Source organism: Spermophilus citellus, assembly GCF_964194105.1.
Source record: "Spermophilus citellus genome assembly, chromosome: 14".
Classification (NCBI taxonomy): Eukaryota; Metazoa; Chordata; class Mammalia; order Rodentia; family Sciuridae; genus Spermophilus; species Spermophilus citellus.
Genome location: NC_138194.1, coordinates 17,754,037 through 17,826,125, shown reverse-complemented (window position 1 = coordinate 17,826,125; position 72,089 = coordinate 17,754,037).

Genomic DNA, 72,089 nt, shown 5'->3' with positions numbered 1-72,089 from the left:
TGCCATCAAGATTGGGTGAAAAAATGTGTGCTGAGATTTCAGGAAACTCGTAGTTTTTTGGAAGCTTGGCAACACCTTTCCATGAAAGTGATATGCGCCAGTCTCTGCCTAGGGCTACATGAATAGGAAACAAACCATAGAGATAGAAATTGGAGCTACTTTATTGTGTCAAGTTTCAAAGAGCTAGCACAAACCGTGTTTGATTTAGAGTTCCAACTACATGTATCCATATAGGAGAAAACAGAGTGAAACCAAAAAAATTAAAACTGTTACTGCCAACGAACGGTTTAACCTAGAAGAACGAAATTTGGTGAGCCAAGTGGCATTGGGGTACTGATCATTACCTGAAAGTGTCATCAACATTGGGTGAAAAAAATGTGTGCTGAGATTTCATGAAACTCGTAGTTTTTTGGAAGCTTGGCAACCCCTTTCCATGAAAGTGATTTTCGCCAGTCTTTGCTTAGGGCTACATCAATATGAAACAAACCATAGAGATAGAACTTGGAACTACTTTATTGTGTCAAGTTTCAAAGAGCTAGCACAAACCGTGTTTGATTTAGACTTCCAACTACATGTATCCATATAGGAGAAAACAGAGTGAAACCAAAAAATTAAAACTGTTACTGCCAACGAACGGTTTAACCTAGAAGAACGAAATTTTGTGAGCCAAGTGGGATTGGGTACTGATCATTACCTGAAAGTGTCATCAAGATTGGGTGAAAAAATATGTGCTGAGATTTCAGGAAACTCGTAGTTTTTTTGGAAGCTTGGCAAACCCTTTTCATGAAAGTGATTTGCGCGAGTCTCTCTTTAGGTCTACATCAATAGGAAACAAACCATAGAGATAGAACTTGGAACTACTTTATTGTGTCAAGTTTCAAAGATCTAGCACAAACCCTGTTTGATTTAGATTTCCAAGTATGTGTATCCTTATAGGAGAAAACAGAGTGAAACCTAAAAATTTAAACTGTTACTGCCAACGAACGGTTTAGCCTAGAAGAACGAAATTTGGTGAGCCAAGTGGGATTGGTGTACTGATCATTACCTGAAAGTGTCATCAAGATTGGGTGAAAAAAATGTGTGCTGAGATTTCAGGAAACTCGTAGTTTTTTTGGAAGCTTGGCAACCCCTTTCCATGAAAGTGATTTGCGCCAGTCTCTGCTTAGGGATACATCAATACGAAACACACCATAGAGATAGAACTTGGAACTCCTTTATTGTGTCAAGTTTTAAAGAGCTTGCACAAACCGTGTTTGGTTTAGAGTTCCAACTACATGTATCCATATAAGAGAAAACAGAGTGAATCCTAAAAATTAAAACTGTTACAGCCAACGATCGGTTTAACCTAGAAGAAGGAATTTTTGTGAGCCAAGTGGCATTGGGGTACTGATCATTACCTGAAAGTGTCATCAAGATTGGGTGAAAAAATGTGTGCTGAGATTTCAGGAAAATTGTAGTTATTTTGGAAGCTTGGCAACCCCTTTTCATGAGTGATTTGCGCCAGTCTCCCCTTAGGGCTACATCAATAGGACACAAACCATAGAGATAGAACTTGGAACTACTTTATTGTGTCAAGTTTCAAAGAGCTACCAAAAACCGTGTTTGATTTAGAGTTCCAACTACATGTATCCATATACGAGAAAACAGACTGAAGCCTAAAAATTAAAACTGTTACTGCCAACGAACGGTTTAACCTAGAAGAACGAAATTTGGTGAGCCAAGAGGGATTGGGGTCCTGATCATTACCTGAAAGTGTCATCAAGATTCTGGGAAAAAATGTGTGCTGAGATTTCAGGAAACTCTTAGTTATTTTGGAAGATTGGCAACCCCTTTTCATGAAAGTGATTTGCGCCAGTCTCTCCTTAGGGCTACATCAATAGAAAACAAACCATAGAGATAGAACTTGGAACTACTTTATTGTGTCAAGTTTCAAAGAGCTAGCACAAACCGTGTTTGATTTAGACTTCCCACTACATGTATCCATATAGGAGAAAACAGAGTGAAACCTAAAAATTAAAACTGTTACTGCCAACGAACCGTTTAACCTAGAAGAACGAAATATGGTGAGCCAAGTGGCATTGGGGTACTGATCATTACCTGAAAGTGTCATCAAGATTGGTTGAAAAAATGTGTGCTGAGATTTCAGGAAACTCGTAGTTTTTTGGAAGCTTGGCAACCCCTTTTCATGAAAGTAATTTGTACCAGTCTCTCCTTAGGGCTACATCAATAGGAAACAAACTATAGAGATAGAACTTGGAACTACCTTATTGTGTCAAGTTTCAAAGAGCTAGCACAAACCGTGTTTGATTTAGAGTTCCAACTACATGTATCCTTATAGGAGAAAAGAGAGTGAAGCCTAAAAATTAAAACTGTTACTGCCAACGAACGGTTTAACCTAGAAGAACGAAATTAGGTGAGCCAAGTGGGATTGGGGTCCTGATCATTACCTGAAAGTGTCATCAAGATTGGGTGAAAAAATGTGTGCTGAGATTTCAGGAAACTCGTAGTTTTTTGGAAGCTTGGCAACCCCTTTCCATGAAAGTGATTTGCGCCAGTCTTTGCTTAGGGCTACATCAATAGGAAACAAACCATAGAGATAGAACTTGGAACTACTTTATTGTGTCAAGTTTCAACGAGCAAGCACAAACCGTGTTTGATTTAGAGTTCCAACTACATGTATCCTTATAGGAGAAAACAGAGTGAAGCATAAAAATTAAAACTGCTACTGCCAAGGAACGGTTTAACCTAGAAGAACGAAATTAGGTGAGCCAAGTGGGATTGGGGTCCTGATTATTACCTGAAAGTGTCATCAAGATTGGGTGAAAAAATGTGTGCTGAGATTTCAGGAAACTCATAGTTTGTTGAAAGCTTGGCAACCCCTTTCCATGAAAGTGATTTTCGCCGGTCTCTGCTTAGGGATACATCAATAGGAATCACACCATAGAGATAGAACTTGGAACTACTTTATTGTGTCAAATTTTAAAGAGCTAGCACAAACCGTGTTTGATTTAGAGTTCCAACTACATGTATCCATATAAGAGAAAACAGAGTGAAACCTAAAAATTAAAACTGTTACAGCCAACGAATGGTTTAACCTAGAAGAACGAAATTTGGTGAGCCAAGTGGCATTGGGGTACTCATCATTACCTGTAGGTGTCATCAAGATTGGGTGAAAAAACTGTGTGCTGAGATTTCAGGAAACTCAAAGTTTTTTTTTAAGCTTGGTAACCCCTTTCCATGAAAGTGATTTGCGCCAGTCTCTGCTTAGGGCTACATCAATAGGGAACAAACCATAGAGATAGAACTTGGAACTACTTTATTGTGTCAAGTTTCAAAGAGCTAGCACAAACCGTGTTTGATTTAGAGTTCCAACTACATGTATCCATATAGGAGTAAACCTAGTGAAACCTAAAAATTAAAACTGTTACTGCCAACGAATGGTTTAACCTAGAAGAACGAAAATCGGTGAGCCAAGTGGGATTGGGGTACTGATCATTACCTGTAAGTGTCATCAAGATTAGGTGAAAAAATGTGTGCTGAGATTTCAGGAAACTCGTAGTTTTTTGGAAGCTTGGCAACCCCTTTCCATGAAAGTGATTTGCGCCAGTCTTTGCTTAGGGCTACATCAATAGGAAACAAAGCATAGAGATAGAACTTGGAACTACTTTATTGTGTCAAGTTTCAAAGAGCTAGCACAAACCGTGTTTGATTTAGAGTTCCAACTACATGTATCCATATAGGAGAAAACAGAGTAAAACCTAAAAATTTAAACTGATACTGCCAACGAACGGTTTAACCTAGAAGAACGAAATTTTGTGAGCCAAGTGGCATTGGGGTACTGATCATTACCTGAAAGTGTCATCAAGATTGGGTGAAAAAATGTGTGCTGTGATTTCAGGAAACTCGTAGTTATTTTGGAAGCTTGGCAACCCCTTTCCATGAAAGTGATTTGCGCCAGACTCTCCTTAGGGCTACATCAATAGGACACAAACCATAGAGATAGAACTTGGAACTACTTTATTGTGTCAATTTTCAAAGAGCTAGCAAAAACCGTGTTTGATTTAGAGTTCCAACTACATGTATCCATATACGAGAAAACAGACTGAAGCCTAAAAATTAAAACTGTTACTGGCAACGAACGGTTTAACCTAGAAGAACGAAATTTGGTGACCCAAGAGGGATTGGGGTACTGATCATTACCTGAAAGTGTCATCAAGATTCTGGGAAAAAATGTGTGCTGAGATTTCAGGAAACTCATAGTTATTTTGGAAGCTTGGCAACCCCTTTTCATGAAAGTGATTTGCGCAGGTCTCTCCTTAGGGCTACATCAATAGGACACAAACCGTAGAGATAGAACTTGGGACTACTTTATTGTGTCAAGTTTCAAAGAGCTAGCAAAAACCGTGTTTGATTTAGAGTTTTAACTACATGTATGCATATAGGAGAAAACAGAGTGAAACCTAAAAATTTAAACTGTTACTGCCAACGAACGGTTGAATCTAGAAGAACGAAATTTGGTGAGCCAAGTGGGATTGGGGTACTGATCATTACCTGAAAGTGTCATCAAGATTGGGTGAAAAAAAATGTGTGCTGAGATTTCAGGAAACTCGTATTTTTTTTGAAGCTTGGCAACCCCTTTCCATGAAAGTGATTTGCGCCAGTCTTTGCTTAGGGCTACATCAATAGGAAACAAACCATAGAGATAGAACTAGAACTACTTTATTGTGTTAAGTTTCAACGAGCTAGCACAAACCGTGTTTGATTTAGAGTTCCAACTACATGTATCCTTATAGGAGAAAACAGAGTGAATCCTAAAAATTAAAACTGCTACTGCCAAGGAACGGTTTAACATAGAAGAACGAAAATCGGTGAGCCAAGTGGGATTGGGGTACTGATCATTACCTGTAAGTGTCATCAAGATTAGGTGAAAAAATGTGTGCTGAGATTTCAGGAAACTCGTAGTTTTTTGGAAGCTTGGCAACCCCTTTCCATGAAAGTGATTTGCGCCAGTCTTTGCTTAGGGCTACATCAATAGGAAACAAACCATAGAGATAGAACTTGGAACTACTTTATTGTGTCAAGTTTCAAAGAGCTAGCACAAACCGTGTTTGATTTAGAGTTCCAACTACATGTATCCATATAGGAGAAAACAGAGTAAAACCTAAAAATTTAAACTGTTACTGCCAACGAACGGTTTAACCTAGAAGAACGAAATTAGGTGAGCCAAGTGGGAATGGGGTCCTGATCATTACCTGAAAGTGTCATCAAGATTGGGTGAAAAAATGTGTGCTGAGATTTCAGGAAACTCGTAGTTTTTTGGAAGCTTGGCAACCCCTTTCCATGAAAGTGATTTGCGCCGGTCTCTGCTTAGGGATACATCAATAGGAAACACACCATAGAGATAGAACTTGGAACTACTTTATTGTGTCAAGTTTCAAAGAGCTAGCACAAACCGTGTTTGATTTAGACTTCCAACTACATGTATCCATATAGGAGAAAACAGAGTGAAGCCTAAAAATTAAAACTGTTACTGCCAACGAACGGTTTAGCCTAGAAGAACGAAATTTGGTGAGCCAAGTGGGATTGGGGTACTGATCATTACCTGAAAGTGTCATCAAGATTGGGTGAAAAAACTGTGTGCTGAGATTTCAGGAAACTCGTAGTTTTTTTGGAAGCTTGGCAACCCCTTTCCATGAAAGTGATTTGCGCCTGTCTCTGCTTAGGGCTACATCAATAGGAAACAAACCATAGCGATAGACTTGGAACTAATTTATTGTGTCAAGTTTCAAAGAGCTAGCACAAACCGTGTTTGATTTAGAGTTCCAACTACATGTATCCTTATAGGAGAAACCCGAGTGAAACCTAAAAATTAAAACTGTTACTGCCAACGAAGGGTTTAACCTAGAAGAACGAAATTAGGTGAGCCAAGAGGGATTGGGGTCCTGATCATTACCTGAAAGTGTCATCAAGATTGGGTGAAAAAATGTGTGCTGAGATTTCAGGAAACTCATAGTTTGTTGAAAGCTTGGCAACCCCTTTCCATGAAAGTGATTTTCGCCGGTCTCTGCTTAGGGATACATCAATAGGAATCACACCATAGAGATAGAACTTGGAACTACTTTATTGTGTCAAATTTTAAAGAGCTAGCACAAACCGTGTTTGATTTAGAGTTCCAACTACATGTATCCATATAAGAGAAAACAGAGTGAAACCTAAAAATTAAAACTGTTACAGCCGACGAATGGTTTAACCTAGAAGAACGAAATTTGGTGAGCCAAGTGGCATTGGGGTACTCATCATTACCTGTAGGTGTCATCAAGATTGGGTGAAAAAACTGTGTGCTGAGATTTCAGGAAACTCAAAGTTTTTTTTTAAGCTTGGTAACCCCTTTCCATGAAAGTGATTTGCGCCAGTCTCTGCTTAGGGCTACATCAATAGGGAACAAACCATAGAGATAGAACTTGGAACTACTTTATTGTGTCAAGTTTCAAAGAGCTAGCACAAACCGTGTTTGATTTAGAGTTCCAACTACATGTATCCATATAGGAGAAAACCTAGTGAAACCTAAAAATTAAAACTGTTACTGCCAACGAATGGTTTAACCTAGAAGAACGAAAATCGGTGAGCCAAGTGGGATTGGGGTACTGATCATTACCTGTAAGTGTCATCAAGATTAGGTGAAAAAATGTGTGCTGAGATTTCAGGAAACTCGTAGTTTTTTGGAAGCTTGGCAACCCCTTTCCATGAAAGTGATTTGCGCCAGTCTTTGCTTAGGGCTACATCAATAGGAAACAAACCATAGAGATAGAACTTGGAACTACTTTATTGTGTCAAGTTTCAAAGAGCTAGCACAAACCGTGTTTGATTTAGAGTTCCAACTACATGTATCCATATAGGAGAAAACAGAGTAAAACCTAAAAATTTAAACTGATACTGCCAACGAACGGTTTAACCTAGAAGAACGAAATTTTGTGAGCCAAGTGGCATTGGGGTACTGATCATTACCTGAAAGTGTCATCAAGATTGGGTGAAAAAATGTGTGCTGAGATTTCAGGAAACTCGTAGTTATTTTGGAAGCTTGGCAACCCCTTTTCATGAAAGTGATTTGCGCCAGACTCTCCTTAGGGCTACATCAATAGGACACAAACCATAGAGATAGAACTTGGAACTACTTTATTGTGTCAATTTTCAAAGAGTTAGCAAAAACCGTGTTTGATTTAGAGTTCCAACTACATGTATCCATATACGAGAAAACAGACTGAAGCCTAAAAATTAAAACTGTTACTGCCAACGAACGGTTTAACCTAGAAGAACGAAATTTGGTGACCCAAGAGGGATTGGGGTACTGATCATTACCTGAAAGTGTCATCAAGATTCTGGGAAAAAATGTGTGCTGAGATTTCAGGAAACTCATAGTTATTTTGGAAGCTTGGCAACCCCTTTTCATGAAAGTGATTTGCGCAGGTCTCTCCTTAGGGCTACATCAATAGGACACAAACCGTAGAGATAGAACTTGGGACTACTTTATTGTGTCAAGTTTCAAAGAGCTAGCAAAAACCGTGTTTGATTTAGAGTTTTAACTACATGTATGCATATAGGAGAAAAAGGAGTGAAACCTAAAAATTTAAACTGTTACTGCCAACGAACGGTTGAATCTAGAAGAACGAAATTTGGTGAGCCAAGTGGGATTGGGGTACTGATCATTACCTGAAAGTGTCATCAAGATTGGGTGAAAAAAATGTGTGCTGAGATTTCAGGAAACTCGTATTTTTTTTGAAGCTTGGCAACCCCTTTCCATGAAAGTGATTTGCGCCAGTCTTTGCTTAGGGCTACATCAATAGGAAACAAACCATAGAGATAGAACTAGAACTACTTTATTGTGTTAAGTTTCAACGAGCTAGCACAAACCGTGTTTGATTTAGAGTTCCAACTACATGTATCCTTTTAGGAGAAAGCAGAGTGAATCCTAAAAATTAAAACTGCTACTGCCAAGGAACGGTTTAACATAGAAGAACGAAAATCGGTGAGCCAAGTGGGATTGGGGTACTGATCATTACCTGTAAGTGTCATCAAGATTAGGTGAAAAAATGTGTGCTGAGATTTCAGGAAACTCGTAGTTTTTTGGAAGCTTGGCAACCCCTTTCCATGAAAGTGATTTGCGCCAGTCTTTGCTTAGGGCTACATCAATAGGAAACAAACCATAGAGATAGAACTTGGAACTACTTTATTGTGTCAAGTTTCAAAGAGCTAGCACAAACCGTGTTTGATTTAGAGTTCCAACTACATGTATCCATATAGGAGAAAACAGAGTAAAACCTAAAAATTTAAACTGTTACTGCCAACGAACGGTTTAACCTAGAAGAACGAAATTAGGTCAGCCAAGTGGGAATGGGGTCCTGATCATTACCTGAAAGTGTCATCAAGATTGGGTGAAAAAATGTGTGCTGAGATTTCAGGAAACTCGTAGTTTTTTGGAAGCTTGGCAACCCCTTTCCATGAAAGTGATTTGCGCCGGTCTCTGCTTAGGGATACATCAATAGGAAACACACCATAGAGATAGAACTTGGAACTACTTTATTGTGTCAAGTTTCAAAGAGCTAGCACAAACCGTGTTTGATTTAGACTTCCAACTACATGTATCCATATAGGAGAAAACAGAGTGAAGCCTAAAAATTAAAACTGTTACTGCCAACGAACGGTTTAGCCTAGAAGAACGAAATTTGGTGAGCCAAGTGGGATTGGGGTACTGATCATTACCTGAAAGTGTCATCAAGATTGGGTGAAAAAACTGTGTGCTGAGATTTCAGGAAACTCGTAGTTTTTTTGGAAGCTTGGCAACCCCTTTCCATGAAAGTGATTTGCGCCTGTCTCTGCTTAGGGCTACATCAATAGGAAACAAACCATAGCGATAGACTTGGAACTAATTTATTGTGTCAAGTTTCAAAGAGCTAGCACAAACCGTGTTTGATTTAGAGTTCCAACTACATGTATCCTTATAGGAGAAACCCGAGTGAAACCTAAAAATTAAAACTGTTACTGCCAACGAAGGGTTTAACCTAGAAGAACGAAATTAGGTGAGCCAAGAGGGATTGGGGTCCTGATCATTACCTGAAAGTGTCATCAAGATTGGGTGAAAAAATGTGTGCTGAGATTTCAGGAAACTCGTAGTTTTTTGGAAGCTTGGCAACCTTTTTCCATGAAAGTGATTTACACCAGTCTCTACTTAGGGCTACATAAATAGGAAACAAACCATAGAGATAGAACTTGGAACTACTTTATTGAGTCAAGTTTCAAAGACCTAGCACAAACTGTGTTTGATTTAGAGATCCAACTATTTGTATCCATATAGGAGAAAACATAGTGAAACCTAAAAATTAAAACTGTTACTGCCAACGAACGGTTTAACCGAGAATAACGAAATTTTGTGAGCCAAGTGGCATTGGGGTACTGATCATTACCTGAAAGTGTCATCAAGATTGGGTGAAAAAATGAGGGCTGAGATTTCAGGAAACTCGAAGTTTTTTGGAAGTTTGGCAACCCCTTTACATGAAAGGGATTTGCGCCAGTCTTTGCTTAGGGCTACATCAATAGGAAACAAAGCATAGAGATAGAACTTGGAACTACTTTACTGTGTCAAGTTTCAAAGAGCTAGCAGAAACCGTGTTTGATTTAGAGTTCCAACTACATGTATCCTTATAGGAGAAAACAGAGTGAAACCTAAAAATTAAAACTGTTACTGCTAACGAACGGTTTAACCTAGAAGAACGAAATTTGGTGAGCCAAGTGGCATTGCCGTACTGATTATTACCTGTAAGTGCCATCAAGATGGGGTGAAAAAATGTGTGCTGAGATTTCAGGAAACTCGTATTTTTTTTGAAGCTTGGCAACCCCTTTCCATGAAAGTGATTTGCGCCAGTCTTTGCTTAGGGCTACATCAATAGGAAACAAACCATAGAGATAGAACTGGAACTACTTTATTGTGTTAAGTTTCAACGAGCTAGCACAAACCGTGTTTGATTTAGAGTTCCAACTACATGTATCCTTATAGGAGAAAACAGAGTGAAGCCTAAAAATTAAAACTGCTACTGCCAAGGAACGGTTTAACATAGAAGAACGAAAATCGGTGAGCCAAGTGGGATTGGGGTACTGATCATTACCTGTAAGTGTCATCAAGATTAGGTGAAAAAATGTGTGCTGAGATTTCAGGAAACTCGTAGTTTTTTGGAAGCTTGGCAACCCCTTTCCATGAAAGTGATTTGCGCCAGTCTTTGCTTAGGGCTACATCAATAGGAAACAAACCATAGAGATAGAACTTGGAACTACTTTATTGTGTCAAGTTTCAAAGAGCTAGCACAAACCGTGTTTGATTTAGAGTTCCAACTACATGTATCCATATAGGAGAAATCAGAGTAAAACCTAAAAATTTAAACTGTTACTGCCAACGAACGGTTTAACCTAGAAGAACGAAATTAGGTGAGCCAAGTGGGAATGGGGTCCTGATCATTACCTGAAAGTGTCATCAAGATTGGGTGAAAAAATGTGTGCTGAGATTTCAGGAAACTCGTAGTTTTTTGGAAGCTTGGCAACCCCTTTCCATGAAAGTGATTTGCGCCGGTCTCTGCTTAGGGATACATCAATAGGAAACACACCATAGAGATAGAACTTGGAACTACTTTATTGTGTCAAGTTTCAAAGAGCTAGCACAAACCGTGTTTGATTTAGACTTCCAACTACATGTATCCATATAGGAGAAAACAGAGTGAAGCCTAAAAATTAAAACTGTTACTGCCAACGAACGGTTTAGCCTAGAAGAACGAAATTTGGTGAGCCAAGTGGGATTGGGGTACTGATCATTACCTGAAAGTGTCATCAAGATTGGGTGAAAAAACTGTGTGCTGAGATTTCAGGAAACTCGTAGTTTTTATGGAAGCTTGGCAACCCCTTTCCATGAAAGTGATTTGCGCCTGTCTCTGCTTAGGGCTACATCAATAGGAAACAAACCATAGCGATAGACTTGGAACTAATTTATTGTGTCAAGTTTCAAAGAGCTAGCACAAACCGTGTTTGATTTAGAGTTCCAACTACATGTATCCTTATAGGAGAAACCCGAGTGAAACCTAAAAATTAAAACTGTTACTGCCAACGAAGGGTTTAACCTAGAAGAACGAAATTAGGTGAGCCAAGAGGGATTGGGGTCCTGATCATTACCTGAAAGTGTCATCAAGATTGGGTGAAAAAATGTGTGCTGAGATTTCAGGAAACTCGTAGTTTTTTGGAAGCTTGGCAACCTTTTTCCATGAAAGTGATTTACACCAGTCTCTACTTAGGGCTACATCAATAGGAAACATACCATAGAGATAGAACTTGGAACTACTTTATTGTGTCAAGTTTCAAAGATCTAGCACAAACCATGTTTGATTTAGATTTCCAAGTATATGTATCCTTATAGGAGATAAAAAAAGAGTGAACCCTAAAAATTAAAACTGTTACTGCCAACCAACGGTTTAACTTAGAAGAACGAAATTTGGTGAGCCAACTGGGATTGGGGTACTGATCATTACCTGAAAGTGTCATCAAGATTGGGTAAAAAAATGTGTGCTGAGATTTCAGGAAGCTCGTAGTTTTTTGGAAGCTTGGCAACCCCTTTCCATGAAAGTGATTTGCGCCAGTCTTTGCTTAGGGCTACATCAATAGGAAACAAACCATAGAGATAGAACTTGGAACTACTTTATTGTGTCAAGTTTCAAAGAGCTAGCACAAACCGTGTTTGATTTAGAGTTCCAACTACATGTATCCATATAGGAGAAAACAGAGTAAAACCTAAAAATTTAAACTGTTACTGCCAACGAACGGTTTAACCTAGAAGAACGAAATTAGGTGAGCCAAGTGGGAATGGGGTCCTGATCATTACCTGAAAGTGTCATCAAGATTGGGTGAAAAAATGTGTGCTGAGATTTCAGGAAACTCGTAGTTTTTTGGAAGCTTGGCAACCCCTTTCCATGAAAGTGATTTGCGCCGGTCTCTGCTTAGGGATACATCAATAGGAAACACACCATAGAGATAGAACTTGGAACTACTTTATTGTGTCAAGTTTCAAAGAGCTAGCACAAACCGTGTTTGATTTAGACTTCCAACTACATGTATCCATATAGGAGAAAACAGAGTGAAGCCTAAAAATTAAAACTGTTACTGCCAACGAACGGTTTAGCCTAGAAGAACGAAATTTGGTGAGCCAAGTGGGATTGGGGTACTGATCATTACCTGAAAGTGTCATCAAGATTGGGTGAAAAAACTGTGTGCTGAGATTTCAGGAAACTCGTAGTTTTTTTGGAAGCTTGGCAACCCCTTTCCATGAAAGTGATTTGCGCCTGTCTCTGCTTAGGGCTACATCAATAGGAAACAAACCATAGCGATAGACTTGGAACTAATTTATTGTGTCAAGTTTCAAAGAGCTAGCACAAACCGTGTTTGATTTAGAGTTCCAACTACATGTATCCTTATAGGAGAAACCCGAGTGAAACCTAAAAATTAAAACTGTTACTGCCAACGAAGGGTTTAACCTAGAAGAACGAAATTAGGTGAGCCAAGAGGGATTGGGGTCCTGATCATTACCTGAAAGTGTCATCAAGATTGGGTGAAAAAATGTGTGCTGAGATTTCAGGAAACTCATAGTTTGTTGAAAGCTTGGCAACCCCTTTCCATGAAAGTGATTTTCGCCGGTCTCTGCTTAGGGATACATCAATAGGAATCACACCATAGAGATAGAACTTGGAACTACTTTATTGTGTCAAATTTTAAAGAGCTAGCACAAACCGTGTTTGATTTAGAGTTCCAACTACATGTATCCATATAAGAGAAAACAGAGTGAAACCTAAAAATTAAAACTGTTACAGCCGACGAATGGTTTAACCTAGAAGAACGAAATTTGGTGAGCCAAGTGGCATTGGGGTACTCATCATTACCTGTAGGTGTCATCAAGATTGGGTGAAAAAACTGTGTGCTGAGATTTCAGGAAACTCAAAGTTTTTTTTTAAGCTTGGTAACCCCTTTCCATGAAAGTGATTTGCGCCAGTCTCTGCTTAGGGCTACATCAATAGGGAACAAACCATAGAGATAGAACTTGGAACTACTTTATTGTGTCAAGTTTCAAAGAGCTAGCACAAACCGTGTTTGATTTAGAGTTCCAACTACATGTATCCATATAGGAGAAAACCTAGTGAAACCTAAAAATTAAAACTGTTACTGCCAACGAATGGTTTAACCTAGAAGAACGAAAATCGGTGAGCCAAGTGGGATTGGGGTACTGATCATTACCTGTAAGTGTCATCAAGATTAGGTGAAAAAATGTGTGCTGAGATTTCAGGAAACTCGTAGTTTTTTGGAAGCTTGGCAACCCCTTTCCATGAAAGTGATTTGCGCCAGTCTTTGCTTAGGGCTACATCAATAGGAAACAAACCATAGAGATAGAACTTGGAACTACTTTATTGTGTCAAGTTTCAAAGAGCTAGCACAAACCGTGTTTGATTTAGAGTTCCAACTACATGTATCCATATAGGAGAAAACAGAGTAAAACCTAAAAATTTAAACTGATACTGCCAACGAACGGTTTAACCTAGAAGAACGAAATTTTGTGAGCCAAGTGGCATTGGGGTACTGATCATTACCTGAAAGTGTCATCAAGATTGGGTGAAAAAATGTGTGCTGAGATTTCAGGAAACTCGTAGTTATTTTGGAAGCTTGGCAACCCCTTTTCATGAAAGTGATTTGCGCCAGACTCTCCTTAGGGCTACATCAATAGGACACAAACCATAGAGATAGAACTTGGAACTACTTTATTGTGTCAATTTTCAAAGAGTTAGCAAAAACCGTGTTTGATTTAGAGTTCCAACTACATGTATCCATATACGAGAAAACAGACTGAAGCCTAAAAATTAAAACTGTTACTGCCAACGAACGGTTTAACCTAGAAGAACGAAATTTGGTGACCCAAGAGGGATTGGGGTACTGATCATTACCTGAAAGTGTCATCAAGATTCTGGGAAAAAATGTGTGCTGAGATTTCAGGAAACTCATAGTTATTTTGGAAGCTTGGCAACCCCTTTTCATGAAAGTGATTTGCGCAGGTCTCTCCTTAGGGCTACATCAATAGGACACAAACCGTAGAGATAGAACTTGGGACTACTTTATTGTGTCAAGTTTCAAAGAGCTAGCAAAAACCGTGTTTGATTTAGAGTTTTAACTACATGTATGCATATAGGAGAAAAAGGAGTGAAACCTAAAAATTTAAACTGTTACTGCCAACGAACGGTTGAATCTAGAAGAACGAAATTTGGTGAGCCAAGTGGGATTGGGGTACTGATCATTACCTGAAAGTGTCATCAAGATTGGGTGAAAAAAATGTGTGCTGAGATTTCAGGAAACTCATATTTTTTTTGAAGCTTGGCAACCCCTTTCCATGAAAGTGATTTGCGCCAGTCTTTGCTTAGGGCTACATCAATAGGAAACAAACCATAGAGATAGAACTAGAACTACTTTATTGTGTTAAGTTTCAACGAGCTAGCACAAACCGTGTTTGATTTAGAGTTCCAACTACATGTATCCTTTTAGGAGAAAGCAGAGTGAATCCTAAAAATTAAAACTGCTACTGCCAAGGAACGGTTTAACATAGAAGAACGAAAATCGGTGAGCCAAGTGGGATTGGGGTACTGATCATTACCTGAAAGTGTCATCAAGATTGGGTGAAAAAACTGTGTGCTGAGATTTCAGGAAACTCGTAGTTTTTTTGGAAGCTTGGCAACCCCTTTCCATGAAAGTGATTTGCGCCTGTCTCTGCTTAGGGCTACATCAATAGGAAACAAACCATAGCGATAGACTTGGAACTAATTTATTGTGTCAAGTTTCAACGAGCTAGCACAAACCGTGTTTGATTTAGAGTTCCAACTACATGTATCCTTTTAGGAGAAAACAGAGTAAAACCTAAAAATTTAAACTGTTACTGCCAACGAACGGTTTAACCTAGAAGAACGAAATTAGGTCAGCCAAGTGGGAATGGGGTCCTGATCATTACCTGAAAGTGTCATCAAGATTGGGTGAAAAAATGTGTGCTGAGATTTCAGGAAACTCGTAGTTTTTTGGAAGCTTGGCAACCCCTTTCCATGAAAGTGATTTGCGCCGGTCTCTGCTTAGGGATACATCAATAGGAAACACACCATAGAGATAGAACTTGGAACTACTTTATTGTGTCAAGTTTCAAAGAGCTAGCACAAACCGTGTTTGATTTAGACTTCCAACTACATGTATCCATATAGGAGAAAACAGAGTGAAGCCTAAAAATTAAAACTGTTACTGCCAACGAACGGTTTAGCCTAGAAGAACGAAATTTGGTGAGCCAAGTGGGATTGGGGTACTGATCATTACCTGAAAGTGTCATCAAGATTGGGTGAAAAAACTGTGTGCTGAGATTTCAGGAAACTCGTAGTTTTTTTGGAAGCTTGGCAACCCCTTTCCATGAAAGTGATTTGCGCCTGTCTCTGCTTAGGGCTACATCAATAGGAAACAAACCATAGCGATAGACTTGGAACTAATTTATTGTGTCAAGTTTCAAAGAGCTAGCACAAACCGTGTTTGATTTAGAGTTCCAACTACATGTATCCTTATAGGAGAAACCCGAGTGAAACCTAAAAATTAAAACTGTTACTGCCAACGAAGGGTTTAACCTAGAAGAACGAAATTAGGTGAGCCAAGAGGGATTGGGGTCCTGATCATTACCTGAAAGTGTCATCAAGATTGGGTGAAAAAATGTGTGCTGAGATTTCAGGAAACTCGTAGTTTTTTGGAAGCTTGGCAACCTTTTTCCATGAAAGTGATTTACACCAGTCTCTACTTAGGGCTACATAAATAGGAAACAAACCATAGAGATAGAACTTGGAACTACTTTATTGAGTCAAGTTTCAAAGACCTAGCACAAACTGTGTTTGATTTAGAGATCCAACTATTTGTATCCATATAGGAGAAAACATAGTGAAACCTAAAAATTAAAACTGTTACTGCCAACGAACGGTTTAACCTAGAATAACGAAATTTTGTGAGCCAAGTGGCATTGGGGTACTGATCATTACCTGAAAGTGTCATCAAGATTGGGTGAAAAAATGAGGGCTGAGATTTCAGGAAACTCGAAGTTTTTTGGAAGTTTGGCAACCCCTTTACATGAAAGGGATTTGCGCCAGTCTTTGCTTAGGGCTACATCAATAGGAAACAAAGCATAGAGATAGAACTTGGAACTACTTTACTGTGTCAAGTTTCAAAGAGCTAGCAGAAACCGTGTTTGATTTAGAGTTCCAACTACATGTATCCTTATAGGAGAAAACAGAGTGAAACCTAAAAATTAAAACTGTTACTGCTAACGAACGGTTTAACCTAGAAGAACGAAATTTGGTGAGCCAAGTGGCATTGCCGTACTGATTATTACCTGTAAGTGCCATCAAGATGGGGTGAAAAAATGTGTGCTGAGATTTCAGGAAACTCGTATTTTTTTTGAAGCTTGGCAACCCCTTTCCATGAAAGTGATTTGCGCCAGTCTTTGCTTAGGGCTACATCAATAGGAAACAAACCATAGAGATAGAACTGGAACTACTTTATTGTGTTAAGTTTCAACGAGCTAGCACAAACCGTGTTTGATTTAGAGTTCCAACTACATGTATCCTTATAGGAGAAAACAGAGTGAAGCCTAAAAATTAAAACTGCTACTGCCAAGGAACGGTTTAACATAGAAGAACGAAAATCGGTGAGCCAAGTGGGATTGGGGTACTGATCATTACCTGTAAGTGTCATCAAGATTAGGTGAAAAAATGTGTGCTGAGATTTCAGGAAACTCGTAGTTTTTTGGAAGCTTGGCAACCCCTTTCCATGAAAGTGATTTGCGCCAGTCTTTGCTTAGGGCTACATCAATAGGAAACAAACCATAGAGATAGAACTTGGAACTACTTTATTGTGTCAAGTTTCAAAGAGCTAGCACAAACCGTGTTTGATTTAGAGTTCCAACTACATGTATCCATATAGGAGAAATCAGAGTAAAACCTAAAAATTTAAACTGTTACTGCCAACGAACGGTTTAACCTAGAAGAACGAAATTAGGTGAGCCAAGTGGGAATGGGGTCCTGATCATTACCTGAAAGTGTCATCAAGATTGGGTGAAAAAATGTGTGCTGAGATTTCAGGAAACTCGTAGTTTTTTGGAAGCTTGGCAACCCCTTTCCATGAAAGTGATTTGCGCCGGTCTCTGCTTAGGGATACATCAATAGGAAACACACCATAGAGATAGAACTTGGAACTACTTTATTGTGTCAAGTTTCAAAGAGCTAGCACAAACCGTGTTTGATTTAGACTTCCAACTACATGTATCCATATAGGAGAAAACAGAGTGAAGCCTAAAAATTAAAACTGTTACTGCCAACGAACGGTTTAGCCTAGAAGAACAAAATTTGGTGAGCCAAGTGGGATTGGGGTACTGATCATTACCTGAAAGTGTCATCAAGATTGGGTGAAAAAACTGTGTGCTGAGATTTCAGGAAACTCGTAGTTTTTTTGGAAGCTTGGCAACCCCTTTCCATGAAAGTGATTTGCGCCTGTCTCTGCTTAGGGCTACATCAATAGGAAACAAACCATAGCGATAGACTTGGAACTAATTTATTGTGTCAAGTTTCAAAGAGCTAGCACAAACCGTGTTTGATTTAGAGTTCCAACTACATGTATCCTTATAGGAGAAACCCGAGTGAAACCTAAAAATTAAAACTGTTACTGCCAACGAAGGGTTTAACCTAGAAGAACGAAATTAGGTGAGCCAAGAGGGATTGGGGTCCTGATCATTACCTGAAAGTGTCATCAAGATTGGGTGAAAAAATGTGTGGTGAGATTTCAGGAAACTCGTAGTTTTTTGGAAGCTTGGCAACCTTTTTCCATGAAAGTGATTTACACCAGTCTCTACTTAGGTCTACATCAATAGGAAACATACCATAGAGATAGAACTTGGAACTACTTTATTGTGTCAAGTTTCAAAGATCTAGCACAAACCATGTTTGATTTAGATTTCCAAGTATATGTATCCTTATAGGAGATAAAATAGAGTGAACCCTAAAAATTAAAACTGTTACTGCCAACCAACGGTTTAACTTAGAAGAACGAAATTTGGTGAGCCAACTGGGATTGGGGTACTGATCATTACCTGAAAGTGTCATCAAGATTGGGTAAAAAAATGTGTGCTGAGATTTCAGGAAGCTCGTAGTTTTTTGGAAGCTTGGCAACCCCTTTCCATGAAAGTGATTTGCGCCAGTCTCTCCTTAGGGCTACATCAATAGGAAACAAACCAAAGAGATAGAACTTGGAACTACTTTATTGTGTCAAGTTTCAAAGAGCTAGCACAAACCGTGTTTGATTTAGAGTTCCAAATACATGTATCCATATAGGAGAAAACAGACTGAAGCCTAAAAATTAAAACTGTTACTGCCAACGAACGGTTTAACCTAGAAGAACGAAATTTGGTGAGCCAAGTGGGATTGGGGTCCTGATCATTACCTGAAAGTGTCATCAAGATTCTGGGAAAAAATGTGTGCTGGGATTTCAGGAAACTCGTAGTTTTCTGGAAGCTTTGCAACCCGTTTCCATGAAAGTGATTTGCGCCAGTCTCTGCTTAGGGCTACATCAATAGGAAAGAAACCATAGAGATAGAACTTGGAACTACTTTATTGTGTCAAGTTTCAAAGAGCTAGCACAAACCGTGTTTGATTTAGAGTTCCAACTAATGTATCCATATAGGAGAAAACAGAGTGAAACCTAAAAATTAATACTGTTACTGCTAATGAAGGGTTTAACCTAGAAGAACGAAATTTGGTGAGCCCAGTGGCATTGCCGTAATGAACATTACTGTAAGTGCCATCAAGATTGGGTGAAAAAATGTGTGCTGAGATTTCAGGAAACTCGTAGTTTTTTGGAAGCTTGGCAACACCTTTCCATGAAAGTGATATGCGCCAGTCTCTGCCTAGGGCTACATGAATAGGAAACAAACCATAGAGATAGAACTTGGAACTACTTTATTGTGTCAAGTTTCAAAGAGCTAGCACAAACCGTGTTTGATTTAGAGTTCCAACTACATGTATCCATATAGGAGAAAACAGAGAGAACCAAAAAATTAAAACTGTTACTGCCAACGAACGGTTTAACCTAGAAGAACGAAATTTGGTGAGCCAAGTGGCATTGGGGTACTGATCATTACCTGAAAGTGTCATCAACATTGGTGAAAAAAATGTGTGCTGAGATTTCATGAAACTCGTAGTTTTTTGGAAGCTTGGCAACCCCTTTCCATGAAAGTGATTTTCACCAGTCTTTGCTTAGGGCTACATCAATAGGAAACAAACCATAGAGATAGAACTTGGAACTACTTTATTGTGTCAAGTTTCAAAGAGCTAGCACAAACCGTGTTTGATTTAGACTTCCAACTACATGTATCCATATAGGAGAAAACAGAGTGAAACCAAAAAATTAAAACTGTTACTGCCAACGAACGGTTTAACCTAGAAGAACGAAATTTTGTGAGCCAAGTGGGATTGGGTACTGATCATTACCTGAAAGTGTCATCAAGATTGGGTGAAAAAATATGTGCTGAGATTTCAGGAAACTCGTAGTTTTTTTGGAAGCTTGGCAAACCCTTTTAATGAAAGTGATTTGCGCGAGTCTCTCTTTAGGTCTACATCAATAGGAAACAAACCATAGAGATAGAACTTGGAACTACTTTATTGTGTCAAGTTTCAAAGATCTAGCACAAACCGTGTTTGATTTAGATTTCCAAGTATGTGTATCCTTATAGGAGAAAACAGAGTGAAGCCTAAAAATTAAAACTGCTACTGCCAAGGAACGGTTTAGCCTAGAAGAACGAAAATCGGTGAGCCAAGTGGGATTGGGGTACTGATCATTACCTGAAAGTGTCATCAAGATTGGGTGAAAAAAATGTGTGCTGAGATTTCAGGAATCTCGTAGTTTTTTGGAAGCTTGGCAACCCCTTTCCATGAAAGTGATTTGCGCCAGTCTCTGCTTAGGGATACATCAATAGGAAACACACCATAGAGATAGAACTTGGAACTCCTTTATTGTGTCAAGTTTTAAAGAGCTTGCACAAACCGTGTTTGATTTAGAGTTCCAACTACATGTATCCATATAAGAGAAAACAGAGTGAAACCTAAAAATTAAAACTGTTACAGCCAACGAACGGTTTAGCCTAGAAGAACGAAAATCGGTGAGCCAAGTGGGATTGGGGTACTGATCATTACCTGAAAGTGTCATCAAGATTGGGTGAAAAAAATGTGTGCTGAGATTTCAGGAATCTCGTAGTTTTTTGGAAGCTTGGCAACCCCTTTCCATGAAAGTGATTTGCGCCAGTCTTTGCTTAGGGCTACATCAATAGGAAACAAACCATAGAGATAGAACTTGGAACTACTTTATTGTGTCAAGTTTCAAAGAGCTAGCACAAACCGTGTTTGATTTAGAGTTCCAACTGCATGTATCCATATAGGAGAAAACAGAGTAAAACCTAAAAATTTAAACTGTTACTGCCAACGATCGGTTTAACCTAGAAGAACGAAATTTTGTGAGCCAAGTGGCATTGGGGTACTGATCATTACCTGAAAGTGTCATCAAGATTGGGTGAAAAAATGTGTGCTGAGATTTCAGGAAACTTGTAGTTATTTTGGAAGCTTGGCAACCCCTTTTCATGAGTGATTTGCGCCAGTCTCCCCTTAGGGCTACATCAATAGGACACAAACCATAGAGATAGAACTTGGAACTACTTTATTGTGTCAAGTGTCAAAGAGCTAGCAAAAACCGAGTTTGATTTAGAGTTCCAACTACATGTATCCATATAGGAGAAAACAGACTGAAGCCTAAAAATTAAAACTGTTACTGCCAACGAACAGTTTAACCTAGAAGAACGAAATTTGGTGAGCCAAGAGGGATTGGGGTCCTGATCATTACCTGAAAGTGTCATCAAGATTCTGGGAAAAAAAGTGTGCTGAGATTTCAGGAAACTCTTAGTTATTTTGGAAGATTGGCAACCCCTTTTCATGAAAGTGATTTGCGCCAGTCTCTCCTTAGGGCTACATCAATAGGAAACAAACCATAGAGATAGAACTTGGAACTACTTTATTGTGTCAAGTTTCAAAGAGCTAGCACAAACCGTGTTTGATTTAGACTTCCCACTACATGTATCCATATAGGAGAAAACAGAGTGAAACCTAAAAATTAAAACTGTTACTGCCAACGAACCGTTTAACCTAGAAGAACGAAATATGGTGAGCCAAGTGGCATTGGGGTACTGATCATTACCTGAAAGTGTCATCAAGATTGGTTCAAAAAATGTGTGCTGAGATTTCAGGAAACTCGTAGTTTTTTTGGAAGCTTGGCAACCCCTTTTCATGAAAGTGATTTGTGCCAGTCTCTCCTTAGGGCTACATCAATAGGAAACAAACTATAGAGATAGAACTTGGAACTACCTTATTGTGTCAAGTTTCAAAGAGCTAGCACAAACCGTGTTTGATTTAGAGTTCCAACTACATGTATCCTTATAGGAGAAAAGAGAGTGAAGCCTAAAAATTAAAACTGTTACTGCCAACGAACGGTTTAACCTAGAAGAACGAAATTAGGTGAGCCAAGTGGGATTGGGGTCCTGATCATTACCTGAAAGTGTCATCAAGATTGGGTGAAAAAATATGTGCTGAGATTTCAGGAAACTCGCAGTTTTTTTGGAAGCTTGGCAAACCCTTTTCATGAAAGTGATTTGCGCCAGTCTCTCTTTAGGGCTACATCAATAGGAAACAAACCATAGAGATAGAACTTGGAACTACTTTATTGTGTCAAGTTTCAACGATCTAGCACAAACCGTGTTTGATTTAGATTTCCAAGTATGGGTATCCTTATAGGAGAAAACAGAGTGAAGCCTAAAAATTTAAACTGTTACTGCCAACGAACGGTTTAGACTAGAAGAACGAAATTTGATGAGCCAAGTAGGACTGGGGTACTGATCATTACCTGAAAGTGTCATCAAGATTGGGTGAAAAAAATGTGTGCTCAGATTTCAGTAAACTCGTAGTTTTTTGGAAGCTTGGCAACCCCTTTCCATGAAAGTGATTTGCGCCAGTCTCTGCTTAGGGCTACCTCAATAGGAAACAAACCATAGAGATAGACTTGGAACTAATTTATTGTGTCAAGTTTCAAAGAGCTAGCACAAACCGTGTTTGATTTAGTGTTCCAACTACATGTATCCTTATAGGAGAAAACCGAGTGAAACCTAAAAATTAAAACTGTTACTGCCAACGAACGGTTTAACCTAGAAGAACGAAATTAGGTGAGCCAAGTGGGATTGGGGTCCTGATCATTACCTGAAAGTGTCATCAAGATTGGGTGAAAAAATGTGTGCTGAGATTTCAGGAAACTCGTAGTTTTTTGGAAGCTTGGCAACCCCTTTCCATGTAAGTGATTTGCGCCGGTCTCTGCTTAGGGATACATCAATAGGAAACACACCATAGAGATAGAACTTGGAACTACTTTATTGTGTCAAGTTTTAAAGAGCTAGCACAAACCGTGTTTGATTTAGAGTTCCAACTACATGTATCCTTATAAGAGAAAAGAGAGTGAAACCTAAAAATTAAAACTGTTACAGCCAACGAACGGTTTAACCTAGAAGAACGAAATTTAGTGAGCCAAGTGGCATTGGGGTACTGATCATTACCTGTAAGTGTCATCAAGATTGGGTGAAAAAAATGTGTGCTGAGATTTCAGGAAACTCGAAGTTTTTTTTAAGATTGGTAACCCCTTTCCATGAAAGTGATTTGCGCCAGTCTCTTCTTAGGGCTACATCAATAGGGAACAAACCATAGAGATAGAACTTGGAACTACTTTATTGTGTCAAGTTTCAAAGAGCTAGCACAAACCGTGTTTGATTTAGACTTCCAACTACATGTATCCATATAGGAGAAAACAGAGTGAAACCAAAAAATTAAAACTGTTACTGCCAACGAACGGTTTAAACTAGAAGAACGAAATTTTGTGAGCCAAGTGGGATTGGGGTACTGATCATTACCTGAAAGTGTCATCAACATTGGGTGAAAAAATGTGTGCTGAGATTTCAGGAAACTCGTAGTTTTTTTGGAAGCTTGGCAAACCCTTTTCATGAAAGTGATTTGCGCCTGTCTCTCTTTAGGGCTACATCAATAGGAAACAAACCATAGAGATAGAACTTGGAACTACTTAATTGTGTCAAGTTTCAAAGATCTAGCACAAACCGTGTTTGATTTAGATTTCCAAGTATGTGTATCCTTCTAGGAGAAAACAGAGTTAAGCCTAAAAATTAAAACTGTTACTGCCACCGAACGGTTTAGCCTAGAAGAATGAAATTTGGTGAGCCAATTGGGATTGGGGTACTGATCATTACCTGTAAGTGTCATCAAGATTAGGTGAAAAAATGTGTGCTTAGATTTCAGGAAACTCGTAGGTTTTGGAAGCTTGGCAACCCCTTTAAATGAAAGTGATTTATGCCAGTCTTTGCTTAGGGCTACATCAATAGGAAACAAGCCATAGAGATACAAATTAGAACTACTTTATTGTGTCAAGTTTCAAAGAGCTAGCACAAACCGTGTTTGATTTAGATTTCCAAGTATGTGTATCCTTAGAGGAGAAAACAGAGTGAAGCCTAAAATTTAAAACTGTTACTGCCAACGAACTGTTTAGCCTAGAAGAAAGAAATTTGGTGAGCCAAGTGGGATTGGGGTACTGATCATTACCTGAAAGTGTCATCAAGATTGGGTGAAAAAACTGTGTGCTGAGATTTCAGGAAACTCGTAGTTTTTTGGAAGCTTGGCAACCCCATTCCATGAAAGTGATTTGCGCCAGTCTCTGCTTAGGGCTACATCAATAGGAAACAAACCATAGAGATAGAACTTGGAACTACTTTATTGTGTCAAGTTTCAAAGAGCTAGCACAAACCGTGTTTGATTTAGAGTTCCAACTACATGTATCCTTATAGGAGAAAACAGAGTGAAGCCTAAAAATTAAAACTGTTACTGCCAACGAACGGTTTAACCTAGAAGAACGAAATTAGGTGAGCCAAGTGGGATTGGGGTCTGATCATTACCTGAAAGTGTCATGAAGATAGGTTGAAAAAATGTGTGCTGAGATTTCAGGAAACTCATAGTTTTTTTGGAAGCTTGGCAACCCCTTTTCATGAAAGTGATTTGCGCCAGTCTCTCCTTAGGGCTACATCAATAGGAAACATACCATAGAGATAGAACTTGGAACTACTTTATTGTGTCAAGTTACAAAGATCTAGCACAAACCATGTTTGATTTAGATTTCCAAGTATATGTATCCTTATAGGAGATAAAAAAAGAGTGAACCCTAAAAATTAAAACTGTTACTGCCAACCAACGGTTTAACTTAGAAGAACGAAATTTGGTGAGCCAACTGGGATTGGGGTACTGATCATTACCTGAAAGTGTCATCAAGATTGGGTAAAAAAATGTGTGCTGAGATTTCAGGAAGCTCGTAGTTTTTTGGAAGCTTGGCAACCCCTTTCCATGAAAGTGATTTGCGCCAGTCTCTGCTTAGGGCTACATCAATAGGAAACAAACCAAAGAGATAGAACTTGGAACAAATTCATTGTGTCAAGTTTCATAGAGCTAGCAAAAATTGTGTTTGATTTAGAGTTCCAAATACATGTATCCATATAGGAGAAAACAGACTGAAGCCTAAAAATTAAAACTGTTACTGCCAACGAATGGTTTAACCTAGAAGAACGAAATTTGGTGAGCCAAGTGGGATTGGGGTCCTGATCATTACCTGAAAGTGTCATCAAGATTCTGGGAAAAAATGTGTGCTGAGATTTCAGGAAACTCGTAGTTTTCTGGAAGCTTTGCAACCCGTTTCCATGAAAGTGATTTGCGCCAGTCTCTGCTTAGGGCTACATCAATAGGAAAGAAACCATAGAGATAGAACTTGGAACTACTTTATTGTGTCAAGTTTCAAAGAGCTAGCACAAACCGTGTTTGATTTAGAGTTCCAACTAATGTATCCATATAGGAGAAAACGGAGTGAAACCTAAAAATTTAAACAGTTACTGCCAACGAATGGTTTAACCTAGAAGAATGAAATTTGATGAGCCAAGTGGCATTGGGGTACTGATCATTACCTGAAAGTGTAATAAAGATTGGGTGAAAAAATGTGTGCTGAGATTCAGGAAACTCGTAGTTTTTTTGGAAGCTTGGCAAACCAATTTCATGAAAGTGATTTGCGCCAGTCTCTCTTTAGGGCTACATCAATAGGAAACAAACCATAGAGATAGAACTTGGAACTACTTTATTGTGTCAAGTTACAAAAATCTAGCACAAATCGTGTTTGATTTAGATTTCCAAGTATGTGTATCCTTATAGGAGAAAACAGAGTGAAACCTAAAAATTAAAACTGTTACTGCCAACCAACGGTTTAACCTAGAAGAACGAAATTTGGTAAGCCAACTGGGATTGGGGTACTGATCAATACCTGAAAGTGTCATCAAGATTGGGTGAAAAAATGTGTGCTGAGATTTCAGGAAGCTCGTAGTTTTTTGGAAGCTTGGCAACCCCTTTCCATGAAAGTGATTTGCGCCAGTCTCTGCTTAGGGCTACATCAATAGGAAACAAACCAAAGAGATAGAACTTGGAAGTACTTTATTGTGTCAAGTTTCAAAGAGCTAGCAAAAACCGTGTTTGATTTAGAGTTCCAACTACATGTATCCATATAGGAGAAAACTAACTGAAGCCTAAAAATTAAAACTGTTACTGCCAACGAACGGTTTAACCAAGAAGAACGAAATTTGGTGAGCCAAGTGGGATTGGGGTCCTGATCATTACCTGAAAGTGTCATCAAGATTCTGGGAAAAAATGTGTGCTGAGATTCCAGGAAACTCGTAGTTTTTGGGAAGCTTCGCAACCCCTTTCCATGAAAGTGATTTGCGCCAGTCTCTGCTTAGGTCTACATCAATAGGAAACAAACCATAGAGATAGAACTTGGAACTACTTTATTGTGTCAAGTTTCAAAGAGCTAGCACAAACCGTGTTTGATTTAGAGTTCCAACAACATGTATCCTTATAGGAGAAAACACAGTGAAACCTAAAAATTAAAACTGTTACTGCCAACGAACGGTTTAACCTAGAAGAACGAAATTAGGTGAGCCAAGTGGGATTGGGGTACTGATCATTACCTGAAAGTGTCATCAAGATAGGGTGAAAAAATATGTGCTGAGATTTCAGGAAACTCGAAGTTTTTTGGAAGTTTGGCAACCCCTTTCCATGAAAGTGATTTGCGCCAGTCTTTGCTTAGGGCTACATCAATAGGAAACATACCATAGAGATAGAACTTGGAACTACTTTATTGTGTCAAGTTTCAAAGATCTAGCACAAACCATGTTTGATTTAGATTTCCAAGTATATGTATCCTTATAGGAGATAAAAAAAGAGTGAACCCTAAAAATTAAAACTGTTACTGCCAACCAACGGTTTAACTTAGAAGAACGAAATTTGGTGAGCCAACTGGGATTGGGGTACTGATCATTACCTGAAAGTGTCATCAAGATTGGGTGAAAAAATGTGTGCTGAGATTTCAGGAAGCTCGTAGGTTTTTGGAAGCTTGGCAACCCCTTTCCATGAAAGTGATTTGCGCCAGTCTCTGCTTAGGGCTACATCAATAGGAAACAAACCAAAGAGATAGAACTTGGAACAAATTCATTGTGTCAAGTTTCATAGAGCTAGCAAAAATTGTGTTTGATTTAGAGTTCCAAATACATGTATCCATATAGGAGAAAACAGACTGAAGCCTAAAAATTAAAACTGTTACTGCCAACGAACGGTTTAACCTAGAAGAACGAAATTTGGTGAGCCAAGTGGGATTGGGGTCCTGATCATTACCTGAAAGTGTCATCAAGATTCTGGGAAAAAATGTGTGCTGAGATTTCAGGAAACTCGTAGTTTTTTGGAAGCTTTGCAACCCGTTTCCATGAAAGTGATTTGCGCCAGTCTCTGCTTAGGTCTACCTCAATAGGAAACAAACCATAGAGATAGACTTGGAACTAATTTATTGTGTCAAGTTTCAAAGAGCTAGCACAAACCGTGTTTGATTTAGAGTTCCAACTACATGTATCCTTATAGGAGAAAACCGAGTGAAACCTAAAAATTTAAACTGTTACTGCCAACGAACGGTTTAACCTAGAAGAACGAAATTAGGTGAGCCAAGTGGGATTGGGGTCCTGATCATTACCTGAAAGTGTCATCAAGATTGGGTGAAAAAATGTGTGCTGAGATTTCAGGAAACTCGTAGTTTTTTGGAAGCTTGGCAACCCCTTTCCATGAAAGTGATTTGCGCCGGTCTCTGCTTAGGGATACATCAATAGGAAACACACCATAGAGATAGAACTTGGAACTACTTTATTGTGTCAAGTTTTAAAGAGCTAGCACAAACCGTGTTTGATTTAGAGTTCCAACTACATGTATCCTTATAAGAGAAAAGAGAGTGAAACCTAAAAATTAAAACTGTTACAGCCAACGAACGGTTTAACCTAGAAGAACGAAATTTAGTGAGCCAAGTGGCATTGGGGTACTGATCATTACCTGTAAGTGTCATCAAGATTGGGTGAAAAAAATGTGTGCTGAGATTTCAGGAAACTCGAAGTTTTTTTTAAGATTGGTAACCCCTTTCCATGAAAGTGATTTGCGCCAGTCTCTTCTTAGGGCTACATCAATAGGGAACAAACCATAGAGATAGAACTTGGAACTACTTTATTGTGTCAAGTTTCAAAGAGCTAGCACAAACCATGTTTGATTTAGACTTCCAACTACATGTATCCATATAGGAGAAAACAGAGTGAAACCAAAAAATTAAAACTGTTACTGCCAACGAACGGTTTAAACTAGAAGAACGAAATTTTGTGAGCCAAGTGGGATTGGGGTACTGATCATTACCTGAAAGTGTCATCAACATTGGGTGAAAAAATGTGTGCTGAGATTTCAGGAAACTCGTAGTTTTTTTGGAAGCTTGGCAAACCCTTTTCATGAAAGTGATTTGCGCCTGTCTCTCTTTAGGGCTACATCAATAGGAAACAAACCATAGAGATAGAACTTGGAACTACTTAATTGTGTCAAGTTTCAAAGATCTAGCACAAACCGTGTTTGATTTAGATTTCCAAGTAAGTGTATCCTTCTAGGAGAAAACAGAGTTAAGCCTAAAAATTAAAACTGTTACTGCCACCGAACGGTTTAGCCTAGAAGAATGAAATTTGGTGAGCCAATTGGGATTGGGGTACTGATCATTACCTGAAAGGGTCATCAAGATTGGGTGAAAAAACTGTGTGCTGAGATTTCAGGAAACTCGTAGTTTTTTGGAAGCTTGGCAACCCCTTTAAATGAAAGTGATTTACGCCAGTCTTTGCTTAGGGCTACATCAATAGGAAACAAGCCATAGAGATACAAATTAGAACTACTTTATTGTGTCAAGTTTCAAAGAGCTAGCACAAACCGTGTTTGATTTAGATTTCCAAGTATGTGTATCCTTAGAGGAGAAAACAGAGTGAAGCCTAAAATTTAAAACTGTTACTGCCAACGAACGGTTTAACCTAGAAGAACGAAATTTTGTGAGCCAAGTGGGATTGGGGTATTGATCATTACCTGAAAGGGTCATCAAGATTGGGTGAAAAAATATGTGCTGAGATTTCAGGAAACTCGTAGTTTTTTTGGAAGCTTGGCAAACCCTTTTCATGAAAGTGATTTGCGCCAGTCTCTCTTTAGGGCTACATCAATAGGAAACAAACCATAGAGATAGAACTTGGAACTACTTTATTGTGTCAAGTTTCAAAGAGCTAGCACAAACCGTGTTTGATTTAGATTTCCAAGTATGTGTATCCTTATAGGAGAAAACAGAGTGAAGCCTCAAAGTGAAAACTGTTACTGCCAACGAACTGTTTAGCCTAGAAGAAAGAAATTTGGTGAGCCAAGTGGGATTGGGGTACTGATCATTACCTGAAAGTGTCATCAAGATTGGGTGAAAAAACTGTGTGCTGAGATTTCAGGAAACTCGTAGTTTTTTGGAAGCTTGGCAACCCCATTCCATGAAAGTGATTTGCGCCAGTCTCTGCTTAGGGCTACATCAATAGGAAACAAACCATCGAGATAGAACTTGGAACTACTTTATTGTGTCAAGTTTCAAAGAGCTAGCACAAACCGTGTTTGATTTAGAGTTCCAACTACATGTATCCTTATAGGAGAAAACAGAGTGAAGCCTAAAAATTAAAACTGTTACTGCCAACGAACGGTTTAACCTAGAAGAACGAAATTAGGTGAGCCAAGTGGGATTGGGGTCTGATCATTACCTGAAAGTGTCATGAAGATAGGTTGAAAAAATGTGTGCTGAGATTTCAGGAAACTCATAGTTTTTTTGGAAGCTTGGCAACCCCTTTTCATGAAAGTGATTTGCGCCAGTCTCTCCTTAGGGCTACATCAATAGGAAACATACCATAGAGATAGAACTTGGAACTACTTTATTGTGTCAAGTTTCAAAGATCTAGCACAAACCATGTTTGATTTAGATTTCCAAGTATATGTATCCTTATAGGAGATAAAAAAAGAGTGAACCCTAAAAATTAAAACAGTTACTGCCAACCAACGGTTTAACTTAGAAGAACGAAATTTGGTGAGCCAACTGGGATTGGGGTACTGATCATTACCTGAAAGTGTCATCAAGATTGGGTAAAAAAATGTGTGCTGAGATTTCAGGAAGCTCGTAGTTTTTTGGAAGCTTGGCAACCCCTTTCCATGAAAGTGATTTGCGCCAGTCTCTGCTTAGGGCTACATCAATAGGAAACAAACCAAAGAGATAGAACTTGGAACAAATTCATTGTGTCAAGTTTCATAGAGCTAGCAAAAATTGTGTTTGATTTAGAGTTCCAAATACATGTATCCATATAGGAGAAAACAGACTGAAGCCTAAAAATTAAAACTGTTACTGCCAACGAATGGTTTAACCTAGAAGAACGAAATTTGGTGAGCCAAGTGGGATTGGGGTCCTGATCATTACCTGAAAGTGTCATCAAGATTCTGGGAAAAAATGTGTGCTGAGATTTCAGGAAACTCGTAGTTTTCTGGAAGCTTTGCAACCCGTTTCCATGAAAGTGATTTGCGCCAGTCTCTGCTTAGGGCTACATCAATAGGAAAGAAACCATAGAGATAGAACTTGGAACTACTTTATTGTGTCAAGTTTCAAAGAGCTAGCACAAACCGTGTTTGATTTAGAGTTCCAACTAATGTATCCATATAGGAGAAAACGGAGTGAAACCTAAAAATTTAAACAGTTACTGCCAACGAATGGTTTAACCTAGAAGAACGAAATTTTGTGAGCCAAGTGGCATTGGGGTACTGATCATTACCTGAAAGTGTAATAAAGATTGGGTGAAAAAATGTGTGCTGAGATTCAGGAAACTCGTAGTTTTTTTGGAAGCTTGGCAAACCAATTTCATGAAAGTGATTTGCGCCAGTCTCTCTTTAGGGCTACATCAATAGGAAACAAACCATAGAGATAGAACTTGGAACTACTTTATTGTGTCAAGTTACAAAAATCTAGCACAAATCGTGTTTGATTTAGATTTCCAAGTATGTGTATCCTTATAGGAGAAAACAGAGTGAAACCTAAAAATTAAAACTGTTACTGCCAACCAACGGTTTAACCTAGAAGAACGAAATTTGGTAAGCCAACTGGGATTGGGGTACTGATCAATACCTGAAAGTGTCATCAAGATTGGGTGAAAAAATGTGTGCTGAGATTTCAGGAAGCTCGTAGTTTTTTGGAAGCTTGGCAACCCCTTTCCATGAAAGTGATTTGCGCCAGTCTCTGCTTAGGGCTACATCAATAGGAAACAAACCAAAGAGATAGAACTTGGAAGTACTTTATTGTGTCAAGTTTCAAAGAGCTAGCAAAAACCGTGTTTGATTTAGAGTTCCAACTACATGTATCCATATAGGAGAAAACTAACTGAAGCCTAAAAATTAAAACTGTTACTGCCAACGAACGGTTTAACCAAGAAGAACGAAATTTGGTGAGCCAAGTGGGATTGGGGTCCTGATCATTACCTGAAAGTGTCATCAAGATTCTGGGAAAAAATGTGTGCTGAGATTCCAGGAAACTCGTAGTTTTTTGGAAGCTTCGCAACCCCTTTCCATGAAAGTGATTTGTGCCAGTCTCTGCTTAGGTCTACATCAATAGGAAACAAACCATAGAGATAGAACTTGGAACTACTTTATTGTGTCAAGTTTCAAAGAGCTAGCACAAACCGTGTTTGATTTAGAGTTCCAAGTATATGTATCCTTATAGGAGATAAAAAAAGAGTGAACCCTAAAAATTAAAACAGTTACTGCCAACCAACGGTTTAACTTAGAAGAACGAAATTTGGTGAGCCAACTGGGATTGGGGTACTGATCATTACCTGAAAGTGTCATCAAGATTGGGTAAAAAAATGTGTGCTGAGATTTCAGGAAGCTTGTAGTTTTTTGGAAGCTTGGCAACCCCTTTCCATGAAAGTGATTTGCGCCAGTCTCTGCTTAGGGCTACATCAATAGGAAACAAACCAAAGAGATAGAACTTGGAACAAATTCATTGTGTCAAGTTTCATAGAGCTAGCAAAAATTGTGTTTGATTTAGAGTTCCAAATACATGTATCCATATAGGAGAAAACAGACTGAAGCCTAAAAATTAAAACTGTTACTGCCAACGAATGGTTTAACCTAGAAGAACGAAATTTGGTGAGCCAAGTGGGATTGGGGTCCTGATCATTACCTGAAAGTGTCATCAAGATTCTGGGAAAAAATGTGTGCTGAGATTTCAGGAAACTCGTAGTTTTCTGGAAGCTTTGCAACCCGTTTCCATGAAAGTGATTTGCGCCAGTCTCTGCTTAGGGCTACATCAATAGGAAAGAAACCATAGAGATAGAACTTGGAACTACTTTATTGTGTCAAGTTTCAAAGAGCTAGCACAAACCGTGTTTGATTTAGAGTTCCAACTAATGTATCCATATAGGAGAAAACGGAGTGAAACCTAAAAATTTAAACAGTTACTGCCAACGAATGGTTTAACCTAGAAGAACGAAATTTTGTGAGCCAAGTGGCATTGGGGTACTGATCATTACCTGAAAGTGTAATAAAGATTGGGTGAAAAAATGTGTGCTGAGATTCAGGAAACTCGTAGTTTTTTTGGAAGCTTGGCAAACCAATTTCATGAAAGTGATTTGCGCCAGTCTCTCTTTAGGGCTACATCAATAGGAAACAAACCATAGAGATAGAACTTGGAACTACTTTATTGTGTCAAGTTACAAAAATCTAGCACAAATCGTGTTTGATTTAGATTTCCAAGTATGTGTATCCTTATAGGAGAAAACAGAGTGAAACCTAAAAATTAAAACTGTTACTGCCAACCAACGGTTTAACCTAGAAGAACGAAATTTGGTAAGCCAACTGGGATTGGGGTACTGATCAATACCTGAAAGTGTCATCAAGATTGGGTGAAAAAATGTGTGCTGAGATTTCAGGAAGCTCGTAGTTTTTTGGAAGCTTGGCAACGCCTTTCCATGAAAGTGATTTGCGCCAGTCTCTGCTTAGGGCTACATCAATAGGAAACAAACCAAAGAGATAGAACTTGGAAGTACTTTATTGTGTCAAGTTTCAAAGAGCTAGCAAAAAACGTGTTTGATTTAGAGTTCCAACTACATGTATCCATATAGGAGAAAACTAACTGAAGCCTAAAAATTAAAACTGTTACTGCCAACGAACGGTTTAACCAAGAAGAACGAAATTTGGTGAGCCAAGTGGGATTGGGGTCCTGATCATTACCTGAAAGTGTCATCAAGATTCTGGGAAAAAATGTGTGCTGAGATTCCAGGAAACTCGTAGTTTTTTGGAAGCTTCGCAACCCCTTTCCATGAAAGTGATTTGCGCCAGTCTCTGCTTAGGTCTACATCAATAGGAAACAAACCATAGAGATAGAACTTGGAACTACTTTATTGTGTCAAGTTTCAAAGAGCTAGCACAAACCGTGTTTGATTTAGAGTTCCAACAACATGTATCCTTATAGGAGAAAACACAGTGAAACCTAAAAATTAAAACTGTTACTGCCAACGAACGGTTTAACCTAGAAGAACGAAATTAGGTGAGCCAAGTGGGATTGGGGTACTGATCATTACCTGAAAGTGTCATCAAGATAGGGTGAAAAAATATGTGCTGAGATTTCAGGAAACTCGAAGTTTTTTGGAAGTTTGGCAACCCCTTTCCATGAAAGTGATTTGCGCCAGTCTTTGCTTAGGGCTACATCAATAGGAAACATACCATAGAGATAGAACTTGGAACTACTTTATTGTGTCAAGTTTCAAAGATCTAGCACAAACCATGTTTGATTTAGATTTCCAAGTATATGTATCCTTATAGGAGATAAAAAAAGAGTGAACCCTAAAAATTAAAACTGTTACTGCCAACCAACGGTTTAACTTAGAAGAACGAAATTTGGTGAGCCAACTGGGATTGGGGTACTGATCATTACCTGAAAGTGTCATCAAGATTGGGTGAAAAAATGTGTGCTGAGATTTCAGGAAGCTCGTAGTTTTTTGGAAGCTTGGCAACCCCTTTCCATGAAAGTGATTTGCGCCAGTCTCTGCTTAGGGCTACATCAATAGGAAACAAACCAAAGAGATAGAACTTGGAACAAATTCATTGTGTCAAGTTTCATAGAGCTAGCAAAAATTGTGTTTGATTTAGAGTTCCAAATACATGTATCCATATAGGAGAAAACAGACTGAAGCCTAAAAATTAAAACTGTTACTGCCAACGAACGGTTTAACCTAGAAGAACGAAATTTGGTGAGCCAAGTGGGATTGGGGTCCTGATCATTACCTGAAAGTGTCATCAAGATTCTGGGAAAAAATGTGTGCTGAGATTTCAGGAAACTCGTAGTTTTTTGGAAGCTTTGCAACCCGTTTCCATGAAAGTGATTTGCGCCAGTCTCTGCTTAGGGCTACATCAATAGGAAAGAAACCATAGAGATAGAACTTGGAACTACTTTATTGTGTCAAGTTTCAAAGAGCTAGCACAAACCGTGTTTGATTTAGAGTTCCAACTACATGTATCCATATAGGAGAAAACGGAGTGAAACCTAAAAATTTAAACTGTTACTGCCAACGAACGGTTTAACCTAGAAGAACAAAATTTTGTGAGCCAAGTGGCATTGGGGTACTGATCATTACCTGAAAGTGTAATAAAGATTGGGTGAAAAAATGTGTGCTGAGATTCAGGAAACTCGTAGTTTTTTTGGAAGCTTGGCAAACCATTTTCATGAAAGTGATTTGCGCCAGTCTCTCTTTAGGGCTACATCAATAGGAAACAAACCATAGAGATAGAACTTGGAACTACTTTATTGTGTCAAGTTACAAAAATCTAGCACAAATCGTGTTTGATTTAGATTTCCAAGTATGTGTATCCTTATAGGAGAAAACAGAGTGAAACCTAAAAATTAAAACTGTTACTGCCAACCAACGGTTTAACCTAGAAGAATGAAATTTGGTGAGCCAACTGGGATTGGGGTACTGATCAATACCTGAAAGTGTCATCAAGATTGGGTGAAAAAATGTGTGCTGAGATTTCAGGAAGCTCGTAGATTTTTGGAAGCTTGGCAACCCCTTTCCATGAAAGTGATTTGCGCCAGTCTCTGCTTAGGGCTACATCAGTAGGAAACAAACCAAAGAGATAGAACTTGGAAGTACTTTATTGTGTCAAGTTTCAAAGAGCTAGCAAAAACCGTGTTTGATTTAGAGTTCCAACTACATGTATCCATATAGGAGAAAACTAACTGAAGCCTAAAAATTAAAACTGTTACTGCCAACGAACGGTTTAACCAAGAAGAACGAAATTTGGTGAGCCAAGTGGGATTGGGGTCCTGATCATTACCTGAAAGTGTCATCAAGATTCTGGGAAAAAATGTGTGCTGAGATTTCAGGAAACTCGTAGTTTTTTGGAAGCTTCGCAACCCCTTTCCATGAAAGTGATTTGCGCCAGTCTCTGCTTAGGTCTACATCAATAGGAAACAAACCATAGAGATAGAACTTGGAACTACTTTATTGTGTCAAGTTTCAAAGAGCTAGCACAAACCGTGTTTGATTTAGAGTTCCAACAACATGTATCCTTATAGGAGAAAACACAGTGAAACCTAAAAATTAAAACTGTTACTGCCAACGAACGGTTTAACCTAGAAGAACGAAATTCGGTGAGCCAAGTGGGATTGGGGTACTGATCATTACCTGTAAGTGTCATCAAGATTAGGTGAAAAAATGTGTGCTTAGATTTCAGGAAACTCGTAGTTTTTTGGAAGATTGGCAACCCCTTTCAATGAAAGTGATTTGCGCTGGTCTCTGATTAGTGCTACATCAATAGGAAACAAGCCATAGAGATGCAAATTAGAACTACATTATTGTGTCAAGTTCAAAGAGCTAGCACAAACAGTGTTTTATTTAGAGTTCCAACTACATGTATCCATATAGGAGAAAACCGAGTGAAACCTAAAAATTAAAACTGTTACTGCCAACGAACGGTTTAACCGAGAAGAACGAAATTCGGTGAGCCAAGTGGGATTGGGGTACTGATCATTACCTGTAAGTGTCATCAAGATTAGGTGAAAAAATGTGTGCTTAGATTTCAGGAAACTCGTAGTTTTTTGGAAGATTGGCAACCCCTTTCAATGAAAGTGATTTGCGCCGGTCTCTGATTAGTGCTACATCAATAGGAAACAAGTCATAGAGATACAAATTAGAACTACTTTATTGTGTCAAATTTCAAAGAGCTAGCACAAACAGTGTTTGATTTAGAGTTCCAACTACAGGTATCCATATAGGAGAAAACAGAGTGAAACGTAAAAATTAAAACAGTTACTGCCAAAGAACGGTTTAACCTAGAAGAACGAAATTCGGTGAGCCAAGTGGGTTTGGGGTACTGATCATTACCTGAAAGTGTATTCAAGATTGGGTGACAAAAATGTGTGCTGAGATTTCAGGAAACTCGTATTTTTTTTGAAGCTTGGCAACCCCTTTCCATGAAAGTGATTTGCGCCAGTCTTTGCTTAGGGCTACATCAATAGGACACAAAACATAGAGATAGAACTTGGAACTACTTTTTTGTGTCAAGTTTTAAAGAGCTAGCACAAACCGTGTTTGATTTAGAGTTCCAACTACATGTATCCATATAAGAGAAAACAGAGTGAAACCTAAAAATTTAAACTGCTACAGCCAACGAACGGTTTAACCTAGAAGAACGAAATTTGGTGAGCCAAGTGGCATTAGGATACTGATCATTACCTGTAAGTGTCATCAAGATTGGGTGAAAAAAATGTGTACTGAGATTTCAGGAAACTCGAAGTTTTTTTTAAGCTTGGTAACGCCTTTCCATGAAAGTGATTTGCGCCAGTCTCTGCTTAGGGCTACATCAATAGGGAACAAACCATAGAGATAGAACTTGGAACTACTTTATTGTGTCAAGTTTCAAAGAGCTAGCACAAACCGTGTTTGATTTAGAGTTCCAACTACATGTATCCATATAGGAGAAAACCGAGTGAAACCTAAAAATTTAAACTGTTACTGCCAACGAACAGTTTAACTTAGAAGAACGAAATTTGGTGAGCCAACAGGGATTGGGGTACTGATCATTACCTGAAAGTGTCATCAAGATTGGGTGAAAAAATGTGTGCTGAGATTTCAGGAAACTCGTAGTTTTTTGGAAGCTTCGCAACCCCTTTCCATAAAACTGATTTGTGCCAGTCTCTGCTTAGGGCTACATCAATAGGAAACAAACCTTAGAGATAGAACTTGGAACTACTTTATTGTGTCAAGTTTCAAAGAGCTAGAACAAACCGTGTTTGATTTAGAGTTCCAACTACATGTATGCATATAGGAGAAAACCGAGTGAAACCTAAAAATTAAAACTGTTACTGCCAACGAATGGTTTAACCTAGAAGAACGAAATTTGGTGAGCCAAGCTGGATTGGGGTACTTATCATTACCTCTAAGTGCCATCAAGATTGGGTAAAAAAAATGTGTGCTGAGATTTCAGGAAACTCGTAGTTTTTTGGAAGCTTGGCAACCCCTTTCCATGAAAGTGATTTGCGCCAGTCTTTGCTTAGGGCTACATCAATAGGAAACAAACCATAGAGATAGAACTTGGAACTACTTTATTGTGTCAAGTTTCAAAGAGCTAGCACAAACCGTGTTTGATTTAGAGTTCCAACTACATGTATCCATATAGGAGAAAACAGAATAAAACCTAAAAATTTAAACTGTTACTGCGAACGAACGGTTTAACCTAGAAGAACGAAATTTTGTGAGCCAAGTGGCATTGGGTTCCTGATAATTACCTGAAAGTGTCATCAAGATGGGGTGAAAAAATGTGTGCTGAGATTTCAGGAAACTCGCAGTTTTTTGGAAGATTGGCAACCCCTTTCCATGAAAGTGATTTGCGCCAGTCTCTGCTTTGGGCTACATCAATAGGAAACAAACCATAGAGATAGAACTTGGAACTACTTTATTGTGTCAAATTTCAAAGAGCTAGCAAAAACCGTGTTTGATTTAGAGTTCAAACTACATGTATCCATATAGGAGAAAACCGAGTGAAATCTAAAAATTAAAACTGTTACTGCCAACGAACGGTTTAAGCTTGAAGAACGAAATTTTGTGAGCCAAGTGGGATTGGGGTACTGATCATTACCTGACAGTGTCATCAAGATTGGGTGAAAAAATGTGTGCTGAGATTTCAGGAAACTCGTAGTTTTGTGGAAACTTGGCAAAACCTTTCCATGAAAGTGATTTGCGCTGGTCTCTGCTTATGGCTACATCAATAGGAAACAAACCATAGAGATAGAACTTGGAACTATATATTTGTGTCAAGTTTCAACGAGCTAGCACAAACCGTGTTTGATTTAGAGTTCCAACTACATGTATCCATATAGGAGAAAACAGAGTGAAGCCTAAAAATTAAAACTGTTACTGCCAACGAATGGTTTAACCTAGAAGAACGAAATTTGGTGAGCCAAGTGGGTTAGGGTCCTGATCATTACCTGAAAGTGTCATCAAGATTCTGGGAAAAAATGTGTGCTGAGATTGCAGGAAACTCATAGTTTTTTGGAAGCTTGGCAACCCCTTTCCATTAAAGTGATTTGCGCCAGTCTCTGCTTAGGGCTACATCAATAGGAAACAAACCATAGAGATAGAACTTGGAACTATTTATTGTGTCAAGGTTCAAAGAGCTAGCACAAACCTTGTTTGTTTTAGAGTTCCAACTACATGTTTCCATATAGGAGAAAATAGAGTGAAACCTAAAAATTTAAACTGTTACAGACAACGAACGGTTTAACATGGAAGAACGAAATTTTTTGAGCCAAGAGGCATTGGGGTACTGATCATTAACTGTAAGTGTCATCAAGATTGGGTGAAAAAATGTGTGCTGAGACATCAGGAAACTCGTAGTTTTTTTGGAAGCTGGGAAACCCCTTTCCATGAAAGGGATTTGCGCCGGTCTCTGTTTAGGGCTACACCAATAGGAAACAAATCATAGAGATACAACTTGGAACTACTTTATTGAGTCAAGTTTCAAAGAGCTAGCACAAACCCTGTTTGATTTAGAGTTCCAACTACATGTTCTTATATAGGAGAAAACAGAGTGAAACCTAAAAATTAAAACTGTTACTGCCAAAGCACGGTTTAACATAGAAGAACGAAATTTGGTGAGCCAAGTGGGATTGGGGTACTGATCATTACCTGACAGTGTCATCAAGATTGGGTGAAAAAAATGTGTGCTGAGATTTCAGGAAACTCGTAGTTTTTTGGAAGCTTGGCAACCCCTTTCCATGAAAGTGATTTGCTCCCGTCTCTGCTTCGGGCTACATCAATAGGAAACAAACCATAGGGATAGAACTTGGAACTACTTTATTGTGTCAAGTTTCAAAAAGCTAGCACAAACAGTGTTTGATTTACAGTTCCAACTACATGTATCCATATAGAAGAAAACAGAGTGAAACAGAAAAATTAAAACTGCTACTGCCAACGAACGGTTTAACCGAGAAGAACGAAATTCGGTGAGCCAAGTGGGATTGGGGTAATGATCATTACCTGAAAGTGTCATCAAGATTGGGTGAAAAAATATGTGCTGAGATTTCAGGAAACTCGTTGTTTTTTGGAAGCTTGGCAACCCCTTTTAATGAAAGTGATTTGTGCCGCTCTCTGCTTAGTGCTATATCAATAGGAAACAAACCATAGAGATAGAACTTGGAACTACTTTATTGTGTCAAGTTTCAAAGAGCTACCACAAACCCTGTTTGATTTAGAGTTCCAACTACATGTATCCATATAGGAGAAAACAGAGTGAAACCTAAAAATTAAAACAGTTACTGCCAACGAACGGTTTAACCTAGAAGAACGAAATTCGGTGAGCCAAGTGGGATTGGGGTAATGATCATTACCTGAAAGTGTCATCAAGATTGGGTGAAAAAATGTGTGCTGAGATTTCAGGAAACTCGTAGTTTTTTGGAAGCTTGGCAACCCCTTTCAATGAAAGGGATTTGCGCCGGTCTCTGTTTAGGGCTACACCAATAGGAAACAAATCATAGAGATACAACTTGGAACTACTTTATTGTGTCATGTTTCAAAGAGCTAGCACAAACCGTGTTTGATTTAGAGTTCCAACTACATGTTTCCATATAGGAGAAAACAGAGTGAAACCTAAAAATTAAAACTGTTACTGACAACGAACGGCTTAACCTAGAAGAACGAAATTTTTTTAGCCAAGTGGCATTGGGGTACTGATCATTACCTGTAAGTGTCATCAAGATTGGGTGAAAAAATGTGTGCTGAGATTTCAGGAAACTCGTAGTTTTTTGAAAGCTTGGCAAACCCTTTCCATGAATGTGATTTACGCCAGTTTCTGCTTAGGGCTACATCAATAGGAAACAAAGTATAGAGATAGAACTTGGAACTATTTTATTGTGTCAAGTTTCAAAGAGCTAGCACAAACCGTGTTTGATTTAGAGTTTCAACTATATATCCAAATAGGAGAAAACAGAGTGAAACCTAAAAATTAAAACTGTTACTGCCAACGAACGGTTTAACCTAGAAGAACGAAATTTGGTGAGCCAAGTGGGAACGGGGTACTAATCATTACCTGTAAGTGTCATCAAGATTGGGTGAAAAAAATGTGTGCTGAGATTTCAGGAAACTCGAAGTTTTTTGGAAGCTTGGCAACCCCTTTCCATGAAAGTGATTTGCCCCAGTGTCTCCTTAGCGCTACATCAATAGGGAACAAACCATAGAGATAGAACTTGAAACTACTTTATTGTGTTAAGTTTCAAAGATGTAGCACAAACCGTGTTTGATTTAGATTTCCAAGTATATGTATCCTTATAGGAGAAAACAGAGTGAAGCCTAAAAATTAAAACTGTTACTGCCAACCAACGGTTTAACTTAGAAGAACGAAATTTGGTGAGCCAAGTGGGATTGGGGTAATGATCATTACCTGAAAGTGTCATCAAGATTGGGTGAAAAAATGTGTGCTGAGATTTCAGGAAACTCGTAGTTTTTTGGAAGCTTGGCCACCCCTTTCCATGAAAGTGATTTGCGCCAGTCTCTGCTTAGGGCTACATCAATAGGAAACAAACCAAAGAGATAGATTGGAACTACTTTATTGTGTCAAGTTTCAAAGAGCTAGCAAAAACCGTGTTTGATTTAGAGATCCAACTACATGTATCCATATAGGAGAAAACAGACTGAAGCCTACAAATTTAAACTGTTACTGCCAACGAACGGTTTAACCTAGAAGAAGGAAATTAGGTGAGCCAAGTGGGATTGGGGTCCTGATCATTACCTGAAAGTGTCATCAAGATAGGGTGAAAAAATGTGTGCTGAGATTTCAGGAAACTCAAAGTTTTTTGGAAGGTTGGCAACCCCTTTCCATGAAAGTGATTTTCGCCAGTCTTTGCTTAGGGCTACATCAATAGGAAACAAAGCATAGAAAGAGAACATGGAACTACTTTATTGTGTCAAGTTTCAAAGAGCTAGCACAAACCTTGTTTGATTTAGACTTCCAACTACATGTATCCATATAGGAGAAAACAGAGTGAAACCTAAAAATTAAAACAGTTATGCCAACGAACGTTTTAACCTAGAAGAACGAAATTTTGTGAGCCAAGTGGCTTTGGGGTACTGATCATTAAATTAAAGTGTCATCAAGATTGGGTGAAAAAATGTGTGCTGAGATTTCAGGAACCTCGAAGTTTTTTCAAATCTTGGCAACCCCTTTCCATGAAAGTGATTTGCACCAGTCTCTGATTAGGGCTACATCAATAGGAAACAAACCATAGAGATAGAACTTGGAACTACTTTATTGTGTCAAGTTTCAAAGAGCTAGCACAAACCGTGTTTGATTTAGAGTTTCAACTACATGTATCCATATAGGAGAAAACAGAGTGAAACCTAAAAATTAAAACTGTTACTGCCAACGAATGGTTTAACCTAGAAGAACGAAATTTCGTGAGCCAAGTGACATTGGGGTACTGATCATTACCTGTAAGTGTCATCAAGTTTGGGTGAAAAAATGTGTCCTGAGATTTCAGGAAACTCGTAGTTTTTTGAAAGCTTTCAAACCCTTTCCATGAAAGTGATTTGCGCCAGTCTCTGCTTAGGGCTACATCAATAGGAAACAAACCATAGAGATAGAAGTTGGAACTACTTTATTGTGTGAAGTTTCAAAGAGCTAGCACAAACCGTGTTCTATTTAGAGTTCCAACTACATGTATCCATATAGGAGAAAACACAGTGAAACCTAAAAATTAAAAGTGTTACTGCCAACGAACGGTTTAACCTAGAAGAACGAAATTTGGTGAGCCAAGTGGCATTGGGGTACTGATCATTACCTGTAAGTGTCATCAAGATTGGGTGAAAAAATGTGTGCTGAGATTTCAGGAAACTCGTAGTTTTTTGGAAGCTTGGCAAACCCTTTCCATGAAAGTGATTTGCGCCAGTATCTGCTTAGGGCTACATGAATAGGAAACAAACCATAGAGATAGGACTTGGAACTACTTTATTTTGTCAAGTTTCAAAAAGCTAGCCCTCACCGTGTTTGATTTAGAGTTCCAACTACATGTATCCATATAGGAGAAAACAGAGTGAAACCTAAAAATTAAAAGTGTTACTGCCAACGAACGGTTTAACCTAGAAGAACGAAATTTGGTGAGCCAAGTAGCATTGGGGTACTGATCATTACCTGTAAGTGCCTCCAAGATTGGGTAAAAAATGTGTGCTGAGATTTCAGGAAACTCATAGTTTTTTGGAAGCTTGGCAACCCCTTTCTATGAAAGTGATTTGCGCCAATCTCTGCTAAGGGCTACATCAATAGGAAACAAACCATATAGATAGAACTTGGAACTACTTTATTGTGTCAAGTTTCAAAGAGCTAGAACAAACCATCTTTGATTTAGAGTTCCAACTACATGTATCCATATAGGAGAAAAAAGAGTGAAGCCTAAAAATTAAAAGTGTTACTGCCAACGAACGGTTTAACCTAGAAGAACGAAATTTGGTGAGCCAAGTGGGATTGGGGTCCTGATCATTACCTGAAAGTGTCATCAAGATAGGGTGAAAAAATGTGTGCTGAGATTTCAGGAAACTCAAAGTTTTTTGGAAGGTTGGCAACCCCTTTCCATGAAAGTGATTTGCGCCAGTCTTTGCTTAGGGCTACATCAATAGGAAACAAAGCATAGAAAGAGAACATGGAACTACTTTATTGTGTCAAGTTTCAAAGAGCTAGCACAAACCTTGTTTGATTTAGACTTCCAACTACGTGTATCCATATAGGAGAAAACAGAGTGAAACCTAAAAATTAAAACAGTTATGCCAACGAACGTTTTAACCTAGAAGAACGAAATTTTGTGAGCCAAGTGGCTTTGGGGTACTGATCATTAAATTAAAGTGTCATCAAGATTGGGTGAAAAAATGTGTGCTGAGATTTCAGGAACCTCGAAGTTTTTTCAAATCTTGGCAACCCCTTTCCATGAAAGTGATTTGCACCAGTCTCTGATTAGGGCTACATCAATAGGAAACAAACCATAGAGATAGAACTTGGAACTACTTTATTGTGTCAAGTTTCAAAGAGCTAGCACAAACCGTGTTTGATTTAGAGTTTCAACTACATGTATCCATATAGGAGAAAACAGAGTGAAACCTAAAAATTAAAACTGTTACTGCCAACGAATGGTTTAACCTAGAAGAACGAAATTTCGTGAGCCAAGTGACATTGGGGTACTGATCATTACCTGTAAGTGTCATCAAGTTTGGGTGAAAAAATGTGTCCTGAGATTTCAGGAAACTCGTAGTTTTTTGAAAGCTTTCAAACCCTTTCCATGAAAGTGATTTGCGCCAGTCTCTGCTTAGGGCTACATCAATAGGAAACAAACCATAGAGATAGAAGTTGGAACTACTTTATTGTGTGAAGTTTCAAAGAGCTAGCACAAACCGTGTTCTATTTAGAGTTCCAACTACATGTATCCATATAGGAGAAAACAGAGTGAAACCTAAAAATTAAAAGTGTTACTGCCAACGAACGGTTTAACCTAGAAGAACGAAATTTGGTGAGCCAAGTGGCATTGGGGTACTGATCATTACCTGTAAGTGTCATCAAGATTGGGTGAAAAAATGTGTGCTGAGATTTCAGGAAACTCGTAGTTTTTTGGAAGCTTGGCAAACCCTTTCCATGAAAGTGATTTGCGCCAGTATCTGCTTAGGGCTACATGAATAGGAAACAAACCATAGAGATAGGACTTGGAACTACTTTATTTTGTCAAGTTTCAAAAAGCTAGCCCTCACCGTGTTTGATTTAGAGTTCCAACTACATGTATCCATATAGGAGAAAACAGAGTGAAACCTAAAAATTAAAAGTGTTACTGCCAACGAACGGTTTAACCTAGAAGAACGAAATTTGGTGAGCCAAGTAGCATTGGGGTACTGATCATTACCTGTAAGTGCCTCCAAGATTGGGTAAAAAATGTGTGCTGAGATTTCAGGAAACTCATAGTTTTTTGGAAGCTTGGCAACCCCTTTCTATGAAAGTGATTTGCGCCAATCTCTGCTAAGGGCTACATCAATAGGAAACAAACCATATAGATAGAACTTGGAACTACTTTATTGTGTCAAGTTTCAAAGAGCTAGAACAAACCATCTTTGATTTAGAGTTCCAACTACATGTATCCATATAGGAGAAAAAAGAGTGAAGCCTAAAAATTAAAAGTGTTACTGCCAACGAACGGTTTAACCTAGAAGAACGAAATTTGGTGAGCCAAGTGGGATTGGGCTTCTGATCATTACCTGAAAGTGTCATCAAGATTGGGGGAAAAAATGTGTGCTGAGATTTCAGGAAACTCCTAGTTTTTTGGAAGCTTGGCAACCCCTTTCCATGAAAGTGATTTGCGCCAGTCTGTGCTTAGGGCTACATCAATAGGAAACAAACCATAGAGATAGAACTTGGAACTACTTTATTGTGTCAAGTTTCAAAGAGCTAGCACAAACCGTGTTTGATTTAGAGTTTCAACTATATGTATCCAAATAAAAGAAAAAAGAGTGAAACCTAAAAATTAAAACTGTTACTGCCAACGAACGGTTTAACCTAGAAGAACGAAATTTGGTGAGCCAAGTGGCATTGGGTTACTGATCATTACCTGTAAGTGTCATCAAGATTGGGTGAAAAAAATGTGTGCTTACATTTCAGGAACCTCGAAGTTTTTTGGAAGCTTGGCAACCCCTTTCCATGAAAGTGATTTGCGCCAGTCTCTGCTTAGGGCTACATCAATAGGGAACAAACCATAGAGATAGAACTTGGAACTACTTTATTGTGTTAAGTTTCAAAGAGCTAGCACAAACCGTGTTTGATTTAGAGTTCCAACTACATGTATCCATATAGGAGAAAACCAAGTGAAACGTAAAAATTAAAACTGTTACTGCCAACGAACGGTTTAACCTAGAAGAACGAAATTCGGTGAGCCAAGTGGGATTGGGGTACTGATCATTACCTGTAAGTGTCATCAAGATTAGGTGAAAAAATGTGTGCTTAGATTTCAGGAAACTCGTGGTTTTTTGGAAGCTTGGCAACTCCTTTCAATGAAAGTGATTTACGCCGGTCTCTGTTTAGGACTACATCAATAGGAAACAAAACATAGGGATAGAACTTGGAACTACTTTATTGTGTCAAGTTTCAAAGAGCTAGCACAAACCGTGTTTGATTTAGAGTTCCAACTACATGTATCCATATAGGAGAAAACAGAGTGAAACCTAAAAATTTAAACTGTTACTGCCAACCAACGGTTTAACCTAGAAGAACGAAATTTGGTGAGCCAAGTGGGATTGGGGTACTGATCATTACCTGACAGTGTCATCAAGATTGGGTGAAAAAATGTGTGCTGAGATTTCAGGAAACTAGTAGTTTTTTGGAAGCTTGGCAAAACCTTTCCATGAAAGATATTTGTGCCAGTCTCTGCTTAGGGCTACATCAATAGGAAACAAAACATAGAGATAGAACTTGGAACTACTTTATTGTGTGAAGTTTCAAAGAGCTAGAACAAACCATCTTTGATTTAGAGTTCCAACTACATGTATCCTTATAGGAGAAAACAGACTGAAGCCTAAAAATTAAAACTGTTACTGCCAACGAACGGTTTAACCTAGAAGAACGAAATTTGGTGAGCCAAGTGGGATTGGGGTACTGATCATTACGTGAAAGTGTCATCAAGATTGGGTGAAAAAATGTTTGCTGAGATTTCAGGAAACTCGTAGTTTTTTGGAAGCTTGGCAACCCCTTTCCAACAAAGTGATTGGTGCCAGTCTCTGCTTAGGGCTACATCAATAGGAAACAAAACATAGAGACAGAACTTGGAACTATTTATTGTGTGAAGTTTCAAAGAGCGAGCACAAACCGTGTTCGATTTAGAGTTCCAACCACATGTATCCATATAGGAGAAAACAGAGTGAAACCTAAAAATTTAAACTGTTACTGCCAACGAACGGTTTAACCTAGAAGAACGAAATTTGATGAGCCAAGTGGGATTGGGATAGTGATCATTCCCTGAAAGTGTCATCAAGATTGGGTGAAAAAAATGTGTGCTGAGATTTCAGGAAACTCGTAGTTTTTTTGAAGCTTGGCAACCCCTTTCCATGAAAGTGATTTGCGCCAGTCTCTCCTTAGGGCTACATCAATAGGAAACAAACCATAGAGATAGAACTTGGAACTACTTTATTGTGTCAAGTTTCAAAGATCTAGCACAAACCGTGTTTTAATTAGATTTCCAAGTATATGTATCCTTATAGGAGAAAACAGAGTGAAGCCTAAAAATTAAAACTGTTACTGCCAAGCAACGGTTTAACTTAGAAGAACGAAATTTGGTGAGCCAAGTGGGATTGGGGTAATGATCATTACCTGAAAGTGTCATCAAGATTGGGTGAAAAAAGGTGTGCTGAGATTTCAGGAAACTCGTAGTTTTTTGGAAGCTTGGCCACACCTTTCCATGAAAGTGATTTGCGACACTCTCTGCTTAGGGCTACATCAATAGGAAACAAACCAAAGAGATAGATTGGAACTACTTTATTGTGTCAAGTTTCAAAAAGCTAGCAAAAACCGTGTTTGATTTAGAGATCCAACTACATGTATCCATATAGGAGAAAACAGACTGAAGCCTAAAAATTAAAACTGTTACTGCCAACGAACGGTTTAAACTAGAAGAACGAAATTAGGTGAGCCAAGTGGGATTGGGGTCCTGATCATTACCTGAAAGTGTCATCAAGATAGGGTGAAAAAATGTGTGCGGGGATTTCATGAAACTCGTAGTTTTTTGAAAGCTTGGCAAACCCTTTCCATGAAAGTGATTTCCGCCAGTCTCTGCTTAGGGCTACATCAATAGGAAACAAACCATAGAGATAGAAGTTGGAACTACTTTATTGTGTCAAGTTTCAAAGAGCTAGCACAAACCGTGATTGATTTAGAGTTCCAAACACATGTATCCATAGAGAAGAAAACAGAGTGAAACCTAAAAATTAAAACTGTTTCTGCCATCGAACGGTTTAACCTAGAAGAACGAAATTTGGTGAGCCAAGTGGGATTTGGGTACTGATCATTACCTGAAAGTGTCATCAAGATTGGGTGAAAAAATGTGTGCTGAGATTTCAGGAAACTCGTAGTTTTTTGGAAGCTTGGCAACCCCTTTCCAACAAAGTGATTGGTGCCAGTCTCTGCTTAGGGCTACATCAATAGGAAACAAAACATAGAGATAGAACTTGGAACTACTTTATTGTGTGAAGTTTCAAAGAGTGAGCACAAACCGTGTTCGATTTAGAGTTCCAACCACATGTATCCATATATGAGAAAACAGAGTGAAACCTAAAAATTTAAACTGTTACTGCCAACGAACGGTTTAACCTAGAAGAACGAAATTTGATGAGCCAAGTGGGATTGGGATAGTGATCATTTCCTGAAAGTGTCATCAGATTGGGTGAGAAAATGTGTGCTGATTTCAGGAAACTCCTCGTTTTTTGGAATCTTGGCAACCACTTTCAATGGAAGTGATTTGCGCCAGTCTCTGCTTAGGGCTACATCAAAAGGAAACAAACCATAGACATAGAACTTGGTACTACTTCATTTTGTCAAGTTTCAAAGAGCTAGCACAAACCGTGTTTGATTTAGAGTTCCAACTACATGTATCCATATAGGAGAAAACAGAGTGAAACCTAAAAATTAAAACTGTTACTGCCAACGAACGGTTTAACCTAGAAGAACGAAATTTGGTGAGCCAAGTGGGACTAGGGTACTGATCATTACCTGAAAGTGTCATGAAGATTGGGTTGAAAAATGTGTGCTGAGATTTCAGGAAACTCGTAGTTTTTTGGAAGCTTGGCAACCTCTTTCCATGAAAGTGATTTGCGCCAGTCTCTTCTTAGGGCTACATCAATAGGAAACAAACCATAGAGATAGAACTTGGAATTACTTTATTGTGTCAAGTTTCAAAGAGATAGCACAAACCGTGTTTGATTTAGAGTTCCAACTACATTTATCCATATAGAGAAAACAGAGTGAAACCTAAGAATTAAAACTGTTACTGTCAACGAACGGTTTTACCTAGACGAATGAAATTTGTTGAGCCAAGTGGGATTGTGGTACTGATCATTACCTGAAAGTGTCATCAAGATTGGGTGAAAGAATGTGTGCTGAGATTTCAGGAAACTCGTAGTTTTTTGGACGCTTGGCTACCCCTTTCCAAGAAAGTGATTTGCGCCAGTCTCTGCATAGGGCTAAAACAATAGGAAACCAACGATAGAGACAAAATTTGGAACTACTTTATTGTGTCAAGTTTCAAAGAGCTAGCACACACCGTGTTTGATTTAGAGTTCCAAATACATTTATCCATGTAGGAGAAAACAGAGTGAAACCTAAAAATTAAAACTGTTACTGCCAACGAACGGTTTAACCTAGAAGAACGAAATTTGGTGAGCCAAGTGGGATTGGGGTACTGATCATTACCTGAAAGTGTCATCAAGATTGGGTGAAAAAATGTGTGCTGAGATTTCAGGAAACTCGTAGTGTATTGGAAGCTTGGCAACCCCTTTCCATGAAAGTGACTTGCGCCAGTCTCTGCTTAGGGCTACATCAATAGGAAACAAACCATAGAGATAGAATTTGGAACTACTTTATTGTGTCAAGTTTCAAAGTGCTAGCACAAACCGTGTTTGATTTACAGTTCCAACTACATGTATCCATATAGGAGAAAACAGAGTGAAACCTAAAAATTAAACTGTTAGTACCAACGAACGGTTTAACCTAGAAGAACGAAATGTGATGAGCCAAGTGGGATTGGGGTACTGAACCTTACCTGAAAGTGTCATCAAGATTGGGTGAAAAAATGTGTGCTGATTTCTGGAAAATCGTCGTTTTTTGGAAGCATGGCAACCACATTCCAAGAAAGTGATTTGCGCCAGTCTCTGCTTAGGGCTAAATCAATAGGAAACAAACCATAGAGATATAACTTGTAACTATTTTATTGGGTCAAGTTTCATGGAGCTAGCACAAACCGTGTATGATTTAGAGAACCAACTACATATATCCATATAGGAGAAAACAGAGTGAAACCTAAATATTAAAACCGTTACTGCCCACGAACGGTTTAACCTAGAAGAACAAAATTTGGTGAGCCAAGTGGGATTGGGGTACTGATAATTACCTGAAAGTGTCATCAGGATTGGTTGAAATAATGTGTGCTGAGATTTCAGGAAACTCGTAGTTTTTTGGAAGCTTGGCAACGCTTTCCATGAAAGTGAATTTTGCCAGTCTCTGCTAAGGGCTACATCAATAGGAAACAAACCATAGAGACAGAACTTGGAACTACTTCATTGTGTCAAGTTTCAAAGAGCTAGCACAAACCGTGTTTGATTTAGAGTCCCAAATACATGTATCCATATAGGAGAAAACAGAGTGAAAATTAAAAATTAAAACTGTTTCTGCCAACGATCGGATTAACCTAGTTGAACGAAATTTGGTGAGCCAAGTGGGATTGGGGTACTGATCACTACCTGAAAGTGTCATCCAGATTGGGTGAAAAAATGTGTGCTGAGATTTCCGGAATCTCGTAGTTTTTTGGAAGCTTGGCAACCCCTTTCCATGAAAGTGATTTGCTCCAGTCTCTGCTAAGGCTACATCAATAGGAAACAAACCATAGAGATAGAACTTGGAACTACTTTATTTTGTCATGTTTCATAGAGCTAGCACAAACCGTGTTTGATTTAGAGTCCCAACTACATGTATCCATATAGGAGAAAACAGAGTGAAAATTAAAAATTAAAACTGTTTCTGCCATCGAACGGTTTAACCTAGAAGAACGAAATTTGGTGAGAAAAGTGGGATTGGGGTACTGATCATTAAATGAAAGTGTCATCAAGATTGGGTGAAAAATGTGTACTGAGATTTTAGGAAACTCGTAGTTTTTTGGAAGCTTGGCAAACCCTTTTCTTGAAAGTGATTTGCGTAAGTCTCTGCTTAGGGCTATATCAATAGGAAACAAACCATAGAGATGGAACTTGGAACTACTTTATAGTGTCAAGTTTCAAAGAGCTAGCACAAACCGTCTTTGATTTAGAGTTCCATCTACATGTATCCATATAGGAGAAAACAGAGTGAAACCTAAAAATTAAAACTGTTACTGCCAACGAACGGTTTAACCTAGAAGAATGAAATTTGGTGAGCCAAGTGGGATTGGTGTACTGATCATTACTTGAAAGTGTCATCAAGTTTGGGTGAAAAAATGTGTGCTGAGATTTCAGGAAACTCGTAGTTTTTTGGAAGCTTGCAAACCCCTTTCCATAAAAGTGATTTGCGCCAGTCTCTGCTTAGGGCTACATCATTAGGAAATAAACCATAGAGATAGAACTTGGAACTACATTATTGTGTCAAGTTTCAAAGGGCTAGCGCAAACCGTGTTTGATTTAGAGTCCCAACTACATGTATCCATATAGGAGAAAACCTAGTGAAACCTAAAAATTAAAACTGTTACTGCCAACGAACGGTTTAATCTAGAATTACGAAATTTGGTGAGCCAAGTGGGATTGGGGTACAGATCATTACCTGAAAGTGCCATTAAAATTGGGTGAAAAAATGTGTGCTGAGATTTCAGGAAACTCGTAGTTTTTTGGAAGGTTGGCAACCCCTTTCAATGAAAGTGATTTGCGCCAGTCTCTGCTTAGGGCTACATCAATAGGAAATAAACCATAGAGATAGAACTTGGAACTACTTTATATTGTCAAGTTTCAAAGATCTCGCACAAACCGTGTTAGATTTAGAGTTCCAACTACATGTACCCATATAGGATAAAACAGAGTGAAACCTAAAAATTAAAACTGTTACTGCCAACGAACGGTTTAACCTAGAAGAACCAAATTTGGTGAGTCAAGTGGGATTGGGGTACTGATCAGTACCTGAAAGTGTCATCCAGATTGGGTGAAAAAATATGTGCTGAGATTTCAGGAAACTCGTAGTTTTTTGGAAGCTTGGCAACCACTTTCCATGAAAGTGATTTGAGCCAGTCTCTGCTAAGTGCTACATCAATAGGAAACAAACCATAGAGATAGAACTTGGAACTACTTTATTGTGTCATGTTTCATAGAGCTAGCACAAACCGTGTTTGATTTAGAGTCCCAACTACATGTATCCATATAGGAGAAAACAGACTGAAAATTAAAAATTTAAACTGTTACTGCCAACGAGCGGTTTCATCTAGAAGAATGAAATTTGGTGAGCCAAGTGGGATTGGGGTACTGATCATTACCTGAAAGTGCCATCAAGATTGGGTGAAAAAATGTGTGCTGAGATTTCAGGAAACTCGTAGTTTTTTGGAAGGTTGGCAACCCCTTTACCTGAAAGTGATTTGCGCCAGTCTCTGCTTAGGGCTACATCAATAGGAAACAAACCATAGAGATAGAACTTGGAACTACTTTATATTGTCAAGTTTCAAAGATCTCGCACAAACCGTGTTAGATTTAGAGTTCCAACTACATGTATCCATATAGGAGAAAACAGAGTGAAAATTAAAAATTAAAACTGTTACTGCCAACGAACGGTTTAACCTAGAAGAACGAAATTTGGTGAGCCAAGTGGGATTGGGGTACTGATAACTACCTGAAAGTGTCATCCAGATTGGGTGAAAAAATGTGTGCTGAGATCAGGAAACTCGTAGTTTTTTGGAAGCTTGGCAACGCTTTCCATGAAAGTGAATTTTGCCAGACTCTGCTAAGGGCTACATCAATAGGAAACAAACCATAGAGACAGAACTTGGAACTACTTCATTGTGTCAAGTTTCAAAGAGCTAGCACAAACCGTGTTTGATTTAGAGTCCCAACTACATGTATCCATATAGGAGAAAACAGAGTGAAAATTAAAAATTAAAACTGTTTCTGCCAAAGATCGGCTTAACCTAGTAGAACGAAATTTGGTGAGCCAATTGGGATTGGGGTACTGATCACTACCTGAAAGTGTCATCCAGATTGGGTGAAAAAATGTGTGCTGAGATTTCAGGAATCTCGTAGTTTTTTGGAAGCTTGGGAACCCCTGTCGATGAAAGTGATTTGCGCCAGTCTCAGCTTAGGGCTACATCAATAGGAAACAAACCATAGAGATAGAACTTGGAACTACTGATTTGTGTCAAGTTTCAAAGAGCTAGCACAAACCCTGTTTGATTTAGAGTTCCAACTACATGTATCCATATAGGAGAAAACAGAGTGAAACCTAAAAATTAAAACTGTTACTGCCAACGAACGGTTTAACCTAGAAGAACGAAATTTGGTGAGCTAAGTGGGATTAGGGTACTGATCATTACCTGAAAGTGTCATCAAGATTGGGTGAAAAAATGTGTGCTGAGATTTCAGGAAACTCGTAGTTTTTTGGAAGGTTGGCAACCCCTTTCCATGAAAGTGATTTGCACTAGTCTCTGCTTAGGGCTACATCAATAGGAAACAAACCACAGAGATAGAACTTGGAACTATATAATTGTGTCAAGTTTCAAAGAGCTAGCACAAACCTTGTTTGATTTAGAGTTCCAACTTTATGTATCCATATAGGAGAAAACAGAGTGAAACCTAAAAATTAAAACTGTTACTGCCAACGAACGGTTTAAACTAGAAGAACGAAACTTGGTGAGCGAAGTGAAACTGGGGTACTGATCATTATCTGAAATTGTCATATAGATTGGGTGAAAGAATGTGTGCTGATATTTCAGGAAACTCGTAGTTTTTTGGAAGCGTGGCAACCCCTTTCCATGAAAGTGATTTGCTCCAGTCTCTGCTAAGGCTACATCAATAGGAAACAAACCATAGAGATAGAACTTGGAACTACTTTATTTTGTCATGTTTCATAGAGCTAGCACAAACCGTGTTTGATTTAGAGTCCCAACTACATGTATCCATATAGGAGAAAACAGAGTGAAAATTAAAAATTAAAACTGCTTCTGCCATCGAACGGTTTAACCTAGAAGAACGAAATTTGGTGAGAAAAGTGGGATTGGGGTACTGATCATTAACTGAAAGTGTCATCAAGATTGGGTGAAAAATGTGTACTGAGATTTTAGGAATCTCGTAGTTTTTTGGAAGCTTGGCAAACCCTTTTCTTGAAAGTGATTTGCGTAAGTCTCTGCTTAGGGCTATATCAATAGGAAAGAAACCATAGAGATGGAACTTGGAAATACTTTATAGTGTCAAGTTTCAACGAGCTAGCACAAACCGTCTTTGATTTAGAGTTCCATCTACATGTATCCATATAGGAGAAAACAGAGTGAAACCTAAAAATTAAAACTGTTACTGCCAACGAACGGTTTAACCTAGAAGAACGAAATTTGGTTAGCCAAGTGGGATTGGTGTACTGTACATTACTTGAAAGTGTCATCAAGTTTGGGTGAAAAAATGTGTGCTGAGATTTCAGGAAAATCGTAGTTTTTTGGAAGCTTGCAAACCCCTTTCCATAAAAGTGATTTGCGCCAGTCTCTGCTTAGGGCTACATCATTAGGAAATAAACCATAGAGATAGAACTTGGAACTACTTTATTGTGTCAAGTATCAAAGTGCTAGCACAAACCGTGTTTGATTTAGAGTTCCAAATACATGTATCCATAGAGGAAAAACCGGAGTGAAACCTAAAAATTAAAACTCTTACTGCCAACGAACGGTTTAACCTAGAAGAATGAAATTTGGTGAGCCAAGTGGGTTTCGGTTCTGATCATTACCTGAAAGTGTCATCAAGATTGGGTGAAAAAATGTGTGCTGAGATTCAGGAAACTCGTAGTTTTTTGATACCTTGGCAACCCCTTTCCATGAAAGTGAATTGCGCCAGTCTCTGCTTAGGGCTACATCAATAGGAAAAAAACCCTAGAAATAGAACTTGGAACTACTTTATTGTGTCAATTTTCAAAGAGCTAGCACAAACCGTGTTTGATTTAGAGTTCCAACTACATGTATCCATATAGGAGAAAACAGAGTGAAAATTAAAAATTAAAACTCTTTCTGCCAACGAACGGTTTAACCTAGAAGAACGAAATTTGGTGAGCCAAGTGGGATTGGGGTACTGATCAGTACATGAAAGTGTCATCAAGATTGGGTGAAAAAATGTGTGCTGAGATTTCCGGAAATTCGTAGTTTTTTGGAAGCTTGGCAACCCCTTTCCATGAAAGTAATTTGAGCCGGTTTCTGCTTAGGGGTACATCAATAGGAAACAAAGCATATAGATATAACTTGGAACTACTTTATTGTGTCAAGTATCAAAGAGCTAGCACAAACCGTGTTTGATTTAGAGTCCCAACTACATGTATCCATTAGGAGAAAACAGAGTGAAAATTAAAAATTAAAGCTGTTACTGCCAACGAACGGTTTAATGTAGAAGAACGAAATTTGGTGAGCCAAGTGGGATTCTGGTACTGATCATTACCTGAAAGTGTCATCAAGATTGGGTGAAAAAATGTGTGCTGAGATTTCAGGAAACTCGTAGTTTTTTGGAAGGTTGGCAACCCCTTTCCATGAAAGTGATTTGCACCAGTCTCTGCTTAGGGCTACATCAATAGGAAACAAATCATAGAGATAGAACTTGGAACTACATTATTGTGTCAAGTTTCAAAGAGCTAGCACAAACCGTGTTTGATTTAGAGTTCAAACTTCATGTATCCATATAGGAGAAAACAGAGTGAACCCGAAAAATTAAAACTATTACCTCCAACGAACAGTTTAACCTAAGAGAACGAAATTTGGTGAGCCAAGTGGGATTGGGGTACTGTTCATTACCTGAAAGTGTCATCAAGTTTCTGGGAAAAAAATGTGTGCTGAGATTTCAGGAAACTCGTAGATTTTTAGAAGCCTGGCAACCCATTTCCATGAAAGTGAAAGGCGCCCTTCTCACTTATGGCTACATCAATAGAAAACAAACCATAGAGATACAACTTGGAACTAGTTTATTGTGTCAACTTTCAAAGAGCTAGCACAAACCGTGTTTGATTTAGAGTTCCAACATCATGTGTCCATATAGTAGAAAACAGAGTGAAACCTAAAAATTAAAACTGTTACTGCCAACGAACGGTTTAACCTAGAAGAACGAAATTTGGTGAGCATAGTGGAATTGGGGTACTGATCATTACCTAAAAGTGTCATCAAGATTGGGTGAAAAAATGTAGGCTGAGATTTCAGGAAACTCGTAGTTTTTTGGAAGCTTGGCAACCCCTTTCCATGAAAGTAATTTGAGCTGGTTTCTGCTTAGGGCTACATCAATAGGAAACCAAGCACAGAGATATAACATGGAACTACTTTATTGTGTCAAGTATCAAAGTGCTAGCACAAACCGTGTTTGATTTAGAGTTCCAAATACATGTATTCATATAGGAGAAACCAGAGTGAAACCTAAAAATTAAAACTCTTACTGCCAACGAAGGGTTTAACCTAGAAGAACGATATATGGTGAGACAAGTGGGTTTCGGTTCTGATCATTACCTGAAAGTGTCATCAAGATTTGGTGAAAAAATGTGTGCTGAGATTTCCGGAAACTCGTAGTTTTTTGGAAGCTTGGCAACCCCTTTCCATGAAAGTAATTTGAGCCGGTTTCTGCTTAGGGGTACATCAATAGGAAACAAAGCATATAGATATAACTTGGAACTACTTTATTGTGTCAAGTATCAAAGAGCTAGCACAAACCGTGTTTGATTTAGAGTTCCAACTACATGTATCCATATAGGCGAAAACAGAGTGAAACCTAAAAATTAACACTGTTACTGCCAACGAACGGTTTAACCTAGAAGAACAAAATTTGGTGAGCCAAGTGGGATTGGGGTACTGATCATTACCTGAAAGTGTCATCAAGATTGGGTGAAAAAATGTGTGCTGAGATTTCAGGAAACTTGCAGTTTTTTAGAAGCTTGGAAACCCCTTTCCATGAAAGTGATGTGCGCCAGTCTCTGCTTAGGGCTACATCAATAGGTAACAAAGCATAAGATAGAACTTGGAACTCCTTTATTGTGTCACGTTTCAAAGAGCTAGCACAAACCGTGTTTGATTTAGAGTTCCAAATACATGTATCCATATAGGATAAAACAGAGTGAAACCTAAAAATTAAAACTGTTACTGCCAACGAACGGTTTAACCTAGAAGAACGAAATTTGGTGAGCCTAGTGGGATTGGTGTACTGATCATTACCTAAAGTGTCATCAAGATTGGCTGAAAAAATGTGTGCTGAGATTTCAGGAAACTCGTAGTTTTTTGGAAGCTTGGCAACCCCTTTCCATGAAAGTAATTTGAGCCGGTTTCTGCTTAGGGCTACATCAATAGGAAACAAAGCATAGAGATATAACTTGGAACTACTTTATTGTGTCAAGTGTCAAAGTGCTAGCACAAACCGTGTTTGATTTAGAGTTCCAAATACATGTATCCATAGAGGAAAAACCGGAGTGAAACCTAAAAATTAAAACTCTTACTGCCAATGAACGGTTTAACCTAGAAGAACGAAATTTGGTGAGCCAAGTGGGTTTCGGTTCTCATCATTACCTGAAAGTGTCATCAAGATTGGGTGAAAAAATGTGTGGTGAGATTCAGGAAACTCATAGTTTTTTGATACCTTGGCAACCCCTTTCCATGAAAGTGAATTGCGCCAGTCTCTGCTTAGGGCTACATCAATAGGAAACAAACCTTAGAAATAGAAATTGGAACTACTTTATTGTGTCAAGTTTCAAAGAGCTAGCACAAACCGCGTTTGATTTATAGTTCCAACAACATGTGTCCATATAGTAGAAAACAGAGTGAAACCTAAAAATTAAAACTGTTACTGCCAACGAACGGTTTAACCTAGAAGTACGAAATTTGGTGAGCCAAGTGGCATTGGGGTACTGATCATTACCTGAAAGTGTCATCAAGATTGGGTGAAAAAATGTGTGCTGAGATTTCAGGAAACTCGTAGTTTTTTGGAAGCTTGGCAACCCCTTTCTATGAAAGTGATTTGTGCCAGTCTCTGCTTAGGGCTACATCAATAGGAAACAAACCATAGATGTAGAACTTGGAACTACTTTATTGTGTCACGATTCAAAGAGCTAGAACAAACCGTCTTTGATTTAGAGTTCCAACTACATGTATCCATATAGGAGAAAACAGAGTGAAGCGTAAAAATTAAAACTGTTACTGCCAACGAACGGTTTAAACTAGAAGAACGAAATTTTGTGACCCAAGTGGGATTGGGGTACTGATCATTACCTGAAAGTGTCATCAAGATAGGGTGAAAAAATGTGTGCTGAGATTTCAGTAAACTCGAAGTTTTTTGGAAGGTTGGCAACCCCTTTCCTAGAAAGTGATTTGCGCCAGTCTCTGCTTAGGGCTACATCAATAGGAAACAAACCAAAGAGATAGATTGGAACTACTTTATTGTGTCAAGTTTCAAAGAGCTAGCACAAACCGTGTTTGATTTAGAGTTCCAACTACATGTATCCATATTGGAGAAAACAGAGTGAAACCTAAAAATTTAAACTGTTACTGCCAACGAACGGTTTAACCTAGTGTAACAAAATTTGGTGAGCCAAGTGACATTGGTGTACTGATCATGACATGTATGTGTCATCAAGATTGGGTGAAAAAATGTGTGCTGAGATTTCAGGAAACTCGTAGTTTTTTGGAAGCTTGGGAACCCCTTTCCATGAGAGTGATTTGCGCCAGTCTCTGCTTAGGACTACATCAATAGGAAGCAAACCATAGAGATAGAACTTGTAAGTACTTTATTGTGTCAAGTTTCAAAGAGCTAGCACAACCGTCTTTGATTTAGTGTTCCATCTACATGTATCCATATAGGAGAAAACAGAGTGAAACCTAAAAATTAAAACTGTTACTGCCAACGAACAGTTTAACCTAGAAGAACGAAATTTGGTGAGCCAAGCGTGATTGGGGTACTGATCATTACCTGAAAGTGTCATCAAGATTGGGTGAAAAAATGTGTGCTGAGATTTCAGGAAACTCGTAGTTTTTTGGAAGCTTGGACACCCCTTTCCATGAAAGTGATTTGCGCCAGTCTCTGCTTAGGGCTACATCAATGGGAAACAAACCAAAGAGATAGATGGAAGTACTTTATTGTGTCAAGTTTCAAAGAGCTAGCAAAAACCGTGTTTGATTTAGAGATCCAACTACATGAATCCATATAGGAGAAAACAGACTGAAGCCTAAAAATTAAAACTGTTACTGCCAACGAACGGTTTAACCTAGAAGAACGAAATTAGGTGAGCCAAGTGGGATTGGGGTCCTGATCATTACCTGAAAGTGTCATCAAGATAGGGTGAAAAAATGTGTGCTGAGATTTCAGGAAACTCGTAGTTTTTTGGAAGCTTGGCAACCCCTTTCCATGAAAGTGATTTGCACCAGTCTTTGCTTAGGGCTACATCAATAGGAAACAAAGCATAGAAATAGAACTTGGAACTACTTTATTGTGTCAAGTTTCAAAGAGCTAGCACAAACCGTGTTTGATTTAGAGTCCCAACTACATGTATCCATATAGGAGAAAACAGAGTGAAAATTAAAAATTAAAACTGTTTCTGCCAACGAACGGTTTAACCTAGTAGAACGAAATTTGGTGAGCCAAGTGGGATTGGGGTACTGATCACTACCGAAAATGTCATCCAGATTGGGTGAAAAAATGTGTGCTGAGATTTCAGGAATCTCGTAGTTTTTTGGAATGTTGGCAACCCCTTTCCATGAAAGTGATTTGCGCCAGTCTCTGCTTAGGGCTACATCAATAGGAAACAAAACATAGATATAGAACTTGGAACTGCTTTATTGTGTCAAGTTTCAAAGAGCTGCACAAACCCTGTTTGATTTAGAGTTCCAACTACATGTATCCATATAGGAGAAAACAGAATGAAACCTAAAAATTAAAGCTGTTACTGCCAACGAACGGTTTAATGTATAAGAACGAAATTTGGTGAGCCAAGTGGGATTCTGGTACTGATCATTACCTGAAAGTGTCATCAAGATTGGGTGAAAAAATGTGTGCTGAGATTTCAGGAAACTCGTAGTTTTTTGGAAGGTTGGCAACCCCTTTCCATGAAAGTGATTTGCACCAGTCTCTGCTTAGGGCTACATCAATAGGAAACAAATCATAGAGATAGAACTTGGAACTACATTATTGTGTCAAGTTTCAAAGAGCTAGCACAAACCGTGTTTGATTTAGAGTTCAAACTTCATGTATCCATATAGGAGAAAACAGAGTGAACCCGAAAAATTAAAACTATTACCTCCAACGAACAGTTTAACCTAAGAGAACGAAATTTGGTGAGCCAAGTGGGATTGGGGTACTGATCATTACCTGAAAGTGTCATCAAGATTGGGTAAAAAATGTGTGCTGAGATTTCAGGAAACTCGTAGATTTTTAGAAGCCTGGCAACCCATTTCCATGAAAGTGAAAGGCGCCCTTCTCTCTTATGGCTACATCAATAGAAAACAAACCATAGAGATACAACTTGGAACTAGTTTATTGTGTCAAGTTTCAAAGAGCTAGCACAAACCGTGTTTGATTTAGAGTTCCAACATCATGTGTCCATATAGTAGAAAACAGAGTGAAACCTAAAAATTAAAACTGTTACTGCCAACGAACGGTTTAACCTAGAAGAACGAAATTTGGTGAGCCTAGTGGAATTGGGGTACTGATCATTACCTAAAAGTGTCATCAAGATTGGGTGAAAAAATGTAGGCTGAGATTTCAGGAAACTCGTAGTTTTTTGGAAGCTTGGCAACCCCTTTCCATGAAAGTAATTTGAGCTGGTTTCTGCTTAGGGCTACATCAATAGGAAACCAAGCACAGAGATATAACATGGAACTACTTTATTGTGTCAAGTATCAAAGTGCTAGCACAAACCGTGTTTGATTTAGAGTTCCAAATACATGTATCCATATAGGAGAAACCAGAGTGAAACCTAAAAATTAAAACTCTTACTGCCAACGAAGGGTTTAACCTAGAAGAACGAAATATGGTGAGACAAGTGGGTTTCGGTTCTGATCATTACCTGAAAGTGTCATCAAGATTTGGTGAAAAAATGTGTGCTGAGATTCAGGAAACTCGTAGTTTTTTGATACCTTGGCAACCCCTTTCCATGAAAGTGAATTGAGCCAGTCTCTGCTTAGGGCTACATCAATAGGAAACAAACCTTAGAGATAGAACATGGAACTACATTATTGTGTCAAGTTTCAAAGAGCTAGCACAAACCGTGTTTGATTTAGAGTTCCAAATACATGTATCCATATAGGAGAAAACAGAGTGAAACCTAAAAATTAAAACTGTTACTGCCAACGAACGGTTTAAACTAGAAGAACGAAATTTGGTGAGACAAGTGGGATTGGGGTACTGATCATTACCTGAAAGTGTCATCAAGATTGGGTGAAAAAATGTGTGCTGAGATTTCCGGAAACTCGTAGTTTTTTGGAAGCTTGGCAACCCCTTTCCATGAAAGTGATTTGCGCCAGTCTCTGCTTAGGGCTACATCAATAGGAAACAAACCATAGAGATAGAACTTGGAACTACTTTATCGTGTCAAGTTTCAAAGAGCTAGCACAAACCGTGTTTGATTTAGAGTTCCAACTACATATATCCATATAGGAGAAAACAGAGTGAAACCTAAAAATTAAAACTGTTACTGCCCACGAACAGTTTAACCTAGAAGAACAAAATTTGTTGAGCCAAGTGTGAGTGGGGTACTGATCATTACCTGAAAGTGTCATCAAGATTGGGTGAAAAAATGTGTGCTGAGATTTCAGGAAACTCGTAGTTTTTTGGAAGCTTGGCAACCCCTTTCCATGAAAGTGATTTGCGCCGGTCTCTGCTTAGGGCTACATCAATAGGAAACAAACCATAGAGATAGAACTTGGAACTACTTTATTGTGTGAAGTTTCAAAGAGCGAGCACAAACCGTGTTCGATTTAGAGTTCCAACCACATGTGTCCATATAGGAGAAAACAGAGTGAAACCTAAAAATTTAAACTGTTACTGTCAACGAACGGTTTAACCTAGAAGAACGAAATTTGATGAGCCAATTGGGACTGGGATAGTGATCATTTCCTGAAAGTGTCATCAAGATTGGGTGAAAAAATGTGTGCTGAGATTTCAGGAAACTCGTAGTTTTTTGGAAGCTTGGCAACCCCTTTCTATGAAAGTGATTTGTGCCAGTCTCTGCTTAGGGCTACATCAATAGGAAACAAACCATAGATGTAGAACTTGGAACTTATTTATTGTGTCAAGTTTCAAAGAGCTAGAACAAACCGTCTTTGATTTAGAGTTCCAACTACATGTATCCATATAGGAGAAAACAGAGTGAAGCCTAAAAATTAAAACTGTTACTGCCAACGAACGGTTTAACCTAGAAGAACGAAATTTTGTGAGCCAAGTGGGATTGGGGTACTGATCATTACCTGAAAGTGTCATCAAGATTGGGTGAAAAAATGTGTGCTGAGACTTCAGGAAACTCGTAGTTTTTTGGAAGCTTGGCCACCCCTTTCCATGAAAGTGATTTGCGCCAGTCTCTGCTTAGGGCTACATCAATAGGAAACAAAACAAAGAGATAGATTTGAACTACTTTATTGTGTCAAGTTTCAAAGAGCTAGCAAAAACCGTGTTTGATTTAGAGATCCAACTACATGTATCCATATAGGAGAAAACAGACTGAAGCCTAAAAATTAAAACTGTTACTGCCAACGAACGGTTTAACCTAGAAGAATGAAATTAGGTGAGCCAAGTGGGATTGGGGTCCTGATCATTACCTGAAAGTGTCATCAAGATAGGGTGAAAAAATGTGTGCTGGGATTTCAGGAAACTCGAAGTTTTTTGGAAGGTTGGCAACCCCTTTCCATGAAAGTGATTTGCGCCAGTCTTTGCTTAGGGCTACATCAATAGGAAATAAAGCATAGAAATAGAACTTGGAACTACTTTATTGTGTCAAGTTTCAAAGAGCTAGCACAAACCGTGTTTGATTTAGAGTTCCAACTACATGTATCCATATAGGAGAAAACAGAGTAAAACCTAAAAATTAAAACTGTTACTGCCAAGGAACGGTTTAACCTAGAAGAACGAAATTTGGTGTGCCAAGTGGGATTGGGGTACTGATCATTACCTGAAAGTGTCATCAAGTTTGGGTGAAAAAATGTGTGCTGAGATTTTAGGAAACTCGTAGTTTTTTGGAACCTTGGCAACCCCTTTCCATGAAAGTGATTTGCGCCAGTCTCTGCTTAGGGCTACATCAATAAGAAACAAACCATAGAGATAGAACTTGGAACTACTTTATTGTGTCAAGTTTCAAAGAGCTAGCACAAACCGTGTTTGATTTAGAGTTCCAACTACATGTATCCATATAGGAGAAAACAGAGTGAAACCTAAAAATTAAAACTGTTACTGCCAACGAACGGTTTAACATAGAAGAACGAAATTTGGTGTGCCAAGTGGGATTGGGGTGTTGATCATTACCTGAAAGTGTCATCCAGTTTGGTTGAAAAAATGTGTGCTGAGATTTCAGGAAACTCGTACTTTTTTGGAAGTTGGCAACACCTTTCCATGAAAGTGATTTGCACCAGTCTCTGCTTAGGGCTACATCAATAGGAAACGAACCATAGATACAGAACTTGGAACTACTTTATTGTGTCAAGTTTCAAAGAGCTAGCACAAACCGTGTTTGATTTAGAGTTCCAACTACATGAACCCATATAGGAGAAAACATAGTGAAACCTAAAAATTAAAACTGTTACTGCCAACGAACGGTTTAACCTAGAAGAACAAAAGTTGTTGTGCCAAGTGGGATTGGGGTGCTGATCATTACCTGAAAGTGTCATCAAGGTTGGGTGAAAAAATGTGTGCTGACATTTCAGGAAACTCGTAGTTTTTTGGAAGTTGGCAACCCTTTTCCATGAAAGTGTTTTGCACCAGTCTCTGCTTAGGGATACATCAATAGGAAACAAACCATAGAGATAGAACTGGAAACTACTTTATTGTGTCAAGTTTCAAAGAGCTAGCACAATCGGTCTTTGATTTAGAGTTCCAAATACATGTATCCCTATAGGAGAAAACAGAGTGAAACCAAAAATTAGAACTGTTATGCCAACAAACGGTTTAACCTAGAAGAACCAAATTTGGTGAGCCAACTGGGATTGGGGTAGTGATCATTACCTGAAAATGTCATCAAGGTTGGGTGAAAAAATGTGTGCTGACATTTTAGGAAACTCTTAGTTTTTTGAAGCTTGGCAACCCCTTTCCTTGAAAGTGAATTGAGCCAGTCTCTGCTTAGGGCAACATCAATAGGAAACAACTCATAGAGATAGAACTTGGAACTTCTTTATTGTGTCAAGTTTCAAAGAGCTAGCACAAACCGTGTTTGATTTAGAGTTCCAACTACATGTATCCATATAGGAGAAAACAGAGTGAAACCTAAAAATTAAAACTGTTACTGCCAACGAACGGTTTAACCTAGAAGAACGAAAATTGGTGAGCCAAGTGGGATTGGGGTACTGATCATTACCTGAATGTGTCATCAAGATTGGGTGAAAAAATTTGTGCTGAGATTTCAGGATACTCGTAGTGTTTTGGAAGATTTTCAACCCCTTTCCATGAAAGTGATTTGCGCCAGTCTCTGCTTAGGGCTACATCAATAGGAAACAAACCATAGAGAGAGAACTTGGAACTTCTTTATTGTGTCAAGTTTCAAAGAGCTAGCACAAACCGTGTTTGATTTAGAGTTCCAAATACATGTATCCATATAGGAGAAAACAGAGTGAAACCTAAAAATTAAAACTGTTACTTGCCAACGAAGGTTTAAACTAGAAGAATGAAAGTTCGTGAGCTAAGTGGGATTGGGGTACTGATCATTACCTGAAAGTGTCATCAAGATTGGGTGAAAAAATGTGTGCGGAGATTTCAGGAAACTGGTTGTTTTTTGGAAGCTTGGCAACCCCTTTCCATGAAAGTGATTTGCGCCAGTCTCTGCTTAGGGCTACATCAATAAAAAAAACCATAGTGATAAAACTTGGAACTTCTTTATTGTGTCAAGTTTCAAAGAGGTAGCACAAACCGTGTTTGATTTAGAGTTCCAACTACATGTACCCATATAGGAGAAAACAGAGTGAAATCTAAAATTTAAAACGGTTACTGCCAACGAACGGTTTAACCTAGAAGAACGAAATTTTGTGAGCCAAGTGGTATTGGGATACTGATCATTACCTGAACGTGTCATCAAGATTGGGTGAAAAATTGTGTGCTGAGAATTCAGGAAACTCCTAGTTTTTTGGAAGCTTGGCAACCCCTTTCCATGAAAGTGATATGCGCCAGTCTCTGCTTAGGGCTACATCCATAAGAAACAAACCATAGAGATAGTACTTGGAACTACTTTATTGTGTCAAGTTTCAAAGAGCTAGCACAAACCGTGTTTGATTTAGAGTTCCAACTACATGAACCCATATAGGAGAAAACAGAGTGAAACCTAAAAATTAAAACTGTTACTGCCAACGAACGGTTTAACCTAGAAAAACGAAAGTTGGTGTGCCAAGTGGGATTGGGGTGCTGATCATTACCTGAAAGTGTCATCAAGGTTGGGTGAAAAAATGTGTGCTGACATTTCAGGAAACTCGTAGTTTTTTGGAAGTTGGCAACCCCTTTCCATGAAAGAGATTTGCACCAGTCTCTGCTTAGGTCTACATCAATAGGAACCAAACCATAGAGATAGAACTGGAAACTACTTTATTGTGTCAAGTTTCAAAGAGCTAGCATAATCGGTCTTTGATTTAGAGTTCCAAATACATGTATCCCTATAGGAGAAAACAGAGTGAATCCAAAAATTAGAACTGTTACTGCCAACAAACGGTTTAACCTTGAAGAACCAAATTTGGTGAGCCAACTGGGATTTGGGTACTGATCGTTACCTGAAAGTGTCATCAAGGTTGGGTGAAAAAAATTGTGCTGAAATTTCATGAAACTAGTAGTTTTTTGGAAGCTTGGCAACCCCTTTCGATGAAAGTGATTTGATCCAGTCTCTGCTTAGGGCAACATCAATAGGAAACAAACCATAAAGATAGAATTTGGAACTTCTTTATTGTGTCAAGTTTCAAAGAGCTAGCACAAACCGTGTTTGATTTAGAGTTCCAACTACATGTATCCATATAGGAGAAAACAGAGTGAAACCTAAAACTTAAAACTGTTACTGCCAACGAACGGTTTAACCTAGAAGAACGAAATTTGGTGAGCCAAGTGGGATTGGGATACTGATCATTACCTGAACGTGTCATCAAGATTGGATGAAAAAATTTGTGCTGAGATTTCAGGAAACTCGTAGTTTTTTGGAAGCTTGCCAACCCTTTTCCATGAAAGTGATTTGCACCAGTCTCTGCTTAGGGCTACATCAATAGGAAACAAACCATAGAGATAGAACTTGGAACTTCTTTATTGTGTCAAGTTTCAAAGAGCTAGCACAAACAGTGTTTGATTTAGAGTTCCAACTACATGTATCCATATAGGAGAAAACCGAGTGAAACCTAAAAATTTAAACTGTTACTGCCAACAAACGGTTTAACCTAGAAGAAGGAAATTTGGTGTGCCAAGTGGGATTTGGGTACTGATCATTACCTGAAAGTGTCATCAAATTGGGTGATAAAATGTGTGCTGAGATTTCAGGAAACTCGTAGTTTTTTGGAAGCTTGGCAACACCTTTCCATGAATGCGATTTGTGCCAGTCTCTGCTTAGGGCTACATCAATAGGAAACAAACCATAGATATAGAACTTGGAACTACTTTATTGTGTCAAGTTTCAAAGAGCTAGCACAAACCGTCTTTGATTTAGAGTTCCAACTACATGTATCCATATAGGAGAAAACAGAGTGAAACCTAAAAATTAAAACTGTTACTGCCAACAAACGCTTTAACCTAGAAGAACGAAATTTGTTGTGCCAAGTGGGATTGGGGTACTGATCATTGCCTGAAAGTGTCATTAAGTTTGGGTGAAAAAATGTGTGCTGAGATTTCAGGAAACTCGTAGTTTTTTGGAAGCTTGGCAACCCCTTTCCATGAAAGTGATTTACGCCAGTCTCTACTTAGGGATACATCAATAGGAAACAAAACATAGAGATAGAACTTGGAAATTCTTTATTGTGTCATGTTTCAAAGAGCTAGCACAAACCGTCTTTGATTTAGAGTTCCAACTACATGTATCCATATAGGAGAAAACAGAGTGAAACCTAAAAATTTAAACAGTTACTGCCAACGAATGGTTTGACCTAGAAGAACGAAATTGGTGAGCCAAGTGGGATTGGGGTACTGATCATTACCTGAAAGTGTCATCCAGATGGGTCAAAAAATGTGTGCTGAGAATTCAGGAAACTCGTAGTTTTTTGGAAGCTTGGAAACCCCTTTCCATGAAAGTGATTTGAACAAGTCTCTGCTTAGGGCTACATGAATAGGAAACAAACCATAGAGATTGAACTTGGAACTACTTTATTGTGTCAAGTTTCAAAGAGCTAGCACAAACCGTGTTTGATTTAGTGTTCCAACTACATGTATCCTTGTAGGAGAAAACAGAGTGAAACCTAAAAATTAAAACTGTTACTGCCAACGAACAGTTTAACCTAGAAGAACGAAATTTGGTGAGCCAAGTGTGATTGGTGTACTGATCATTACCTGAAAGTGTCATCCAGATTGGGTTAAAAAATGTGTGCTGAGATTTCAGGAAACTCGTAGTTGCTTGGAAGCTTGGCAACCCCTTTCCATGAAAGTGATTTGCGCCAGTCTCTGCTTAGGGCTACATCAATAGGAAACAAACCATAGAGATAGAACTTGGAACTACTTTATTGTGTCAAGTTTCAAAGAGCGAGCACAAACCATGTTTGACTTAGAGTTCCAAATACATGTATCTATATAGGAGAAAACAGAGTGAAACCTAAAAATTAAAACTGTTACTGCCAACGAACGGTTTAACCTAGAAGAACGAAATTTGGTGTGCCAAGAGGGATTGGGGTACTGATCATTTCCTGAAAGTGTCATCAAGATTCGGTGAAAAATGTGTGCTGAGATTTCAGGAAACTCGTAGTTGCTTGGAAGCTTGGCAACCCCTTTCCATGAAAGTGATTTGCGCCAGTCTCTACTTAGGGCTACATGAATAGGAAACAAACCATAGAGATTGAACTTGGAACTACCTTATTGTGTCAAGTTTCAAAGAGCTAGCACAAACCGAGTTTGATTTAGAGTTCCAACTACATGTATCCATATAGGAGAAAACAGAGTGAAACCTAAAAATTAAAACTGTTACTGCCAACGAACGGTTTAACCTAGAAGAACGAAAGTTGGTGTGCCAAGTGGGATTGGGGTGCTGTTCATTACCTGAAAGTGTCATCAAGGTTGGGTGAAAAAATGTGTGCTGACATTTCAGGAAACTCGTAGTTTTTTGGAAGTTGCCACCCCCTTCCCATGAAAGTGATTTGCACCAGTCTCTGCTTAGGGCTACATCAATAGGAAACAAACCATAGAGATAGAACTGGAAACTACTTTATTGTGTCAAGTTTCAAAGAGCTAGCATAATCGGTCTTTGATTTAGAGTTCCAAATACATGTATCCCTATAGGAGAAAACAGAGTGAAACCAAAAATTAGAACTGTTACTGCCAACAAACGGTTTAACCTAGAAGAACCAAATTTGGTGAGCCAACTGGGATTTGGGTAATGATCGTTACCTGAAAGTGTCATCAAGGTTGGGTGAAAAAATTTGTGCTGACATTTCATGAAACTAGTAGTTTTTTGGAAGCTTGGCAACCCCTTTCGATGAAAGCGATATGAGCCAGTCTCTGCTTAGGGCAACATCAATAGGAAACAAACCATAGAGATAGAATTTGGAACTTATTTATTGTGTCAAGTTTCAAAGAGCTAGCACAAACCGTGTTTGATTTAGAGTTCCAACTACATGTATCCATATAGGAGAAAACAGAGTGAAACCTAAAAATTAAAACTGTTACTGCCAACGAACGGTTTAACCTAGAAGAACGAAATTTGGTGAGCCAAGTGGGATTGGGATACTGATCATTACCTGAACGTGTCATCAAGATTGGGTGAAAAAATTTGTGCTGAGATTTCAGGAAACTTGTAGTTTTTTGGAAGCTTGCCAACCCCTTTCCATGAAAGTGATTTGCACCAGTCTCTGCTTAGGGCTACATCAATAGGAAACAAACCATAGAGATAGAACTTGGAACTTCTTTATTGTGTCAAGTTTCAAAGAGCTAGCACAAACAGTGTTGGATTTAGAGTTTCAAATACATGTATCCATATAGGAGAAAACAGAGTGAAACCTAAAAATTAAAACTGTTACTTGCCAACGAAGGTTTAAACCAGAAGAACGAAAGTTCGTGAGCCAAGTGGGATTGGGGTACTGATCATTACCTGAAAGTGTCATCAAGATTGGGTGAAAAAATGTGTGCAGAGATTTCAGGAAACTGGTTGTTTTTTGGAAGCTTGGCAACCCCTTTCCATGTAAGTGATTTGCGTCAGTCTCTGCTTAGGGCTACATCAATAGGAAACAAACCATAGTGATAGAACATGGAACTTCTTTATTGTGTCAAGTTTCAAAGAGGTAGCACAAACCGTGTTTGATTTAGAGTTCCAAATACATGTACCCATATAGGAGAAAACAGAGTGAAATCTAAAATTTAAAACGGTTACTGCCAATGAACGGTTTAACCTAGAAGAACGAAATTTTGTGATCCAACTGGTAATGTGGTACTGATCATTACCTGAAAGTGTCATCAAGATTGGGTGAAAAATTGTGTGCTGAGATTTCAGGAATCTCGTAGTTTTTTTGAAAGCTTGGCAACCACTTTCCATGAAAGTGATTTGTGCCAGACTCTGCTTAGGGCTACATCAATAGGAAACAAACCATATAGATAGAACTTGGAACTTCTTTATTGTGTCAAGTTTCAAAGAGCTAGCACAAACCGTCTTTGATTTAGAGTTCCAACTACATGCATCCATATAGGAGAAAACAGAGTGAAACCTAAAAATTAAAACTGTTACTGCCAACGAACAGTTTAACCTAGAAGAACGAAATTTGGTGAGCAAAGTGGGATTGGGGTACTGATCATTACCTGAAAGTGTCATCAAGAATGGGTGAAAAAATGTGTGCTGAGATTTCAGGAAACTCATATCTTTTTGGAAGCTTGGCAAGCCCTTTCCATGAAAGTGATTTGCACATGTCTCTGCTTAGCGCTACATGAATAGGAAAAAAAAAACATTGAGATTGAACTTGGAACTACCTTATTGTGTCAAGTTTCAAAGAGCTAGCACAAACCGTGTTTGATTTAGAGTCCCAACTACATGTATCCATATAGAAGAAAACAGAGTGAAACCTAAAAATTAAAACTGTTACTGCCAACGAACATTTTAACCTAGAAGAACGAAATTTGGTGAGCCAAGTGGGATTGGGGCACTGATCATTACCTGAAAGTGTCATCAAGATTGGGTGAAAAAATGTGTGCTCAGATTTCAGGAAACTCGTAGTTATTTGGAAGATTGGCAACCCCTTTCCATGAAAGTGATTTGTGCCAGTCTCTGCTTAGGGCTACATCAATAGGAAACAAACCATACAGATAGAACTTGGAACTACATTACTGTGTCTAGTTCCAAAGAGCTAGCACAAACCGTGTTTCATTTAGAGTTCCAACTACATACATCCATATAGGAGAAAACAGAATGAAACCTAAAAATTAAAACTTTTACTGCAAACGAACAGTTTAACCAAGAAGAACGAAATTTGGTTAGCCAAGTGGGATTGTGGTACTTATTATTACCTGAAAGTGTCATCAAGGTTGGGTAAAAAAATGTGTGCTGAGATTTCAGGAAACTCGTAGTTTTTTGGAAGCTTGGCAACCCCTTTCCATGAAAGTGATTTGCACCAGTCTCTGCTTAGGGTAACATCAATAGGAAACAAACGATAGGGATAGAACTTGGAACTACTTTATTGTGTCAAGTTTCAAAGAGCTACCACAAACCGTCTTTGATTTAGAGTTCCAACTACATGTATCTATATAGGAGAAAACAGAGTGAAACCTAAAAATTAAAACTGTTACTGCCAACGAACGGTTTAACCTAGAAGAACGAAATTTGGTGAGACAAGTGGGATTGGGGTATTGATCATTACCTGAAAGTGTCATCCCGATTGGGTGAAAAAATGTGTGCTGAGAATTCAGGAAACTCGTAGTTTTTTGGAAGCTTGACAACACCTTTCCATGAAAGTGATTTGCACAAGTCTCTGCTTAGGGCTACATCAATAGGAAACAAACCATAGAGATAGAACTTGGAACTACATTTTTGTGTCAAGTTTCAAAGAGCTAGCACAAACCGTGTTTGATTTAGAGTTCCAAATACATGTATCCGTATAGGAGAAAACAGAGTGAAACCTAAAAATTAAAACTGTTACTGCCAACGAACGGTTTAATCTAGAAGAACGAAATTTGTTGAGCCAAGTGGGATTGGGGTACTGATCAGTACATGAAAGTGTCATCAAGAGTGGGTGAAAAAATGTGTGATGTGATTTCAGGAAACGCGTAGTTTTTTGGAAGCTTGGCAACCCCTTTCCATGAAAGTGATTTGCGCCAGTCTCTGCTTAGGGCTACATCAATAGGAAACAAACCATAGAGATAGAACTTGGAACTACTTTATTGTGTCAAGTTTCAAAAGCTTGCACAAACCGTCTTTGATTTAGAGTTCCAACTACATGTATCCATATAGGAGAAAACAGACTGAAACCTAAAAATTAAAACTGTTACTGCCAACGAACGGTTAAACCTAGAAGAACGAAATTTGGCGAGCCAAGTTGGATTGGGGTACTGATCATTACCTGAAAGTGTCATCAAGATTGGGTGAAAAAATGTGTGCTGAGATTTCAGGAAACTCATAGAATTTGGAAGCTTGGCAACCCCTTTCCAGGAAAGTGATTTGCGCCAGGCTTGCTTAGGGCTACATCAATAGGAAACAAACCACAGAGATAGAACTTGGAACTTCTTTATTGTGTCAAGTTTCAAAAAGGTAGCACAAACCGTGTTTCATTTAGAGTTCCAACTACATATATCCATATAGGAGAAAACAGAGTGAAACCTAAAAATTAAAACTGTTACTGCAAACGAACAGTTTAACCAAGAAGAACGAAATTTGGTGTGCCAAGTGGGATTGGGGTACTGATCATTACCTGAAAGTGTCATCAAGATTGGGTGAAAAAATGTGTGCTGAGATTTCAGGAAACTTGTAGTTTTTTGGAAGCTTGGCAACCCCTTTCCATGAAAGTGATTTGCGCAGGCTCTGTTCAGGGCTACATCAATAGGAAACAAACCATAAAGATAGAAGTTGGAAGTACTTTATTGTGTGAGTTTCAAAGAGCTAGCACAAACATCTTTGATTTAGAGTACCAGGTACATGTATCCATATAGCAGAAAACAGAGTGAAACCTAAAAATTTAAACTGTTACTGCCAACGAACGGTTTAACCTTGAAGAACGAAATTTGGTGAGCCAAGTGGCATTGGGGTACTGATCATTATCTAAAAGTGTCATCAAGATTGGGTGAAAAAATGTGTGCTGACATTTCAGGAAACTCGTAGTTTTTTGGAATCTTGGCAACCCCTTTCCATGAAAGTGATTTGCGCCAGTCTCTGCTTAGGGCTACATCAATAGGAAACAAACCATAGAGATAGAACTTGGAACTACTTTATTGTGTCAAGTTTCAAAGAGCTACCACAAACCATCTTTGATTAAAGTTCCAACGACTTGTATCCATATAGGAGAAAACAGAGTGAAACCTAAAAATTAAAACTTTTACTGCCAACGAACGGTTTAACCTAGAAGAACGAAATTTGGTGAGCCAAGTAGGATTGGGGTACTGATCAGTACATGAAAGTGTCATC